A 72,089-nucleotide genomic window follows, 5' to 3' on the forward strand; every position below is an offset into this window, starting at 1 on the left:
TCTCTCTCTTCCTATAGGGAAAAAAATGTTTGTTACATTTTTTTTCTTCTTTTGACGTATGGTGAGATCAAACTTCAGATTTTGGGGTTGATAATATAGAATTCATGTCATTTGAGTTATGTTTCTGTTGGCTTGAGTTAGTCTTTAAAGTCTATTTAGCTATTATCCTTTGTGTTCTTGTATTATAAAACTTTTTAAGTAGTTACTAATTAGGTCTTTAGTAACTTTTTGATTTTTTGTTTTTAAGAATTTGAACTTATAAACATGGTAGGCCATGAATTTCTATGTATGTTGTACAATGTACATTTTGTAAACTTTTTTAGAAAATCAAACTAAATTTTGAAAAATATAAAAAAAATGTAATTTTCATAAAACGTATTGTTTTTATTTTTGGAATTTGACTAACAATACTTATGTTTTTTTTAGAAAGGGTGAAAATCAATCTACATATTTAGTATGAATGCAATCATAAATTTAAAAACCAAATAGTTATCAAATGGAATCTTAAATTTTAGGTCCGGTTTGATAACCATTTCGTTTTTTGTTTTTATTTTTGAAAATTAAGTCTATTCATCTACATTTCTTACAATGATTTATATCTTTCTTAAGTATAATGCTCGAATGTTTAGCCAAATTCTAAAAACAAAAATAACTTTTTAAAAGTTACTTTTCTTAGTTCTCAAAAGTTGGCTTGGTTTTTTAAATCATTGGTGAAAAGTAATATAAACGAAGAAATTTAAGAGTGGAAGTAGTGTCCATAGGCTTAATTTTCAAAAACAAAAATAAAAAATAAAATGGTTACCAAACCGGTACTTTTTATGTTTTTAAAATTAAGTCTATAAACACTAGTTTACACCTATTGATTTTTTGTTAACATGTTATCTACATTTTAGGAGTATTTTCAAAACTCAAGCCATATTTTAAAACTAAAAAAAAGTTAGGTTTTCAAAATTTGACTAAGAATTCCATGATTTACTTAAGAAAGATGAAAACGACGATTATAAAATTGTGAGAATATAAACCTATAATTTTCAAAGACCAAAAATAAAAAAATCATCAAACATAACCTAAGATTTAAGATGCTCAATATTGCTATATCTTTTAAGAATTCAAAGTTGACCCTGATTTTTAGGTACATAGATTTAGGTACTTTTTGTTGTGTAAGCATTAAACCCTCAAAGCTAATAAGAATAAACAAACTATTAGATGTGAACTCAAAGAAAAATAAAATTATTAGATACAAAATTAAATATTCAAAAGTTATTGAGGATTTCATTAAAGTGCAAGAACCATATTCCCTAAATGTTTTAGAACCAAACTTAGACTAAGGGATAATTACACAAATGGGCCATAACAGAGAGTCATTTATCAATTCTTTCCATAATATCCAAATTTTATACCTTTGGGAAGTTTCTATTACAAATCCTCAGGTAGAGGCCCAATTACTTAAATACCCTTGATGCACAACATTTTTAATTGTAAAAAAAAATATACAAAAAGAGAAAAAAAATCATTCAAATGACCCTTTGAAATATATGTTTAAAACCATGCATCCATATCAAATGCAAAGATCACGTGTTTTTTCTTCACCTTCTTCAATTTTCTTTGTTGTTACCTTAAATTAGTCGACACATGTGAAACTAAAACTATAAAAACTTCGTAGGAGCATAATTTCTTTTTCGTAAATAGTGGTTAGAATTTTTTCGACGATAATTAAAATATTAGAGGAAATAGAATTGAGGGAACAAGTCAAAAGACGTAAGAAAATAGAATATAAGTAGTTAGTGTGATGGTGGGTTATGGTTATTTTAGGACTAAGCTCACTTTTCTCAGGTTACATCTATCTCTTATTTAAGTTATTTCTTTGACAAGAAAAAGCAAAGAGTTGAAGCTCAAGAAATTGGACTTTTCCCCTACACAACCATGTAAATAATATATACATATATATATATATGTTGATCATAAATATTGTTGAAGGAGTATTATGACTAGGAGTTTATTGGACAAATAATGAAAATAATGTGTTATGATTAATTATCATAGTTTAAAGATCGATGATTCAATTTCGATGAGACGTCAAATCTATCATCATGTTGATATTTTAGTTAGATTTATAACATTTCAAATCTTAAATTCAAGAAATAATATTTTAAAAAATAAAGTGTCAAATCCTCATATTTCCAAAACCATTTAGCATAGATTTTAAACTTCATACAATGTATCTAGTGAGATTAGTTCAATTGGTTAAGATTTATATAATCAAAGGTATGGAGTTCTATCCTATGGTTGAACTAATTAAATTTTTTTTTAAAAAATACACCCATTAAGGCAATAAATTACACTGGGTGCTAATTTTTATTTTATTTTATTTATAATGCAAGTGGATGCATGAAGATTTAAATCTCCGATCTAAAAAAACTGAGTATGTATGAATAATTACTGTCCAGTAAGATTTATCGAATTTTGTATGGATGACCTAAATTTCAATGACATTGTTAAAAGCATGTACGAGGAACATGAACACAAGGGAACGAGGGATGAAGTGTGAATTTTGCAATGATGTACCTCTTTAGGTTCATCATTCTCAATTGGATCCCAATTCTAGTTTTATATCAAAATTATTTAGCAATAAGTTAAGTAGTTAATCTTATCTTATAAAAAATATGAGATCCTTGATTTTTTTAACAAAGGGTCGTCCACACTAACGTGAGTAACGTTAAGAAAATCAGAAGAAATAAAAGAAAGTCACATGAGATTTTTTAAATTTCAATAAAATCTGTTCCAAATTTCTCAAAATTTCCAATTTTACACTCCAAAAGTCAGTCTAAAACTGATGATAACGCAACTCCAGCTCAACTGCTGTCTTAACTCCGTCCAATATATACCAAATGCTTCAACAAAAGAGTACACACTACACACCAATGAGAAAAAGAAAAAAAAATAGATATTGTTTTGCACTCAAATACAAACAAAAATAAAAATAAATTTTCATATATAAGAAAAAAAATAGTGATAAACTTCTATCAATTTCTATCATTGATAGATACGATAGACTTCTATTAGTTTCTATCTGCCTCTATCAAAGAAAATCAAAGAAAATTAAAATTTTATTAGGTATATAAATAGTATTTTTGAAAATCTCATAAAATTCATAGATTTTACGAAATTTGACCAATAAATTACCACAAATAGAATTGAGTGAACTAAAAGAATAAACAAAAAAAAAAATAAAATAAAATAAAATAAAATGGGTCACACTCACAAATGAAGGGGCAAAAGGAAAGAAAGAAAAAAGAAAAAGAAAAAAAAAAAGTGAACCACGTTTTGGATTACCGACTATGAAGCCTTTGAAGGTAGCAATGACCAAAATTTGTCCACACACGCATCAACTTATCAAACCATTCAATGCCACGTGCATTTCCTACCTATCACAAACCAATTTCCCTTTTCCCGACCAACTCTCCAATGCATCTTCGGTTATACCCATTGTTAAGTCAATCCCTTCTATCATATGATACATAAAAATCATTTTTTTTTTAAAAAAAGAAAAATTTATCACGCGATTAATTACGATTAAACAACTGAGTGAGCTACTCAAAGATGAGGGTCATATCAATTATCATCTAATACTTTCTACTAGGAAAAATATCGTGTGGGACTTATAATTTCTATCAATTAAACTCCTAAACTTTTTTTATAAGGGAATCAATTTAGACTTACCGTTATGATTTCCTTTGAGAATCATCCATGTATCAACTTTAATACTTCTATATTTTGGATGTAAACTAATGTACTTAGCTCTGTTTGTTTCATAGGTTTTTCCATGGGACTTTAAATAGACATTTAATATCCTTGTTTATTTTACAGAATTCCACTTTTTAAAATCAAGATATTATTATCCAGGAAATTTTAAAACCCACATGGATTTTTTAATACCTTACAAAAATGTGGGATTTTTAGGTTGGAGAGATAAACAGTAAAATATAGTTTAATTAATTAATAAATTAATATCAAATATTCATTATTATTAATTTTTAATTAATTATTAAATATAAATATATGATTTAGAGTTAATAAATTTCAACTAATATATTTACCATTTATATTTTATGCTATCTTAACTCTTTAATATAATTTATTATTGTTAACTATTAATATTTTAATTAATTAATTAATAAATAAATAAAATTATTTTTAGTATTTAGTTTAATTATATTTAATTAAAAAGTATTTAGTTATTTTTTATTTTATTAGTTAAATAATTAATTAACATAACAAAAATTAATTAATGTTAAGTTTAATTGATCTCTTATATTTACTAAGTAATTATCTACTTTTAGTTTCTATATACAAATTATTGAATTGAGCACAAATATTTAACTTCTAGATATTAATTATCATGCACATCCAAACACGGATATTAATTATCCCAGGCATTTAAAATCGAGACATTCAAATTCCAGATATTTAATATCTATACCCATGAAACATCTATGACCTAAATGACCTCTTACAAAAGTTTAGGAGTTAAGATTGATATAATTATTCATTCAAAATTTTAATTGAGTTTTGAAACATTAAGTTGGCGATAGTATGTAACAATTTAGTTTTTAAACTTCAAGTTGGCAATGATCTAGTCCCCATATGTTCAAATTGTAATAATTTAGTCCTTAAACTTTAATAAGTAGTAATTTAGTCCTATCATAAAAAATCCCTTCAAAAGTAACGATAAATTTTTATCATGGGATGACTTAAGTTTTATAGTTCATGGAAGAAATTGATTTTTGTTCTATTTTTCGGTATACATGTGTAAGAATTTTTTCATCAAATCTTAATAATAACTTTCACAATAAGGATCGCAATCTTTACAAATTTTGAAGCACAGTAACTACACTATTATTTGTTAATGTTGAAAGACTAAGACCTCGTTTGGTAACAATTTCATTTTTAATTTTTTATTTTAAAAATTAAGTTTATTTCTTCCTCATTTCTTACATTAATGATATCTTTTTTAAGTACAATGGTTGAATTATTAACCAAATTCCAACAAAAAAACAAGTTTCTAAAAGTTACTTTAGTTGTCAAAATTTGGCTTATATTTTAAACAATCGGTAAAAAGGAGATTATAGAGAGAAAGAAATTTAGAAGTGAAACTGGTGTCTATAGACTTAATTTTAAAAAAAACAAAAAACAAAATGAAATACTTATCAAATGGGACCTAAATTATTACAAATTGAAAAACGTAAAGACTATATTGTTATCAACTAAGACTAATTTATTACTATTTTATATAATTTCACGAACCAAAAGTGATTTTTTTTTTTTTTTTTAAGAGAATTAGAAGGCGAAAATAAGAAATGAATGGGTTATAAAAAGTTTGGTCACAAATAGGAATTTCCCCTACCAAAACTATCAATTCGGCCTATAAATAGAAAAATTCCTTTCATACAGATTTGAATGGAATTAAATAAAGTTGTGTGATACATACATGTACCACCACCCCACATGAGACAACCAATACTATTCCCTTTGACCAAAATTAAATGATTTGATTTTTCTATTAATGTTTTGAAATAATTATAATATTTACATAAAATTGCACCTTTAGCAATGCTACAATAATGAAGCAATAAATATTCTCAACTTCAGTCCATGGAACTACCCATATGATAATTATATTTATTCCTATTACCTTTTTGGAAAGAGAATACAAAAAAAGTAAACCAACCTATAATTAGATTATGAAGCAAGAAAATCATTGTTAACCTTTACCTAAGTATGAGGCTTTAGTTTGATTAGTGTGTCTATGTCCATATGTGTTCGATATTTATATATTTTGATGTCTTGTTAAATACGTATATAAGATCATCTAAGAAGTACAAACAATTTCATTTAATTGACTAGTGTATCAATGTCCAACACCACGTCACGACACTTGTTGGATACGTATTGAACAAGTGACATGCATAGAACACTTGTAGAGTAGATTAAAAAGATACAAATGACAATAATAATAGCTTTTGAATGTGAAATAATTTAAGCTAAGCTTTTTAAGGATATAAATGAATCAATCCATTTACTTTGAATTTTCTTTTGGAATAAAAATGATTTATATTTTTTAAAAATATACATTTAAATAAGTGTGTTCTTGTTGTGTAGTATCCTATTTTTTCAGAATATGGTGTGTCATTGTGTCTGTATTATGTTGTACCTGTGTCTTGTATTTGTATCTGTGCCTCTAAAAAAATTATTAGCGCAATAGATATGTGTTAGACAGTTGTGTTCGCACGAGGTTTCCAGAGAAACTTGTTTCATGAAGTTAAACTTAAGTTTGTGTTGGTGTAGATGTTGATTTGATGCGCTGTGGTTCGATCTCTAACACTTAATCCTCTAATTCTCTCTCAGCTAAATGTGCGGCTTAACTTGAAGAAACGAAACGCGTGATGTTCTTGAAGTCAAAGTCTTGAAAGAGTCTTTTCATGTCTTTAGAAGTCTAAGAGTCTTCTGGTTGTTGGTGAATTCTCTTGGGCTCTCTGATGTGTAGAATTGCCTCCCCAACAAATGAAGAGAGTTCCTCTTCTCTAATAGGCTTCATGGGCTTGGGCTTAGTTAGCCCATGGGCTTAGGCTTAGTTGGTCCATAGACCTAACTCTAGGCCCAATTGGTTGGACTTGGACCTACTATGGTTTTTGGGCTAAATTAAGCCTATTTTTTAGCTCAATTGGACTTTAACTCAAATAGTTATATCAAATTGAGCCAAGTTGATCTTATCTGATTCAACGGTCATGATGAAAACACGTGACATCATTGAAATTTGTCTTCAACTGCAATTGGGGACACATGTCAACTTCTAATTGGTCTTGAATTGAATATTTTGGAATTTTGTCATTAATTTAATGAATGACGTGGCGATTCATGATCGGTTCGAAATTTCTCCTTCAACAAGTTGTCTCGAGTTAATGTAAATTTAACATTTGTATTTTACACTTGATACATATGCTAAATAGACACAATCATATAAGACCAAGAAAGAAAAATTAAGATCTAACGATGAATATATGTTTGAGCAAGCAGTTAGGTCATTTGCCCAATTATAACTAGTCAAATAGTTACATGACGAAGTGGTATATCCTTTTGTGTATGAGTGTGATCCAAACCATATATATGAAACATCACAATCTAATGGTGGAGATATGTTAAACAAACAATCATGTCCTTTGTCTCATATCAACTATTTAGATCAAAGTGGTGTATTCTTTTCGCATGTATGGTGGGTGTGACTTAAACCATAGATATGGAATATCACAACCTAACATGAACATATGTTTAACCAAACAATCAAATTAGTTACCGTTTAAAATTTCATAAATTTTTATTTGATAAATAATTTTTTGGTCTCTAGATTTTGAATATAATTTCTATTTGGTTTATAGGTTTCAAAATTTTATACATTTTTAAGTTTGAGTTTAGTTTCAATTTAGAGTCCCTAGATTTCAAAATGTTACAATTTCACCTTTGAGATTTGAGTTATGTTTCAATTTGGTCTCTGGTGTCAAGATTTACTTTAATATTTAATATTCACATTCAGTCATTAACATTAATGCATATTAATTAATTTAAAATAATTATAAAGTGAAATTTTAAATTTTATTTTGGTAATGATGAAAAATAGTGAAACTTAATTAATTATAATTCTTTCAATTTTCTAAAATTAATAGACATTAACACTAAAAATGGGAAATAAATATTTAGTGAAAAACCAAAGTTAATAGTGTATATCAGCTTAAAACTTAGGGACTAAATTGAAACAAAACTCAAATCTCACAGGTAAAATTGTAATATTTTGAAATCAAAAGATTAAATTGAAACCAAACTCAAAACTTAAGGACTAAATATATAACATTTTGAAACCTAGAGTCAATAAGCAATTGGGGAAAATTCTTATAATGCTTTGGTGCTTATGGACCCAAGGAATGCAATCAAGTTCAATCAAGAGTTTGTCTTGACGTTAAAGTTATCTTCCATGCCGTGGAATCCTCTTTAGCCATTTTCGATGCAAGATCCTCATATGAATCTCCTTAGTATTTTACAATCATGGACAAGTCTATAAAGTGCAACTGGTATGCTCCTAAGGAAGGTTGTTGGAAGCTTAATGTGGATGCGACTCGGTCAAATTCTCTTAGGAGAGGAGGTTTGAGTTGCATCCTAAGAGACTCACTTGACTGACCTCATTCGGGAGGATGTAAGCTATTCTATCACAATTGGTGTGTGAAGATGCTGAAGACGAATACATTTGGAAGTCTTGAAGGAGTTGGATATATCGAAAGTGACAGGGCCAGAATCCTCCCGTCGAAGTTGTGAATCTTTTAAACCTTGAGAATTGAAGATGCTGAAGTCACAGGACAAGCAGGTTTAGAGCCTCTTTAATAGAAAAAATGTATTAGTTTTTTTTTCTAACAGTTACAACTATTCAAATCAAAAAATGTAAAAGACTATTTCATTAATTGTAATCTTTTAAAACTCTTTTTATGTACTAAAATAAAATTATAAATTTCACATCCATCAAAAGTACTGTGGTCTAATTTAAATCAAGGTGTCATTTTTGTGTCATTATTCTAAATTTTTAAAATATGAGGTGTCACCATGTTGATATCATTTATCACATCTATATCCATGCTTTTTGTGGTGTTAATAGGACAATAGATACCACATTAAATTAGACTTCAAAATTCAAGAACTGCCAGAAAAGACAATGGATAGCCCAAAAGACAACCTTCTCATTTACAGAAATTTTTGCTGCAGATTAATCAAAATGACAGATCAACTACTCATACAGACATTGACTATGAATATGCCATTCAGAGTTTATATTTAAGGAAACTAATTAAAACAATTTCTTCTATCCTCAGCGAATAATTTGGCTAACATTGTTTAGACCTATTACACTAATCATCTAACGTTTATGTCCCGTCTGATAACATTTCTATTTTTTTGCTTTCTGTTTTATATTTCTTGTTTTCTAACAACTTTTGTTCTTATTTTTTTAAAAAAAGAAACAAAGACAAAAAATTGTTTGATAGTTTTTTTTTATTTCTACTTTATTTTTTTCCTTTATTACTTTTTAAATGTAAATTAAATAAAACTCAAGTCATTTTCTTTAAATGATGTCGACTAAAATCTAACTCGGTTATATTGCTTTGTAAATGTCATGGTTAAAAATATTAAATTGAAGTTAAATATCGTGATTCAAACTCGTAAATGAAGTGTGTTAAAGTATTGTACAATTAAATTTATTAACAATTATCACCCTATTTTCAATTTGATTCAAAACCCACGAGATTAAGGATGTGCTTGGAATAGATTTTCAAGTGTTTAATTTAAAAATAAGTTATTTTAGAAGAAATTTGAGTGTTTGACAATTACTCGAATTAACTTTTCAGGTGTATTTTGATTAGGTTTGATAAAAAATATTTAAATAAAAATGAGTTTTTTGAAAAGTACTTTTTTCTTAAATCCATCCAAACGAGCCCTAAATAGAATCCGTGTAAATTTGAATGAAAGCAACTAATATAAAGTTCAATGGAAAATCGATGATTAAATGAATAAGGGCCCGTTTGGATTGGCTTAAGAAAAAAATATTTTTTTTTTCCAAAAAACTCATTTTTATTTAAACACTTTTGATAAAAATTGATAAAAATACACTTGAAAACTTGGTTGTCAAATACAGCAATTTCTTTTAAAATGACTTGTTTTTTAAAATTAAACATTTGAAAATATATTGCAAACACACCTTAAATTGCATTATCAAGACAATGCAGGGTCAGGGACCAGGGTAATTACTCAAGTGATTTTACAAGAGCTGTAGTCCATTGCTAGCATGCCACAATTCAGGTCATTTAAGAGTAGGATAATATTTGAAGTGATTTTGACACAGTTAAAATTACTGTTTCAAAATCACTTCTGAAGTTGGGCATGAAATAGAATTAATTTTAAAAAATCTAAAATCATTTCAAATTGATTTTGAAAGAATTAATTGATAAGAAATTTTTCTTGAGATTGACTAAAATTAAAATTAGTCTACAACTAGATTGAATGAGATATATGTTTTCTATCTTCTTCGATATTCTTATGTATTTTTCTACCCAACATATCAATTATGCATATAGACATCAACAATAAAACAAATGAAAAAATAAATTAATAAAAATAGATATTTATTATAATTATTGAGTTAAATAATACCCTTTTCAGTAATTTGATAATTCATAAATCATTTTGAAACCAAACATAATAATTTAAAATTACTTTTAAATTTATGAAAATCACTTTTAAGAATTTGAAACTAGGTATAAATATAATTAAATAAAAATTAATTTCACAAGATCAACCCAAGTCTCCTTTTTAAAATTTTTTTTTTTTAAAAAATGTTACTACAACCCATAACTCAAAATTTCGATTGAAATCTCGAAATTTGATTGAAATTTTGAGCCTTTTCGATAGAAAATTTCGATTTCTCAAAATTTCAAAATTTCCATCGAAATTCTAATTTTTTCTTGCTAGCAATAAACTATGCTACCTCAAGAGAAGTGCAAGGGAAGCTTTTTCTCTTTTACCATATAAAATTCTTATTTTCAAGAAACCACATATTTTCATTTAAATATTTATATTGAATTTTTACATCATTTCACCTCAAACTTGAATACATAAGAGTTCTCTAATATTCCTCTCATTTTCTCTCAAACTTTATCTACAGGTAGAGTTTTCTTTTTCTTTTGCTTTTCCATTATGTTGTATTATGTTTAATGTTATATTTTTCTATTCTTATTATGTTATGTTAGTTTAATGCTATGATTTTTTATTTCTGTATCCACTTCATTTTATAATAAACAATTTACAATTATTTTATATGGAAATATTTCTTGTCCTTTAATTCTAAAGTTAATTTACAATATTTGATATTATTAATATTATTTTTTATTTTTTTAAATTTCTACTCTCACATAGGTATTTATATAGATATTTTACAACATACATCTAAATGTTATCTTATCTTACAGAAATGATGATTAAAAATGATCAATTATAGTCGAATTCAGCCACAATCAAAATTTCATTAACTAATTATAACAATTTTCATCAATTTCTATAAAATTCTCCAAAATTTCTATCGACATCGATACTTTCATAAAATCGAGATATCGATGAAATGACCTCGATATTTCCATCAATATCGATATTTCAAACTTTGCTTCAACCATTGCCAACCTGAAACAAAATATAATAGCACCATCAAATTATAAACCACAGGAATAATATGGACAAAAACGTATGAATTATGATAACACTTTAACAATACCATCTATTATTGAGTTTCTCAGCACGAGGTGCAGTTCTTTTGTAAATTGGTCTACTATATGGAAGAATTAACAATAGTCTCTAGGTGCAAAATAATTACATCCCGTCCTTCTAAAAGCTGCAGTTTCTAAGATACAGTTATAATTAGTACTAATAGTTTTTGGAGAGAAATGTCCTCTAGAAGGGAAGCCTCAACCACATGATTACCAAAAAAAAAAAAAAGGAAAAAACTTTTCCAATGGGAATTGAGGGACGATGAACCATAATTGCAGAAGCAACAATAATTTTTACACCAAGATAAAGCCATTGATACTATTAAGTATTTTCTATCACTGGAAGTCTGAATTGTTCCTTTAAGTCCAATTTGACCATTGGAAAGTCTCTAGTGAGGTTGCTCCTTGGAACTTCTACTTTCGCCTCTTTGATTTTTGAAGGGATGACGACAAGGCAGAACCGAAAGAATCAGCCAGAAACTCTCCTCGTATAGCAATAGACCAGCCAGAGGAAGACAAAGATGGAAGCGAAAGGGCAACTGATGAAAGGATGATGTGTTTTTACATGAAGAGCACCAGCTGAGAGAGAGAGAGAGACCCAAAGATTTCTGAATTGTAATTTGTCTTAAGTGTTGCTGACGCATAAGTGGCTAAGTTCCAAATAAAGATCTCAACTTCCTTGGACACTTTCCCCTCCAAATCTCCAAATAAGTTGATGTTATGTATTTTGGGCCATAGAAGCAAGGTCTGGAGTTATAGAATGGTTGTGAAAGTTCCATTTAATTCCTTTTTCAAAACCTAAAGGTTCTCCCGAGTGGATAAATACCTGGCTGATGGGAGGCGTGACAACGACGCCAATGCTATGATTTCTTCTTCCATTCGGTTCCTCCTTAAGCCTAAATACCAGCAAGAAGAATTATTGCAAGCTTCTCGGATGGATGCTTCTCTTTTTTATTGAACAGAGAATACAGTAAAGGAATAGACGGCATAAAGGTGGGCCGTGTCGATCCAAGAGTCCAACCAAAAGGTGCATGGGTCTATTTCCAATTTTGCAAGGGTATCCATCGTAGTCTCAATACTTCATAATGGATTTCCAAGGAAATTTTGTAAAGTGATTCGTTTTTGTGGAAATGATATTACAAGAATTCGAAGAGGACCTTCTGCTCCTGTCCTGATACCATGGTAAATCACCACTCAACCCAAAAACTTAAGTTTGTGAGTTATGGTAAATTTAACTATATCAATACTTAATAGCTGTGCAACCGGACTTGTGTTTGAAGGGGGAGGTACTATATTTGACAGCAATAACTCTTCTCCAAGGTGGCCCTTTATAGCTTGGAAGTGCCAAATCCACTTTGCTAGAAGGGCTTGATTCTTGTGCTTTAATCCACAATGCCCAGACCACCTTCTTCAATAGGGAGTTTAACCTCTTTTCATTAAGTGAGATGGAAACCGCCTGTCTTTACTGCCATGCCAAAGGAAATTTCAGACGGATGCTTTTCTTATCTTATACCGCGCTTGATAGAGTGGTGGCACTTCCAATTTGTGAACATTTAACCTGTGTTTCGTACAATTGAAAGAAACAGTCAGACTTCAATCAAATCAAGTCATACAATTATTTGAGTACATTGACTCAAAAAACAAGAGTTCTCGAAGATCAATTTTATTGGGGAGAGAGAAATTTAGTCTTCAAATAAAGACAAATCATGTGCTTCTTACAGAACCCTATTTTACATTGTTGTAAATAGCAAGCCCAGCGATGCACATTTTCACATTTTATCAACAATTATATAAAGACTAAAATATGTGTAGAGGTCAATTTCATAAATAAACAAAACTATAATACGAGAATCATTGGTGCTACAAGCTAGAGGATAAAACTCCCCCTTCTCTCCTCCCAACAAAATTCTGTTCCTAAACAGTTGCAAAATCATGATAAAGACACTCAAGGATTTAGTCTCTAGATGCTTCAATTTGAAGTATATTATTAACGATAGGCAATATTTGTTTAAAGTTTGTCAAATGATGATCACGTTGTAAAATATCATCTCAGTGGAGTGAGAGTATTATGAAATTATTTGAATTGTTAAAGGCCTCTTACTCTGCACATACATTTCCATCTCAACGCCACTGGTCAAGAAAAAACTAAGGGTCTACACCTTCAAACTTCCGCCGTAGATTTCATTAACTGCCCCCTGATGATTTGAAATTCAATGAGAATGTGTATAAAGAAAAATAAAAAATTAAACATCTTTGATAAAGAAATAAAGATGTCATAGCTACAAATTTCAGCCTGTTAAATTATATGTATCTTCAATACAGAAACAGAAAATCCACCTCCAACATCTTAAAAGAAAAGGAAAGGTCCAACGGGGCAATTCTATCAAAGGAATTGTATGTACAATTTGTGGGAGAAATCACAGGATACCAGAAAATTAAGAAGGTGCACTAATGAAAAGAAAACACCATTGATTGAAAACTAAAACGTTTAAATTATCTGAATTAGCAATTTAAGGCAATAACCTGAAGGTAAGGATCAATAGTGTTGAAGACTTCCAAAAACAGCTGGGACTTCATTGCTAACCTGATACAAAAATGAAGGATAACAAAATGAAGCCTACAACTAATGTAATTCTAATATTAGATCAGCATGGTCATACATAAATTTCAGAAAAGTAAGAAAGGTGGATGATAAATATCGTAAAACCAGATAGCAAGGCAAGACCACTTGAAAGAGGGGCACAATATTTCATGCCTGCATCACCTGGTCATCTCAACCAATATACAAAATTACCTCTTAAGCAGACGAAAACAAACATAGGTCTCCTCAATGTCCAGCTCTATCTTCAACTTGAAGTACTGCTTAAGAAGTTCACACAAACCATCGATAGCGCCATCCCAACTATCAGAATCTGCAGCTGAATGATGCCAAGATTGAGATAAAATCCTTAGCAAAATCCCATATAGATTTCCTGGTGACCCTGATTCTATATACATCTCTGCAAGAAGCTTTAATATCAAACAATTGCTGGCTTTAAATTTATCAATCCATAGAGGTGGGTTCCCAAACCAAAGATCATTCTCCATAAAAGAATCGACTAAGCCAGATGTATTGTCAATAGCACCGCCTGATTCCTGATGATTTTTTACTGAATGTTCCAAAGAAAGCTCTTTTCCCCTGTGTGCTGGGAGTTGCTTAAGTATATCAGCCCTCAGTGATTCAGGTAACTCTTGCAATACGGATGGATCTACTTGACTTAGAGATGAAGGTAGTAAATCAATTATATGAGATCCAGAGGTGGGAAGAGGAGTCACCAAATTGCACAATCCTTCCCCAGAAATTTGTGCAGGTGGTGAACGACCAACAATATGCTGTGTCACATAGGACCAAAAACACCAAAGAGCACATAAATACATGAGTGAATCGAAGACTGGTGAGCTAGAAAAATAAAATGCGGCTGTACTCTTCAGCAATTATAAATACATCAAGGGCATGCCTCTCTTCACAGTAGATTGTGCATTCAGATTAAAAAAAAAAAAAAAAAGAGTGAAGCTACAAACACAAAGGTAAGTGTAATCAACTTATACTGTAATTATTAGATCTGTTGGGATGGAATACCAAAAATATGAGATATATTCCAAAGTCTCCATTAAATAATACCTTATTTTCCGACTGTATTTTGTTTCCTTGGATATCCGATAAAGTAAGTCCATCACCTTCATTTATTTGACAGCAGAAAGGGAGAAAAAGATATATTATCATCTTTGTTGGTTACAGAAACCGGACAACAAAGATTATTTTAAAATTAGCATCACTATCCAGATAAATTTTACCTCCTGATCCTTGAGATGGAACCCTTTTAGAAGAGGAGGAAAATTCATTTTTGTCTCTGCTTTTAGCTAGAAGATCAATTAGTTTCCCACCATAGATTTCATTTAACTCGGAAAAGAGTTCAGGAGGTAGGCTTCTTATAACTCCAATATCCAGATTGCACAGAGGTGGAGCTGAAACCGGGTTCAAAGCTTCACGATGGAGCTGGTGATTCTCCATCTGAATCAGATGGCTAATAGGATCAGCAGATAACTGATCTGAAGTTCCAGCGTCACTCTGTTTCTCATTATCTATTAAGATTATTACAAACAGAGTAAGAATGATGATTCACCTTCAAACCAAGAATAAACACATGAGAACTAAGATACTCAGATTATATTCATACACGAGTGTATATCCATACATGAAACCCTATGGGGACACTTCCAGAGCAGGTAAGATGACATATTAGAAAAGCAAGGAACAATAATTGCTAATGGTGAAATTTACATAAGAACTAAGAACTGAGATTAGAAATAACATGCAAGTATGGAAATACCGATGCCTCACAACAAGATTTCTATCATCATCCATAGGGTTTGAACTGCTCACAATGTAAGCATATACAAATCTAATGACTAGAAGAGCTACGTCAACCACCTTCTCTCTCATCAAATCAGATAGTATTACCATCACCATAATATCAATACCTCACAGGAGGGGGAAAAAAACAGAGAGAAAAATACAGCTGTTGAGCTAGCATGATGTCCTTTCTTTTTTTTCTTATTGTTACAGCTTAAAATCCTAATAGTCACAATAAATAAGAAAGAATCAATTCAATGGAAAAGAACAGCAGTACATCAATTATAAAAGGAAAGAGACGAAATAGAGAACTCCCATACCTATATTAGCCCTTTCCTTTAATAAAGGACCAGTACTATTTTCTACATTTGTAGTTGCAGATGAACTAAGCCACGAGTCCAAAGAATTTCTTTTCATCCCTTCAGAAGAAAACACACACACATGAAACCAACTATACCACAAAAAACATGCCAAAAAGTAAGAGACCAAAAATAATCCACCTATTATTTAATTAATAGTTGATTACTTCTCTTTTAAATATAAAATGAATACTTCTTTTTCAGATTTGAGTTTGATTGAATATTAGATTCTAGGATGATATATAGTTAGATATCAAGCCCCTCACTACCTACCTAGATATTACAGCTTCGTGAAGGAGTGTTGGAATGAAGATGTTAAAATGGATCACAGGTTAAAGATATAACAAATGGATGTGTAGAGAACTTTCCTATATTACTTGGCATATTTTTCAGTATATTCTCATTCAGCAAGTAACCAATATTCGATAAAATTTCAAATTCAATTGTCTAGTCTCTAGAGCATCGTTTATTCAAACAAAGCAGCCAAGCATTATCCTCTGCTGTACATTTCAATAGGGCCTTGCCCAACAAGAAATAGTTGATGATGAACTCCCTAGATTGAATTCCTTGGATTGCGTAAACAATGTTCCCCCAAAAATTTCAGAAAGGTCTTCTCAGTTACTATAGTTACACATCCCTTACAGATCTCAATAATGTTAACGAGGGAAGTGACATGATCTTGTTTCTCAATTTGAAGGATTATTGTTCCTTTTCCTCACAAATCCAACGTCGACCATTGAGGGATCACACCCCAAAAGCACCCTCTTTTTCAATATTCCTTGCTGAAACAGTATTTGATTAGCCAACTGAAATTGTTTTCATAAATTGAGGCCCCCTCAAGTTCTCTTCATTATGCTTACATATTTTCATTTCCACAGAAGCAAAATTAATAGTGCCTGAAAATCATAATACAGACAAACTTACCTTGCTTAGAGATATCCACATTTTGAAGCTTCGAAACTTGTAAACCAATACCACGAATTTCTTTGACATCTACATGCACCAAAAAGGACATCATAGAAATTCTTAGAGAAAAGAATATGTATCAAACTCAATTCAAAAAGATGCCTTTTAGTCCAGTAAGAAAGGAAAACTACAATGTATGTACAATATATGGGGAAAGAAACCAGCGGTGTGATTTTTCTCTTATGCTGATTCAGTGTTACAAACGTTGATGAGACAATATAAAGTATCAATAACATGTGGTTCAGGATGGCAAACAGGAATGTTACCATCAACTGAAAAATCATAATTATGCCTAGTTTAGGATTACCTATGACAAAAACCCCAAAAAGCTGCTTTACAATCCTTTGAAGAATTTCCAGGTCATCTGTGGCAACAGGAACCTAGTACAATAAAAAAACTTACAAATTTAGATGTCAAAGATTACATAAATAATAAATAAGAATTCTACAATTTCACAAACATGGTTAGAACTATTAAAAAAGGGAAATGGGATCCATTTGTCAGACAACTATACCGTCAATGAATGGCTCAGGTTTTCACAATCTCCACAACCCATATACTTTGTAGGTTCATCAGCATCTTTTCTTCGTTTTTTTATCTAAATAAATACAACACAAAAAGAATGCTAACAGCACTTCTACATAAATCAAGAAGGAAAAATCCCATTCATATCTTGAAGGAACAAAACTCAACAATGTTTGTCACTGTATAAAAGAAAGAGAACGTACCTTGAGGGTAAAGGTACGTCCCTGCACTCCACATCCATGCAGCCGTAATGAAACCTCCTTACAAAGGTTCAAGAGAAAGCATTGACACTGTAATAGTTAAAATATTAGTTCTTAATTCACTCATATATTTTTTCATCTTAAATGGGTAAACGTGCAACCCTTTATGTTACCCACATCTTTGAAGTCCTTGAACCTAACACCCCAGTTCACTTCAGCTCCTATGGATTTGCTTTCCTAAATCATAAGCAGGGTAAACATGAGAAATAGAAAATTATGAGAAAATGTAAGAAAATCAAGATAACAAAACTAGGTCACTGTTGCAAAGCAAATATTATTTGGAAAATATACAGAGTAGTACCACTCTACTCCATCCACCGTTTTCCTTTTCATCTTTAATTTTGTTGATCACAGAGATATTGGGGAGGGCCACCCTTGTATTATATCCCTGCGTCACCCATACTAATTTCCAAAGAGGATTTGCCAGAAAGATGACTCTCATAACAAGGGTTTCAAATTATTGTATTTACATGAAAATCTTGAACCCAAACCCCTGAAGAGAATCCCAAACTCCCCAACGCAGTAGTCCATCAACATATGAGACGAAATAGTGCATCTTTTATCATGATTCAACTCAAAAGGACTTCTTTAAAATTTTCAATAGTTCCAAAGGAAGTACCATTTATAGGCACAAATAGAAGCCTTAAACTATAATAGTTATATTACTCCAAAAGACTAATAAAATCCTATTTACACAGACATATAATAATGCCTCTATCATTCTATAATGCAGATCAAAAGGATAAGTTTGCTTTGTCTACTCTTAATTCTCAACAAGTGAAACATTAAGGTAGTTATCACGTCTTGCTCACAGAGAACAGTGAAGATTTTGAGTGGTTGTAGTACATCCATTACTCTTACTGGATAATCTAATGCAGTAATATATTTAGTATTGTATTTTAACATAAGAGTTCAGAAACAAAACAAGAAAAAATTGTAATTCAATTAAGCAAAACATGTAAAAGTTAATGAAAAAGTATATGGTTTATTATCTCTTTGCCAAACCTGAACCAACCCAACTGCACGATTGTCCACCCCCCGACTATAATTCCATAACATCTCCCCTGTTTTTAATCCAAAGTCTTTCTGAAGAGAATCCTGGACACGTCAAGAGTAAATTAAGCAATCATTCCAGATAACTTAGTTTGATAATAACAAACTCAGCAAAATAACTTAGTCATAGCACAGCCACAAACAAACTCTCTATTATGTATATGGACAAAGGCAACCCTACATCAATATCCACTCACCAGCAGATCCTTTACAGAGCCACTACTGAGGACTTACAGCCAATCATGCAATAAAATAGAAAAAAGTTCCAAAAGAAAATAATAATGATGATAACATACAAACAAATGTTGTGCAATACTAAATCAATTATCAACTTCGTATCAAATATTTTCAAAATCATTATATTACATTAAAGAAATTACCAAATTTTATTATAATTTTCATTAATACAATGAAGCAAGTATCATATTCCAAGTCCACTCCTCTCTAAAGCCTACTACTTATGCTGATAGGGATCAACTACAAATCTTATCATGAGATGACCCTATCCTCTTTGTCACACCAACCTCTCTTGGTTGCATCCTTAACCATTCTCTCCTCCAATAAAGATATATTCAACCTCTCTTCAACAATCTTTCTATCAGAATAGAGTGTTCGTATGATATTTATTCAAAGCCTACTATTTCTATTGATGTAGCTGTTTTCTAGGAAACATTACTTTTTTTTTTTTTAATCTTTTGCCTTGTCTCTTGAGTCTTGACAACTTACTTGTATGACACATTTTCAAGGGTTTTGAAGAGAAAAAAAAAAAAAATCATATTGAAAATTGCAACTCAAAAAAACAATAATAAATATGTCTCAATTTCTTGACATTAATGTAAACCTATGGTGACCAAACAAACAAGCCATAGAGAGAACTACAGAGCCACCTTGGATATCATACGCAGCTGACCACAAGTCAAAACACTTCTTTTCTTCAACTTCTCCTCTAAGGCATGCCCTATTCCAGGAAGATCCTTAATGGGAAGTGGATCTAAATAATCATCAACCTACAAAAATGAAATGGAATACAAGAACAACTTATACACATTCTACTTGACAGTAAATGGAAGTATTTACTTGAATAATATACAAAGAAATTTCTTTGTTTTGTTAATCTTTTATTTCCTTTTTCTGCTCCTTTTGGGAGCTTCTTTTTTCAATTTTGTTCTTTGTTGAGTTTCAATCTTCGTTTGTTTGCATCACATTTAGTTTTTTCACCCCTTTCAAAGTGTATATTGTTAAATATCAAGTCTCATTATATTTTTTCAATTTTTCAATGAAAAATTTTGTCTCTGGTTAAAAAGAATATGTCTAAAATAATTCTTCCATGTAAAGTTGAAAGGACAATCCCTCTTACCTTCAAGAGTACACATAAAAATAGTGAAGTGATTTATAAGACAAAATACATGATTAAACATTCAAGACATCAAAATGGAGTAATCTAACGAGAATTGAAACACAATGTTGTAACGCTGGGTGATTTGACCAACTAAAGGTTCAGTGGAAGAATTTCTAGAACCTACCTTCTCTGAAGGAATGTAACACTGACCATCAGGTTTTGCAGTTCTGGTGGCAAGGCGAGCCATTAGCATATTAGTAGCTATTCCAGCACTTGCAGTACATCCTGTTGTATCAAAAATTTCTTTTCTTATTTTTGAAGCCAAGACCTCAGGATCTACCCTGTTCGTGCCCGAGATATCCAAAAATGCTTCATCACAACTTACGGCCTGCATTTGACACAAGTAGTGACATTAATGAAGCAAATCACATTGAATTGCCTACAAGAAATGCTGTCTGAAACAGACCTGCACTTTCTCACAATGCTTATGCAATATGTCATAGAACTGATCAGCTACCTGCATATTTCCCAAGATGTCAGATGCCATCAAAACATCTTTTGTACATGGAAGATACTAGAAGTAGAATATGATTTTTATCTTCCATAAGCAAACTGATTGCCAAATGACAACCCAGGGATAGCCACCACTTACCTCCTCATAGGACTTGAAGTCATATGGAAAAATAACAAGATGAGGACAAAGAGCCTTTGCATCCCTAACAAACATTCCCGCTCTGACTCCTTGATAGATATGGCCAAAGAGAGAAGAATCAATCGATACTCTAGAAAAGCCTTGGATTTGAATTATAGATTACATAAATAAAGAACTAGAAGACCAACCATAACCTCGAGCTGGGTAGTTTGCAGAGGAAATTTCTGCAGTTCCTTTAGGATTATCTGAGTGGCATACAGCTACCGGCCTATCCTTAAATTCCGGAATATTTCGAATAACCACCGAGACAAAGAAACAGTCCTGAGGCAGCAGCATACTGGTATTACTATACTTCAAAATGAATTAACGAATATATAATGATGAATAAAAAATAACTCCCGAGTTCTACAAAGTAAAAAGTAACCATCTAAAAAGAATAGTGACGACAAAAGCCAACATGCAGATATTTGAAGGACGAATATTGCTCAAACATTACCATGTCAACATGGATAATAGTGGCAGACTGATAATGGGAAGAACCATTCATATGAGAAATCACAGAACTGGACCCATTAGCTGATCGTGGAAAACGCTTATAATAACGATTTCTCCAAGTTCCAATGAAATGCAGCCTTGACTTCTGTAGATTGAAGAAAATAAATTTAGTCTATGAAATGGCAAAAAGTGAAAAGTTACCATCATGCTGTAATAAAATAGTAAAAGTACTATAAACAAGGACCTAGAGTTTTTCTAGAACATCTGATTTTTCACTAAGACGCCTGATAGGACCTAGTTCTGCAGCCCTCTATTATAAGTTATAAATGTTAAGATTTAGAAGACGTGGACGAAAGTAAAGTAGTTAAGACAAATGTCATCAATCAAAACACTCAGTGTAGGAAAAAACTCTTGAATAACCTAAAATACCTTGAAATAATTTTCAACAAAATCTGGATTTCCAAGAGTTGAATGCTGCAGCTTGGAAGACCCAGCCACCATAGAACTTGATGATCCATCACTATGATCATTATTGGTACTACCATTGTGAGTTGATGCAGACAAACCATGCAAACTAGATGTATTTTCTTCACTGCTCTGACCCACATCAACAACTCCTGGTTCTTCATCTGCATAATTACATTTTTCATAGCTTGGCCATTTCTGTACTTCTACATCAGCATCCTTTCGAGGACACATCTCAAAACTTTCACAAACTTGTGGTTTATATTCAATAGATGCATCTACATCGGATATATTTGTATCCTTTAGTTTGGTAGCCTCTAAATCATCACTTGACTTCTCATTCAGTTCAGCATCTGCATTATCTTGAAGGTTCATTTCAGAGTCAGAATGCATTTCTGCTCTATATTCTATCTGTTCAGTCACTTCAGATGAAGTGGTATCCTCTAAATTTACAGCCACCGGGGACAGTGAATCCTCTGTTCCATATTTCTTTTCAGTAGTCATGCAAATTTTGGGTTTCTCCAGCGTTGGACCTTTTTTCATAGAAAAGAATTCTGATAATCTTGGTTGATTACTTACAAGCTGATCAAGTTGGTAAGGAACCCCTAGAAAAAGAAAAATGAGTACAATATCAGCTGCCAGGGTCAAAATTTTGTCTGCATTTCTCTTTGAGACCTTTTAATTTATTGGGACAAAGTTATACAGCAAAATGTGATCCATATCACCTATCAGGTGCAAAAGTTAATTTGCATCTCTCTTCGATACCCTTTTTTGTGTGGGGGGGGTGGGGACAAAGGAAATAGCTTGATGTTGTTTAAGCGCTGACAACAACCTGGAATTAAATAGTTCCTAATGCCTGAAGCAATTATCCACTAATTAAATTTACATATCTAAACATAAAACTATAAAAGCAATGCATTAACTTACAGCTTAATAGCTTATTACAAGCAACAGAATCCAAGATCCATGTGGGTTTCACAACTGGGAGTCCACCGCTGAAGGACCTGAAAAATAACCAACAAAAGAGTTTATCTTAATTCTTCACCAAAAACAAAACTACTGCGAGTTTTTAACAATGAAGATAAATTTTGAACCAAACCTGAGATTCTTTATTTTACTGTCCGGTAAATTACTGCAAATTATATGAGAAACACTACGTCTTGAAAAATAATTCTCAAATCTTCCACCATACTTCAACATATAACCCCGCAATTCCTGAATTTAACTTGTAATCAGTAAGGCAGTAAAAATTGCCCACAAAACACTCTACAATATTGTCATTCTAATTAAAAATAATAATAGATATGGACAAGCCTAAAAAGGTGATAATTTGTAAAGTCTCCAGTTTTTCTCAATATCTTTCACCTCGAAGGAAAGAGAAACTGCTAAAATTGCTCAAAAGCTGAAAGAATAAGTGTAAAATTGTAAATTCCTACTCATACTTTTCAGTAGTTTTACTTTACATTCACGGCTCAACTCAAAATTATTAAATAGACTACCTGACTGGAAGGAATCGTGAAACCGTCAACAAAGATAGACACGCCCTGAAATATTTGATTTCCTGAGTTCGCACCACTATGTGAAGCACTTGAAGCATCAACATTAAACTGATTATGCAGTTTCCTGGTCTTTTCTACCATGTAACTGCGTCCAGAGCAAAGTATTTGAGGGAGAAAAAGATGATAAATACACTATATAAGTTAGAATCACATCACACCGAAAATCCTCAACAGCAATTAAGAAGCTAAAGTAATTCAATTATAAAGCGAGCAGCTAGTCCTTTGATAACTTTAAGCCCCTCCAAGACCAAAATTCACTTAAATTCATGTAGAACATTCGTTAAAAGAAATATGGTGGTTCAACTAACCAAATTTTCTTCCAAAGAGCAAAGGTGAAATTCAAATTACCGCCATATACCAATCTAACAAATAGAACATGTGAAAACGAAGAGGGAAAAACAAACAAAAAACCTTCCGAAATCTGAAAACGGGGAATTGCGAGAGAAGCGAGAGGCTGAAATGGAATTGGCTCCCCATGCGACGCCTAGGGTTTTCTGGTTGATCCGTTTCTTCTTGTTGCCACCGCTACTGGAAGGGTTCGACGGAGATGAATTGTCGATAATTCGCTTGGATCTGTGGCTGGAGGAATTAGCCGAGCGAGAAGAATCAGAATTCATCTTTCCTGTAGAAGAGAAGATTGTCGAGGAAGGAAGTGTAATGTTAAGGCTATGTAGCATTTAAAATGAGGCGGCAAATGAATGTCGATATATTTATATTTTATAACGCGTGGAAAAGCAATAGATATAATTGGAAAAGTGACTTTTTTATTCAGAAAATTTCACAAAATACCCAAAAACCAAAAACTTTTCTACCATTAACCTTTTGTCATACGAAATTCAAAAATTACCTCCAATTTTAAAAATCCTTCGGACCAAAGTCTTCCATCTTCTTCCTTCAACCATTCAATGTGTATTCAATATAACACCAACATTCCACCAAAGCATTTATTCTCAACTAATATTCTACCAATAGCATTTAATAATATTGGTATTAACAGAATAGAAGGTCATTCTTAGTATTTGAACTCCCCCCGCAATTCTCCCATTGTTCTCTCAACTCTCTCAGAGTTTCAGTCCAAAATTTGCGTTGATCGCTTTCATCGTCAGATTCAGAAACAGAGACAATGTAAGTGATATTCTACAATATTTATTGTCCCAGATGGCTTTTAGCATTAAATGAACGATCGTATAGTAATATATACACAATCGTTCATTACAATACAAGTATCGTTTAGCATTACTAGACGATCGTATACTAAGTTATAAACAACTGTGTAATAATTTATAAACGATCATGTAGTCATTTATAAACAATCGTGTAGTAATTTATAAACGACATGTAGTAATTTATAAACGACCGTGTAGTAATTTGTAAATGATCGTGTACTAATTTATAAATGATTGTATACTTAGTATTGTATATGTGATCGTATATAAATTTATGAATGATCGTTTATATAGTATTGCACGATCGTTTATAAATATTGTACGGTCTTTTATAAATTACTACATGATCGTTTATAACTTAGTATATGATCGTTTATAACTTAATACACTATTGTGTGTATATACATAAACGGTCGGTCATAAATTACAATATTTGTTTAAGATTTACTTATCCCATTGTAGATTAATGACGCTACTTTGCATCTTTGTACGATTTGTGGGGATTGGGATGAGTCCAGAAGGAATTATGTTGGATGTCATATGAAAGGTCTGAAAGTCAGAGATAATATAATTGTCAGTGAATTAGTGATTATGATGCACCAACGACTGAATATCGATCTGGATATGTTTGATATACACATCAAATACACCAACGACTTGAACTTTATGTGGAGACATAAGAGTGGATCAGATTCGAGTAAATAGTCAAATGATCTATAATATATGAATAAGGTTGGGTACCTTATTCTGGTAACACTATTGGATGCGGCCCGCTTTGTAGTTGTTACAAGGAGTTGTAAAGTGCTACAGACGAAGTGATCCTAATTCGTACATGTGATGACATGAGAAGTAGGGGCATCCTGTGCAATGAGTTTGCACAAAATCGGATCATGAAATAAGTCACTATTTCTTCATAACGTTGTTTACTATTTAAGGGAATTAGTAATTATATGTGATATAATTACACGTTTAATTTGGAATTAAATGGAATTGGAGAATCAATTAATATTTAAATATGATCTAAATATTAAATTCATGAATAGGGATTCATGGTGGTGGAACTGGTATTAAATTAATTTAATATTTTTATATTAAAGTAATTAAAGTTAATTTAATATTTGATATTAAATTAATTAAAATTAATTGAATTATTTAATTAATTATGAATTATTAATTTTATTAAAAAATAATTTTGAATTAATGTTGTTAAATTAATAAAGAATTTCAATTTTAATTATGAATTAAAAACTGAAATCAAGTTTTTTTATTTTTGAAATTGAATTTCAAATTTAAAAAGAAAATGAGAAATAGGAAAATCCTAAATGTGGGATTTCCCCACTAAAGAAGCAAGTTCCTTAGTCATGTTTACACTTCCAAATCCATCTCAAATTGTTAGTAGGTGCTGACTTGTATAGAGGCAATATGATTGCATGATTATCCTATACAAGAACATAATTCATTTCGATGAAAACAAACATGCAAAAAACTCGCGATTGGGCTGAGAAATCTAAATGTTGAAGAAGGGTCTTCAATAGTGAAAAACCAATGACCATCTCCGTTGTTTCCCTCAATTCAAGCTTATTTTGAGTCTCATAACTCAATCTAAAGCATCTAGAAGATAGTAAGAAAGGCCTTATGGTGGTTCATGAATAGAAATGAAGGAGATTGTAGCTGAATCAAACTTAAAGAAGAAGATCTTCAAAGGTATGTTTGAAACCCACTTTATATTTTATGAGCATGCTGAATTTAAAGTTAAAATTAATGAATTAGAATGCTTAATGATCATGTTTTCTTCAGTTGCATGTTACCTAACTCTATCACAATAAACTGTTTTAATTTGTTTCATTTTTTTTATAAGAGTTATAATTAAAAATGAAATTAGAAATTAAAATCAATAATTAAGAATTGCATGCAAACTTAGGTAAAATCATTTTTTTTAAATAGTTTTAAAATATGATTCACATAGACCTAAGATCACAAATTTCTAATGAGATTAGAAATTAATTTAATCTTTTTAATCAGTTTAGTAGGATTAAATTGGTTTTAATAAAAGATTAAGTTTGTAGAAAACGTATCTATAAGGAACCTTTTGTCCAAGGCTAGTTCTGTCTAGGCTGGGGTATTTAAGTTGACGGAAATGGAACACTCCTACATGGAAACTGACCTGAAAAGGTGAATTAGATAGATTTACTATAAGCATGCAATTGTTGATTAAAGTTTGTTAAAGTGTTTAAAGAACATTAATCAAAATTATTTAACTATCCAAAGTCAGTGTTACTTTTGACCAAACTTAAAAAATCACTTAGTAAAAATAATTAGCCTTATTTTTTCTAAGTTAAATAAACCTTAGATTATTAAAATACATAGTGGAAAAAAAAAAGATGTATATGATGTCAATTTTTCCACTTCGTTTCTCTTTTAATGTTCACATCGTGAGACTCATGCTTGGCTTGAGGTGCTTTAGGAGCGTCCCTCTTCATATGGTGTTTGCATGGGTCAATATCAAGGTGAATGGAGAGAGTATTTATAGTAAGTGGGAGAGGGATGTGTGTCAACTTGTCCTACGGTCTCCTTCATTGGTTTGCATTGTGAGATCTTATTGCACGACCTCGAGGTGCCTTCAGAGCGTCTCCCTTCGGATACTTTGTGCATTAGGCCAATATCAAGGCAAACTCCAAAAATGGGTAGGATCGCTATAGTTTTTTCGCCAATCGGTTTTTTCCTTCGGTTGGCTCATTGGGGCGGAACTCTAGGGTCTAAAATGAAGGGTCACACTTATGAGAAATTGTTAAGCTACTTAATGATTTCTTGATCAAATTAATGATGACCGATTGTTATAGGAACAAGAGTTATTCTGGTGTAATAATTGGTTGAGAGTGTCTCAGTTCAGTGAAAAGGAAACTGACTACCCTTTGGTGGCTTCTGTCCTAAATCAATGAAGCATCATTGTAAAATTAGATGTTATATGGGATTCAATTAGTTTTTGCTAAAATTGATTGGATGTTTTAGAGTTATGCTAAAATCTAATGTAGATCAATTTGTTTCTTTTCAACAAAAATTTCAAATTGTATTTTTCCGTTAGTTGCCTCTACTTATTTGATCGATTTTAATTATTCGATGTGGAAAAATTCAATTAAAATGTTTTTGTGATTAACAAACTTAACAACATCTTGACTGAGGATTGTCCTCAAGTCCCAACCCCTGATGCAACACGAAATATTCTTGATGTATACAAGATGTGGACAAAGGCTAATGAAAAGGCTCGAGTTTACATTTTGGCAAACATACGTGATGCCTTGGCCAAAAGTTTTAAAAGCTTGGTCACTGCACATCAGATCATACAATCAATGCAAAATTTGTTTGAACAAGAGTTCTCACAATTTAAGCAATGTGGGGTTGATGATGACGAAACCAATAATGTCAGCTCCTTAGATAAACTCCAATCCAGATTGAATGTCAAAGGACAAATAGAAAAAGCAAATGTTGCTAAATCTAGTGAAGTTAATCAACGAGGATTGTCCTCTAAGATGAAACTTGGAGTTTATAATATGAGTTATGGAGTTGATCCTACTACTCTCCAGAAAAGAAGAACTCTGAAGAAAATAAATCTGATTTATTTGTCTTGGAGACGTGCCTAGTAGAGAATGATGATTCCGCCTGGATAGTTGATTTATGAGCTACTAATCACATATGCTCTTCCTATCAGGGATTTAATTCTTGGAGATAATCAGTAGCTAAAGAGATGACTCTCAGAGTCGGTACTGGTGAGGTCGTTTTAGCTGTTGCTGTAGGCAGACTTAAGTTATTTTCGAACAGGAAACGATATATGTTATTAGATGATATATATGTAGTTCCTCATATCAAGATGAAATTAATTTCTATTTCTTTTCTGATTCAACAAAAGTATTCCCTATCTTTTTATGAAAATAAAGTGTTTATTTTTTAAAAATGGAATGGAACTAGGCATTGGTTCAATGGAAAGTAACTTATATGTACTAAGGTCGTTAGTTACAAAAGCCGTGCTAAATATTGAAATATTCAAAATGGCAACAACTATTAAAAGACCGAGAGTTTCTCCTAAAGAAAATGCCCATCTTTGACATCTAAGGTTAGGTCACATCAATCTCAATAGGATTAAGAGATTGGTGAAAAGTGGTCTTCTAAATGGTTTATAAAAAAACTCTTTACCTGTATGTGAGTCATGCCTTGAAGGCAAAAATAACAAAACGACCTTATACTGGAAAAGGTTATAGAGCCAAAGAAACCTTGGAGCTTATACATTTAAACCTCTGTGGTCCGATGAATGTAAAAGCAAGAGGACGATATGAATATTTCATCTTTCTCATAGATGATTATTCTAGATATGCGGATCTATACCTAATGCAACATAAGTCTGAAGCACTTGAAAAGTTCAAGAAGTATAAGACTAAAGTTGAAAACTTGTTAGATAAAAAGATAAAAACTCTATGATGTGATCGTGGTGGAGAGTATATGAACTTAAGATTCCAAAACTATGTGATAGAACATGGAATTATGTCTCAACTCTCAGCCCCCAGCACACCCTAACAGAATAGTGTATCGGAAAGGAGAAACAGAACTCTGTTGAACATGGTTTGGTCTATGATGAGCTATGCTAAACTTCCTGACTCGTTTTGGGGATATGCAGTAGAGACTATTGTTTATATTTTGAAAAAAGTTCCCTCCAAGAGTGTTTCTAAAACACCTTCAGAATTTGGGGATGTCCAACCCATGTGCTAATGGTAAACCCCAAAAAGTTGGAACCTCGTTCAAAAGTATGCCTATTTGTAGGCTACCCAAATTAAATGAAAGGTGGGTACTTTTTTTATCCAAATGAGAATAGAGTGTTTGTGTCAACAAACACTACCTTCTTGGAAGAAGACCACAAGAGGGATCATAAGCCACGAAGCAAAATTATTTTAAGTGAAATTTCTAATGAATCTATTGATACTTCAACAAGGGTTGTTGAAGGGGCTGATACATCAATAAAAGTTGTTGATGTGGGTTTGTCTAGTCATACACATTCATCTCAAGAGTTGAGATTGCCTTGACGTAGTGGGAGGGTTATGAACCCACCTGTAAGCTACATGGGTTTAACAGAAGCCCAAGACATCATAGTCGATGATGGTGTTGAGGATCCATTGTCTTATAAACAAACAGTGGAAGATGTTGACAAGGATGAATGGATTAAAGCCATGAATAAAAAAATGGAGTCTATGTACTTTAATTCTGTCTGGGAGCTTGTAGATCATCCTGATGGGGTAAAACCTATAGGTTGTAAATGGATCTACAAGAGAAAAAAGAGGTGTAGATGGAAAGGTACAGACCTTTAAAGCTAGACTTGTGGAAAATGGTTATACCCTATTTGAGGGAGTGAACTATAAACAAACTTTCTCACCTGTTGTCATGTTAAAGTCTATTAGAATTCTCTTGTCTATAGCCATATATTATGATTATAAAATATGGAAAATAGACGTTAAGACTACCTTTTTGAATGGTAATCTTGAAGAGACCATCTACATGAATCAACCAGAAGTATTCATTGAACAAAATAAAAAGCAAAAGGTTTGCAAGCTTAATTGATTCATTTATGGACTGAAACAAGCATTTCAATCTTGGAATATAAGATTTGATACTGGGATCAAATCTTATGACTTTGATCAGAATGTTGACGAGCCTTGTGTTTACAAGAAAATCATCAATAACTCAACAACTTTTCTCGTGCTACACGTGGATGATATCTTAGTCATTGGGAATAATATAGGTTTTCTGATTGATGTAAAGAAATGGTTAGCCACCAATTCCAAATGAAAGATTTGGGAGAGACGCAGTTTGTTCTAGGGATCCGATCATTAGGGATCGTAAGAACAAAAGGTTGGACTTGTCTCAGGCATCGTATATTGACAAGATGCTTGTCAGATATTCGATACACAATTCCAAAAAGGGGTTCATTACCTTTTAGGCATGGAATTGTATTGTCTAAGGAGTAGTTTTCTAAGACTCTTTAAGACGAATTCCCTATGCATCGGTTGTTGGTAGCCTTATGTATGCAATGTTATATATCAGACCTGACATTTGCTATGTAGTAGGGATAGTCAATCGATATCAATCCAATCCAGGATTAGATCACTGGATAGAGGTCAAAACAATCCTATAGTACCTTCGGAGAATGAGGGATTATATGCTTGTGTATGGAGATAAGGATTTGATCCTTATAGGATACACAAATTTTGACTTTCAGATTGATTGGGATTCTCGAAAATCCACATCAGGGTCAATGCTTACTCTGAATGGAGAAGCTACAGTTTGACAAAGCATCAAGTAAGGATGCATTGTAGACTCCATTATGGAAGCCAAATATGTAGCTGCTTGTGAAGCTGCTAAAGAGGCTGTTTGGCTTAAGAAGTTCCTTACTGATTTGGAAGTTATTCCAAATATATCTTTGCCCATCAAACTTTATTGTGATAATAGTGGTCCTGTGGCAAATCATAAGGAACCTAAGAGTCATAGAAGAGGCAAACACATAGGGTGAAAATATCACTTGATTCGAGAGATTGTGCATCGAGGTGACGTGATTGTCATGAAGATTGCTTCGGAGCACAATGTTGTTGATCCGTTTATAAAGGCTCTCATGGCTGAAGTGTTCGAGGGTAATCTAGAAAGTCTAGGTCTACAGGACATGCAACATTTTGTCTAGGACAAGTGGGAGATGTTACTGGGTATGCTCTAGTTTATTGTATTTTGTACTTTATTTGTATTGTACATCATAATCCCTAAGCTTTAGGACAAGTGGGAGATTGTTGGGATTGGTGTCCTAAATCTCTCTAGTATTCTCGTAGTTTGTAAACATTATATAAACAAATTTTTATTAATAAAATAACTAATAAAATTTTTGTTCGTATTTTCAACAACGTTTCCAATATGGCAACAACCACGTTGGCATTATTAAGCACCGAAAAACTTACTGGTGATAATTTCGCAACATGAAAACGCATGATCACGACGATCCTGATCATCGAGGATCTCATGTTCGCTCTCATGGAGGCTTGTCCTCCTATTCCAGCTTCTAATGCCGCTCGAAATGTTCGAGAGGCATACGAGCGATGGACAAGGGCAAATGAGAAGGCTCAAGCCTACATCTTGGCAAGTTTTTCTAAAGTCTTGGTCAAGAAACATGAGCATACACTTAATCCAATAAACTAAGATCTTAGGTTATTTTTATGTATAAATATGTATGTAGAGACCGAAGGAACTCGTTTATAAAGAGATCCATGAGCGGAAGCGGATCGTTCAAATTCCATTTAAATTGAAAACACAAAATTACAGTAAGCATACAGTTTATGCATTCTAATTAAAATTACAACATGTTTTTTAAACAAGAAATAGGATTCAAGAGATTATACTCTTGAAGAACACTTCTTTTCGTAAAGGCCCTATCGAACTATCAACAAAATCGAACACAACAACAAACTTGAAGACTTTTTTCAAGAATCTCACGAACCAAAAAGGAAGACACCACCACTTAAAACCTTTGGTATGCTCGGGGTGATATCCCAGGAGTTGTGGGTTCTGACTATTTTAGTAAGGAGAGATTATAAATAATATAAATAAATATGATAACCAACTTATCAATCATATTATATTTATAACCTATAGTTTTAATATTGCATCATATACAATATAAATTATAGTTCTTTTTCTCTATTTTATGGCACTTAATGTAAATCATACTTATATTAAATTTAACAACTATGAATCTCATTCATAAAAGATATATTTGAATCACATTCAAATATTTATTCTTCCAATTAAACTATAATGTATCAAATATATTATGTCAATTATATAATATATAATCGAATCACTTTAATTATATCATATATAATTAAATTCCCTTTTATTAATTTGAACAATTCAAATTAACCCAAAAACTGATTCTCAACTAAATCCTTTTGAGCTACCAAGGGGATCTTATGGACCTGTAGCTTGAAGCTCCAACGGTACGTGAATAATTAATTAAACTCTTTAATTATATTATTCATCATCCGTTAACTATCGGACACTCCACTAAAGACTGATAGCTGCACTCTTCACACTATAGATATATTTCTATGTCCATTGGATATAACCAATCAATAATACGATGACCATTCACAAATTGCTCGTAATTACAGCTGGGCCAAATTATCGTTTCCCCCTGTAGTTACATCTAACTTCTTAAGTACCACTGATCCCTCTAATGAACAATAGATCATAGTCCTATTATGACTAAACCCCTCTCAAGCCAAGAGAGGGTGTGGCGCCACATTATTCAAGACCCGGAATCAGCCCTTAAGGGAGCAATTTATCTACTTACCCTTGCTTTGGGGAAGGAGTGAATTCCATATTGTGTAACTGAGTTCTCAGCTCCCCAATCGGACGAATCCCGAAAATAGTAGGCTTGTTGAGTCGGTGATCTGGCCATTCTCACCCATACAAATCAAAAGACCGCCCTCATAGGGAGAAGTTCACAACTCATTCAGGATTAAGGTCATGTTACCTATGGTCATTCTAGTGAAATGAAAGTCTTTATTATGAATGGTGTTATATAATGAGATTAAATATTTTGTGGTTCGGTCTTATACAAACTTCTTTGTATAGAATATCCCCGCTTGCATGTCTAATATATGAATGATCAGAATCAGATAATTTGTAGCACTTTACAACAATTGTAACACCTACAAAGCGGGCCATATTCGTAGTGTCACCAAGATAAGATATCCAGCCTTACTCAAATACTACAGATCATTTAGGTTATCACCTAAACATGATCCACCTGTATGTCTCCACATAATGTTTAAGTTATAACGATAACCATGGATGTTAGTTTATTGGTGTGTGGTTAATGCAACTAAAATATCACATATTTCATAGACAAAGTGAATAAAATATCATATATTATAAATCACTTACAAGTTTGTTCATATAAGGTTTACAAACTATAAAACCTTACGAGATTTAGGGCATCAACCCCAACAGAGATATACAGGTAGATTATGTTTAAATGATAACCTAAACGGTCTGTAGTGGATGGATAAGGTTGGGTACCTTATCCTAATAAATCTATAGATACAACAATAATCTTGGATGTTAGTTTATTGGTTTGTGGTTAATACAACTACAATATCACATATTTCATAGACAAAGTGAATAAAATATCATATATTATAAATCACTTACAAGTATGTCCATACAAGGTTTACAAACTATAGAACCTTACGAGATTTAGGGCATCAACCTCGACAGAGACATACGGGTGGATAATGTTTAAATGATAACCTAAACGGTCTGTAGTAGATGGATAAGGTTGGGTACCTTATCCTAATAAATCTATAGATACAACAATAATCTTGGATGTTAGTTTATTGGTTTGTGGTTAATACAACTACAATATCACATATTTCATAGACAAAGTGAATAAAATATCATATATTATAAATCACTTACAAGTATGTTCATACAAGGTTTACAAACTATAGAACCTTACGAGATTTAGGGCATCAACCTCGACAGAGACATACGGGTGGATAATGTTTAAATGATAACCTAAACGGTCTGTAGTAGATGGATAAGGTTGGGTACCTTATCCTGATGAATCTATGGATACAATGATAACCTTAGATGTTAATTTATTAGTTTGTGGTTAATGCAACTAAAATATCACATATTTCATAGACAAAGTGAATAAAAATTATATATTCTAAATCATTTACAAGTTTATTCATACAAGGTTTACAACTATAGGACCCTACGAGATTTAGGGCATCAACCCCAACAGAGACATATGGGTGGATAATGTTTAAATGATAACCTAAACGGTCTGTAGTAGATGGATAAGATTGGGTACCTTATCCTGATGAATCTATGGATACAATGATAACCTTAGATGTTAATTTATTAGTTTGTGGTTAATGCAACTAAAATATCACATATTTCATAGACAAAGTGAATAAAAATTATATATTCTAAATCATTTACAAGTTTATTCATACAAGGTTTACAACTATAGGACCCTACGAGATTTAGGGCATCAACCCCAACAGAGACATATGGGTGGATAATGTTTAAATGATAACCTAAACGGTCTGTAGTAGATGGATAAGATTGGGTACCTTATCCTGATGAATCTATGGATACAATGATAACCTTAGATGTTAATTTATTAGTTTGTGGTTAATGCAACTAAAATATCACATATTTCATAGACAAAGTGAATAAAAATCATATATTCTAAATCATTTACAAGTTTATTCATACAAGGTTTACAAACTTATAGGACCTTACGAGATTTAGGGCATCAACCCCAATAGAGACATATGGGTGGATAATGTTTAAATGATAATCTAAACGGTCTGTAGTAGATGGATAAAGTTGGGTACCACCTTATCCTGATGAATCTATAGATAAAACCCGCTATGTAGATGTTACAAGTATTGTAAAATGCTATAAATGATTTGATCATGATCATTCATGTATTAGACATGCAAGCGGGGATATTCTATATAAAGGAGTTTGTAAAATACCGGACCACAAAATGACTAGTCTCATTATATAACGTCAATAATAATAGAGACTTACATTTCACTAGAATGACATAGGTAACATGACCTGAATCCTGAGTGGATTGTGAATTCCTGCCTATGAAGGTTGTCCTTTGATTTGTATGGGTGAGAGTGGCTAGATTGCTGACTCAATATGCATTTCATTTTGGGGATTCATTTGATTGAGGACTTGGGAATATAGCTACACAAGACGAAATTCATTCCTTTCCTAATGCTGGGGTAAATAGATAAATTGTTCCCTTAAGGGCTGATTTTGGGGTTTGAACATTGTGGTCACACCCTCTCTTGGCCCGAGAAGAACTTGGTCATAATTAGACTATGACTTATTATTTATTAGAGGGATCGGTGGTACTTAAGATGTTAGATGTAACTACCAGGGGTAAAACGGTAATTTTTGCCCAACTGTACTTACGAGCGATTTGTGAAGGATCATCGCACTGTTGATTGGTTATATTCACAGAAGTATATCTATAGTGAGAAGAGTACATGACTGACAGTTAATGGATGCTGGGTAATTTAATTAATTATCTAAGTACCAGAGCTTCGATCTACAGGTCCATAAAGTCTCTCTATAGCTCAACATAGATTATTGAGAATTAATTTTGGTTTAATTTGAATTGTTCAAATTAATTGAGTGAATTAACTATGATATAATTAATATAATGTATTTGATACATTATAATGTTTATTTTGAGAGGAATTAAATATTTGAATGTGATTTAAATACTACTTGTATGGATGAGATTCATATAAATAAATTTACTATAAAAGTGATTTATACTAAACACCATGAATGGCTAAGAGAAATAAAAACCATAGGTTATATTATATTTGATACAATATAAAAAATGATAGGTTATGTGTTATATTTGATATAACATATGGTATAATATATATATATCTATTATATAATAAAGTGATTATTATATAATTATATATTTTTTAATTAAATTAAAATAGTTTTAATTTAATAAAGGAGGGAGTTATGGGTAGTTCGTTTTCTTTAGTCTTCTTCCCCTTATCTCTGAAGGCTAGGATTCTCTCTGTAATTTACTCCCAAAGAACATACAGAGAAGAAAAATAGTTTTTCTTCTCCCTCTCAAAATCCTTTCCCTCTTCCCAAATTCTTAGCAGAGCTCATCATTCCTACTTATTCTCATATCCTAAGGAGAATACATGAGGGTCTCTTGTGGTGGCGGCCATATGAGATTTCAGTTTTTGGAGATCAAGTTCCAGATGGAGAGTTCGTGAACGAATCGAGAGAATACGTGAAGAAGTTGCTCTTCAAGGGTAAGGTTTTAATTCTTTCCTAATTCCTTCTAGAGAAGCATGCTGTAATTTTCTTGTTTAAATGCATAATTATGTTTTGTAAATTTTGATTATGTGTAAAAATCGAAATTTGGACGATCTTGCTTTTGCTGCTAAATTTCATCGTTCCTTCAAATTCATCATCAACAATATTTTAAAGTGTCTGTACCTCCTCATGGGCAATGTCCACAAAGAAGAACACCGTGTCACTGACTTGTAATTCAAATCTTTTTGTTCATATGAACTTTTATCGTAAAATAAATGAACTAATGAAATTACATTTAATCTTGAGAGACATTAAGTCTAATCAATGAAACTAATGAAACAAAAAAGAAAAAAGAAAAAAGAAAAAAGAAAAAAAAAGTTCATTTAAGATAAAAAGAGGGAAAAAAAATCTAACTCATGGACGGAGTCCACAATTATGGTTTTCACTCATGGACCCGGTCCACAAGTATTATGACAAGGCAGCCGTCTATCGGTCACTAGATTAATGAAACTCGTGTACATTAAAACAACCTTATTTTCGTCAAAAGTTTCTTCTTTAGCCACTTTATTTTTGAATTTTTTTCAGGTATCTTATTTTTATCATTAGTTTTAAAGACTACATCATACTTGAACTTAATCTAATGTTTTAATTTAAACATTATTTTTTCTCTTACTCTAGAAAACTTGAAAAACATATTATATATTTTAAAATTTAAAATCTAAACTTTCATTATAATCTACTTTTAATTGTTTGAATATTCTCTAAATAGAAAATGGAAATGAAAAAGATTAGGTTGTGCATTTGTTTTATAATTTAAAAAATTAAGTTTTTAAATAATCTTTAAATTTTAGTTAGGAATCCAAATGCTTATTTAGAAAATGAAAACCAATATTAAAAGTGGTGAAAGAAAAACCATAAGTTTGGTTTTTATAAATATACTCATAAAAACTACATTTTAATATGTGAATTGATGAGATCTAATCTCATATTTCAAGACAAATTCATGTCGACTGAATTATACTTATGTTTACTATTTTAATTTTTTTGTCGTTTAGTTATTTTCTTTTTTTAAGGATTATGTTGGTATGAATTTCAAAATCTAAGTTTTTAAAAATAATTCTGACTTGATTTTTTAAAATGTTAAAAAAATAAACCAAGAAAATTATGAGGGAAAGAAATAGAGTATAAGCTTTTATTTTGAAAAAAAAAAAATAGTTATTAAACATGCCCTTGAAATCTTTTAAAAGATTTAAAAGCTTATTATAAACTACTTCCAAATTTGTTAGGTTATCCACTCTACCACATTTTGAAAGTTTTGAAAAAAAAGAGTAGTTTTTAAAATTTTGTTTCCTTTCTTCTAATTACCTATAATTAAAAACACAAATTTTTGTTTATGAATATAAAAGTTACAGTAAACAAAATTTGAGAAAAACAAACCTGAAATCAAAATTTTTAGAAACAAAATCATTATAAAAAAACAGGGCAAATTGTTAATAAATCTGTTTTTCTTTTAAATTTTTTTTATTGCTTTAAGGCTGTTTATTTATTAAAAAAAAAAAAAAAAATCAAATTCAAGGGTTAAACTAAAAATTTTAAAGTTCACAAAGTATAATAATGAAGACTAATTAACCCTAATTTATCAATATCAACACTCTCTCTCACAATCTTTCCTAGTTAAGATCTTCTTCTTCAACCAAATCATTAACAGAGAAAACAAATTAATCAACAATGTCACATAGAAATGCCGTCGTTTTGGCCCTCTCCATAACTATTCTATTCCAAATCCCCTTCCCAGCCACAGCTCCATGGCCGTCACCGTCACCGTCATCGCCACCGTCATCTCAAATTCGAGCGATATTCGCCTTTGGAGACTCCACAGTCGATCCAGGAAACAACAACCACATCGCCACGCTCCTCCGCGCCGACCACCTCCCGTACGGCCGAGCCTTACCAGACCACGTGGCCTCCGGCCGATTCTCCGATGGAAAATTAACCACCGATTACATATCCTCCACCCTCGGACTCTACGACCTCTTGCCAGCGTACCTAGACTCGTCTCTCACCGACATCGACCTACTCGGCGGAGTGAGCTTTGGGTCGGCCGGGACCGGGCTGGACGAAGTGACGGCGAATTTGTCGAATGTTTTGGACTTAGAGAGTCAATTGAATTACTTTGAGGAAGCGATGGTGAGGATTAAGAAGATGGTGGGGGAAAGAAAGGGAGAAGAAATGGTGAAGAAAGGTTTGTTTGTGATTAGTGTGGGGACGAATGATTTGTTGTATAATCTTTATATGTTGCCGACGAGAATGCTGCAGTTTTCTGTTTCTGGCTACCATGATTTCTTGCTTCAAAAGCTTCGATCCGTCGTTCAGGTGATTTTTAATTTAATTTGTTGCATTCAATTTTAAACCTAATTTTGTGTGATTCCATTCAATTTAGGTTAATTTTGATTTTATGAAAAATACTTGTAGGTTTCAAAATATTACACTTAGTTTTATTTTTTTTTTAGTTTATTAAGTTTCAAAATATTTTGAATTTTGTTTCAATTTGGTCTCATATATTTTTCACTAAATAATGTTTTTAGGGTTAATTTATTAAATAATTTAAAAGAATTAAAAGAATTGTAATTAATGAAGTTTCCTTACTTTTCGTCACTATCAAAATTATTTATATAAAAGAAAATTGAGGTTAAAAGAGTCAATCTTGAAATCCTATGGGCCAAATTAAACAAAAAAAACAAATCTCAAAGGTAAAATTATAAAATTTTGAAACTTGATTAAATTGAAATTAAACTCAAAATTTAAGGGCTGAAGTATAAAATTTTAAAACATAGGAACCAAAAGAAAACTAGGCACAAAACCTAGTACCTTGTGTCAGAATTGACGCCCACACCGGATATGGACCGAACTGTCTCACAACGTTCTAAGCTGAACAATGGTTTTTTTGTGTTGTCAAAGAGTTGAACAATGAAAATAGATGGCAAATGCCTTCCAATATCTTGATTTCGAATGCCAATGCATTGTGGGGATCGCAACGTCGTAAGACCATATATGGGGGTTGACACATGTCCAGTACCGAAAACATGATTGATATCGATCTATTATGTACCTCTGCACTATTTTGTAATTATGATGCTTTTACTATTTTCTCAATTAGAGACTTTTCTAGTCTCTCAATGAAGCTCTTACATATGTTTTCTTTTGAAAAAAAGGTATATTTTCCCCTGAAAACTAAAAAAGATTCAAACTTAAATATTGAAAACGAAAACCCTAATTTTGAAGAATCTCTAGAAAGTAGACATTTTGAAGAGCAACTCATGAAACTTAATTAATTTTCTGAAAATTCTCAAATATATTTATGAGAATAATGAAAATTATTGTAGAGGCTTTACAAGAAAGGAGCAAGAAAGATGGTAGTGGTGGGAGTTCCACCAATTGGGTGTCTTCCATTGCAAGTGACAATGGGAAGCTTAATTCCAAGTGATCACATGATGCAGCGCCTTTGCAACAAGAAGCAAAACAATGACTGCCAAGCTTACAACAAGAAGCTCAAAGCTCTTACCTTTAAGCTTCAAGCAAGCTTGGTGGGAGCTAAAGTGGTGTATCTTGATGTTTATGGCCCTATCATGGACATGGTAGCTAATCCTTCTAAATATGGTAAGAAACTTCAAGAAACCCCTTCTTTTCTCTTTTAAGCATGATTTTTTTGTGTCAAGTTCTAAAAATTCCTTTTCCCCCTTTTAGGTTAAATTACTAATTAAACCTTGAACTTGTCATTTATCTTTCATACACATTTCTTATATTACTACCTTGAAACAAAAATTCTTCAAAATGTTGGATGTAAAGTTAATGTGGCAAAACCTGTTGTATCATACGTATAGTCGTATAATGTGTTGTGAATTGGGAAAAACTTGCTTGAATTAAAAAAAACAATACTTGAGTACTAACTACCAAGGTTGTAACAAACTGTGATCGAACAACTAGATGGATGACAAAAGGATGACAGAGTCCAAGATAAAAATGAAAGAAACGTCCAAAAGCATCTTATTGTTTTTAATAGGAGTTATAGAGCAAAATTGGCCAAATTGGTCAAATTGGATAGACAATGGAGAAGAAAATTATGTCGATCATGGAGCAACAAGAAGGCTTTCAATCTAGGTTTTGCCATATGTTGACTTTTCATTCAAACATTCAAAGATTTTTTTGCTTAAAAGGTAGTTCTGAAACAAGTATAAAAAAGTCAAGGATAGTATTGAATCTTTTGAAAGAACAAAGGTAGTTAGAAAAAAATTAGGTCAAGTTGAAACGACGTATATTTTATAATTTAGTATTTTCTTATAATAAGCTGCAATATATTGTATCTCATATTGATTTTAATTACTTTATTTGTAATTTGGTTTTTTGTTTTTTTGTGTAAAATGGTAGGTTTTGAGGAAACAAGTAAAGGGTGCTGTGGAAGTGGGTTAATGGAGATGGGTCCAATGTGCAATTTTCTATCTCCCATATGTTATGATGCTTCTAAATTCATATTCTGGGATGCTGTTCATCTTACACAAGCTGCTTATTCCATTCTTGCCAATCAATCTGCAGCCACCTTACTCCCCCACTTTTCTTAATTTTTTATTTAGTTTTAATTTTCTTTTTCATTTTTTAAAATTGTTTCTCAAAAATTTTCCTTCTTTCTCCATTACTCTTTTTTTTTAGGGTTTATCTCTGCTACTGATTTTGATTCAGCTTTTTTGCCATACCATAGTTTAATAAAAGGTATGTTTTAAATGGAAATTCCTTACTACTGTTGCTCTTGAGTTATATGCATATATGCATATTATGCATTAGTTTGATAATAAGTTTTGATGCATTGTCTATTGAGTTTCTAAAAACATTATAAAAATTTTGGCAACATAACTATATATTGCTTAGGTTTTATTTAAATGATGATTTGACACCTATTTGGTTTTATATTTTGTAAGATTAAACATATGGTCAAGGGTGAAAATAATGCGGGTCATAAAAACAACTTAGGCCACCTTTATTCAAGGTGAAAGGTAATCCATCCATGGTAATGTAAAAAGTGGGTCATAATTGATAACTTTTATTGTTATTTACCTACTTTTCATAATCGTAATGAGTTGTGGGACCCACCTTAGAATCTGTAATCGTGCAATCTAATTGAGAAATGAAGAGTACTCAATCTGATTATGGTTGAAAATTACGTTACATTTAGGGTCAAATAGTAACGGTAAAGATAGTGACAGATTCATAATTTAGATAAAATTCCCTTCACGATTGGATTGAGATTTTAGACCCAACCAAAGATTTGTAATTAAAAATTACACTTTTAGGACAGTGTTGGATTTAGTAACAAGTTGGTTTATAAGATGTCTGAGTTTTCAAACTTAACTATTTTAATTTTTGATGTCTGAGTTTAGTAGCATTTTAGTTTGTTTTTCATTACTATAGCAAACGGAAATCTTAAACTTGAGTGTTTACATCAATTTAAATCATGAACTAATAATTATATCAATTTGAACACACTTTTGTAATTATATCCGTTTACACGCTTCATATAAAACTTAAAATTGAAGATCAATTTAGACTCTTAATCAAAACTTTATTTTAGAATTATTTATGTATATACTCTAATCGTCGGTTAAAACTCGTATGAGAATTAATGTTTGGATGATTTTCGATGATAATTGTAATAAAGAATGTAAATTGATTGCGAAGTTTCCTCCCTAGAGTGAAATACAATACATGCAATACCAGTGAAAAAAGGGCAACTTTACCAGAACAAAATTTTCAAGCTGTGAACTAGAACATTTCCCATTTGACAATGTTGACTTGTCATTGGTAAACATCTTTTCCAAACTAGCTATAATTAGGCAAATAAGAATCTAAGACAACTACAAAATAGATTCAAAAGACAATACTCAAAAGTGGCATTGAAAAGAGCCTCTCATGAACCCACCAAAACTCCCTTCAATAACTAAGTATTGGTTTAAGGTAAATGCCTTCATAGTCTTCAAACAGCTACTTTTTATGAAGGCTGTACAAAACATCCTTCCATGAGTTTAACATTTCAATTGTCCTGCCGATGAAACATGGAAAGATTAATTCAAATGACTTGTAAATCATTGGAAAGAATTTGATCACCTTTTCCAAGTTCCAATCCTTATTAACAGGTCCTAAGACCTCATCTTCTGAATGTTGCTCATTACAACTGCCATTGCTCGGAATTGGGAGGAAACTGGACTTTGTTGTCGTACTTTCTCTTCCAACTCCTCAACGCGTCGATATAACGCTCCGACCATCTAATCAGTTTCATTCTTTTGCATTCTCTCTAGTTCAAGACTAGATTTTGTTGTCTCAATAAAGCCTGCGCTGGGATTACTCAAACCGTCTTCTCCCTTCGGTTTCTCCGATGTTCGAGTCAAAACATAATCACAACTAGGATTCATGGGCTCCTTAGGCTTAGTATCAACATCCTTGGAGGACTCATCCTAAAATACAATACATTACAAATTGCAAACTGTTCTAAGAGATATTGTTATACTAAACAAAGATCAATAACTTACATATGAGAAACTACCTCCTCTGCTTCTATGTTTTCCATCTTTATTTTTCTGTGCATTTGAGTAGCTTTTTCAATAGAAGATCCCTTTTTCTACACTCAAATAGTTCAAAAATAGTTAAATAATTTGTATCCTTCCCATATGCAGACACACATATAAGGACAAGAACCACCAGTAAGTAGTTATATGCATAAAAGACGACTCTTACCATTTCTTCAAATAAGTTAGCATAACCTTTTCTTGACCATCGGTATTTATATTTGTTCTGCGCACGACTTTGTGCTTGTAAAGTCCTCATAGAGGCTCCATCGAAATTCATCACCACTGAGTTTGACTCTTCTATCACAAGAACGATGAATCCTGTATATGCTTACTAGATCAAACCAGATAGTTTGATTGTTTCGTGGCTTCTGGAAGCTATGTCGAAAGACCTTTCTGAAATGCTTGATTGTAATTCAGCAAAAGAAATATGGAGTGTGCTTAATGCCCGATTTTCTTCTAGAAACATGGTGCACATTCTTGATCTCAAAGGAAAATTGGAAGCAATGAAGAAGGGAAATATAAAGTTAGAAGAATAATTTTAGAAAATCAAGAATCTTGTTGATTCTTTGAAGGCTCCTGGAAGAAAGATATCCCATGAAGATCATGTAATGCATATCTTAGCTAGATTGGGTCTTGAATATGACTCCACGGTTTCAGCACTTACAGACAAAGAAGAATATCCTTCTTTATAAAAAGTATACTCTCAATTGTTAGTTCAAGAAAATCGAACCGAAAGGCATGCTTCGGTAAACTTTGATGGTACTATACGCTCAGTCAACTTGACTACGCAAGCTTCATCAAAGTAGATTTCAACTTCATTTCCTATATTGAATAGTGATGATGCAAATCGTCGGAATAAGAATCAAGTAGCAGTTATGGATTATATTGAGACGTTCATTCTGGTGGTAAAGCTTATAATAATTTGAGTATTATTCACTTTGGCACTGTACTAGGTTGGAAGTTAAGGCAAGTTGATATAAACAATGCTTTTCTTCATTGAGTGCTAGAAGATGAAGTTTATATGGCCCAACCACCAGGTATGATTGATTCTTCATCTTCTACATTGGTATGTAAACTGAAGAAAGTTTTATATGGATTGAAATAAGCTCCACGTGCCTACTTTGAAAGATTAACTTCTTTTTTGCACTCATTAGGTTTTGTTAATTCTAAAGCAAGATTCATCTTTACTTGTATATCAGAAAAATGGAGTTTTTTTTTATTTTATTTTTTATTTTTTATTTTTTATGTTCGGATATATATATTGACAATTCATCATAAATGGTTGATAGGTTGATTTTTTATTTGAATAATCAATTCTCTCTTAAAGATCTTGGTCAACGACAATAGTTTTTCGGTGTTGAGGTATCATATCCATATGCAGGGGGATTACTTCTTTCTTAGAATAAATATGTGTCAGATTTATTGCACAAAGCCAAAATGTAAGAAGCAAATTCCATCTCTACTTCAATGATTAGTGGGTCGGTTTTCTTAGCTTACCATGGTGAAAATTTTGATGATGTTAGACTATATAAGAGTTAGTTAGGGGCACTACAATATGTAAATTTTATTGGGATTGATGCTTTAAATCTCGTTGGTCCTATAGTTTGTAATTGTAACATATAAACAATTTAATTATTTAATAAAATCTGAGGTATTTTATTTGATATTTAGTAGCATTAACCCATAAAACCAATAAACTAACATACAAGGTTATCTTCTATAGCTTAAACATGTAGGTAAAGGCATATAGATGGATCATGTTTAAGTGATAACCTAAATGGTCTGTAGTAGATGAATAAGGTTGGATACCTTATCCTGGTGACACTACGAATACGACCCGCTTTGTAGATGTTATAATTGTTGTAAAGTTTTACAAATGATCTATCCTGATCATTCATGCAGAAACATGTGAAAGAGGGTGTTCTGTACAAAAGGGTTTGTATAAGACCGGACCATAAAATGAATAGTTTCATTATATAACGCTATTAATAATAGAGACTTACATTTCATCAGGATGACCATAGGTGACATCACCTGAATCCTGAGTGAGTTATGAACTTCTACTTATGAAGGTGATCCTTTGATTTGCATGGGTTCCAGATCCTTTGATTGGGGAGCTGGAAACATAGCTACGCAAGAAGAAATTCACTCATTCTAGAATGTCTACCATTCTAGAGATCTCTAATGTCGAGATAAGTAGATAAATTGCTTCTTTAAGGGTTGATTCCTCTCTTGACTCGAGAGGGGTTTGGTCATAGTTAGGCTATGACTTATTGTTCATTAGAGGGATCAGTGTATTTAAGGAAATAGATATAACTACAAGAGCAAAATGGTAATTTTGGCCTAACTGTACTTATGAGCGATTTGTGAAGGGTATCACACTATTGACTGGTTATATCCAATGGACACAGAAATACATATGTAGTGTGAAGAGTGCAACTGTTGTTCTTTAGTGGAGTGACCAGCAATTAATGAATGTTAGTAATTTAATTAAAAAAGTTTAATTAATTATTCAAGTACTATAGGAGCTTTAATCTATAAGTCCATAAGTCTCATCTATAGCTCAATTGAAATTATTGAGAATTAATTTTGGATTAATTTGAATTGTTCAAATTAATTGAGGGATTAATTATATATGATATAATTAATTTAAATTAATTAAATTTAATATAAATTTTATTTCTATTAAATACCATGATTGATTGAGATAATTCAAACTATAGGTTATATTATATTTGATACAATATAAAAACTATAGGTTATGTGCTATATTTGATATAACATATAGTTTAATATATATTATATAATAAGTTGGTTATCATAATATATATATTAAATTTTTATTAAATTAATTTAGGAGGGAGTTATAACTCCCTCCCCCTATTTTCTCTCCTCAATCAATCGTGGAAATGGAAGTTGTACGTTTGGTTATTCATTAATCTTCTTCACAGAAGATTACAGTATCTTCTCCCAACGCAATTTCTTTCCGTAAAAATAATAATAATCTCATCTCAACTCCTCTCCTTTCCTCTCCCAAAAATTAGCAAAACTCATACCTCTTGCTAATTCTCAACCCCTACAGAGAATACAGAGGATGACCTCTTAGTGGTTGCCATTTTTGGGTTACTGTTCTTGTTCATAATCAAGTGGAGATTTCGTGACTGTTCAAGAAGAAATTCGTGAAGTTTTTGGCTTCAAGGGTAAGTGTAACAAACCCTAATTTCCTTCACAATTTGTTTCATAAGCATGCTATAAATTTATGTGATATATGCATAATTGTTGTTCTCTGAGTTTTATTTTGAAAATTGGGACCGATCTTGCTTCCGCATCGGACCCCACAGGCCTTCAATTGGTATCAGAGCCAGGTTTTTTGTATCAATTTTTATTTTTCTAGAATTAAATCACTATGATAGTGTGATTTGTATTACTATATTGTTGTTCATGTTAATGAATGAATGGTTTGTAATTATGGATGTTTCGAGATTGGATTGTGTAGTTTTTTTTTTTTTTTTTTTTTTTTCAAATTGGTTTGTAAGAGACTTTTGTTTTTAGGCATTAATTAATAAATCGAGGCTATAATTTATTGTCTTAAGTTGCTCGTGAGTTTTTTGGTGAAGTTCTAGAGAAAATGAAGCCCAAATCGGAGCAATTCACGACTGTACAATAGGCAAATGTACAACAGCATTACAACGCTGTACCCTAGCATTGCAACGTTGCGAAGAGGTGGATGAAATTTTTTCTTAGTGTTGCATCGCTCCGAGAAGGAAAAAACGTGTGGTTCGTGAAGCTTGGGCGGTCCGGTTTGCTTGGTTCAAGGGGTTCTTGATTGGTTTGAGCTTTTGTGTCCGATTCAACAACCCTTTTGTTGTAATAATTAGTTTTTTAATTAATTGAATTAATATAAATATTATATTAATTTAATTAATTGTTTAGGAGTCCAATCCTGGTTTATATATTGTTCTTTAAATTATGCATTTGAGGTATGGTTTAATTTTATTAATATATGTCATAATATATGCCATATAAAAAATCCCACCATAGGTTATGCATTTAATCGTGCATCATGAATATTATAAATGTCGTAATATAGTTGCATGATTTATTTTATAGCATGCTCATGCATCATATAATATAAATGTTATAATACATGTTTGCATGCATTAATGACATTATCATGCATCATTATATTATAATTGTTATACTATATAGTTAGAATGTATGGATGAATGTCATTATGAATTTCATTACTTTAGTATATAACTATTATGTATGTTAAATAATAAAATGGGAATTGCATGAAGCATACTTTAGGTAACTTTATCATGGTTATAATTTTTCAAACCATGATATCAAATGCAATGTATGGTTTTAATTTGTTTCATTTATTTTACAATCGTTATAATTAAATAAGATTAAAAATTAAAATCAATAATTCAGAATTGCATGCAAACCTAGGTTAAAATCATTTTTTTAAATAGTTTAAAATATGATTAACATAGACCTAAAATCACAATATTTCTAATATGATTTGAAATTAGTTTAATCTTTTAATCAGTTTAATAGGATTAAATTGGTTTTAATAAAAGATTAAAATTGTAGAAAATGTAGAGGGACCTTTGTCTAAGGCTAGTTCTGTCTAGGCTAAGGTATTTAAGTTGACGGAAACAGAACATCTCTACCTGAGAACTGACATAGAAGGTGAATTAGATAGATTTAAGTATGAAATTATTGATTAAAGTTTGTTAAAATGTTTAAAGAATATCAATAAAAAAATTTTAACTATCCAAAGTAGGTGTTACTTTTGGGCAAACTTAAACAATCACTTTGTAAAATAAATAGTCATGTTTTTTTAAGTAAAATTAACCTAGGTAAAACACCCAGTGGGAGAAAAATGGGGTATATGATACTTCATTTTTTCTTTCCACGTTTCTTCCTCATAGTTCACATCGTGAGACCTATAGTCGACCTCAAGGCACCTTTGCTTGTGTCCCCTTACGAGTGGTGTTTGTATAGGTCAATATTAAGAAGAATGGAGAAAGTGTTTATAGTAAATGGGAGCGGGATGTGTGTCAGCACATTCCATGGCCTCCTTCATTAGTTTGTAGTAAATTTTCATGCTCGGCCTTGAGGTATCTTTGTTTATGTCCCCCTACGGATGGAATTTGCATGACTATTTACTCAAACTCCAAAAATGGATAGGGGTGCTTTAGTTTTTGTCCCAATCGATTTTTTCCTATGGTTAGCTCATTGGGGTGTAACTCTAGAGTCTAAAATGAGGGGTTACACTTACAAGAAAATGTTGAGCTAGTTAAAAATTTCTTGACCGAATAATGGTGACTAATATTTACAGAAACAAGGAGTTGCTCTGTATATTAGTTGAGATGGTCTCATTTCAGTGAAGGGGTACCTGATCACCCTACAGTGGCTTTTACCCTGCCTCACTGAAACATTATTGCAAAATAGATGTCACATAGGGTACATTAAATTATTTTGCTAAACTTGATTGGTTTTTCGAGAGTGGGTAATGCATGGATTACTAATATAAATAAATTGTATGTTTCAGCAATTTTCAATATGACTTCCACAACTTTGAATATGCTCGTCGCCGACAAATTAACTGGCGATAATTACATCACCTAGAAAAATACAATCAATATAGTTTTGATCATCGATGACTTAAGATTTGTCCTGGTGGAGGAATGTCTTCCAGTCCCAGCTCAAAATGTCACTCGAAACGTTCAGAAGGCATATGAGCATTGGGTAAGGGCAAATGAAAAGGCCCGAGCATATATTTTGGCCAAGAAGCATGAGCCCAACTCACTACCTATAAGATCATGGAGTACAACCGTCCGCTCAACTTAGGCATGACACTTTTAAATTCATCTTCAATGCCCGTATGTAAGAAGAGGGCTCTGTTCGAGAATACGTTCTCAATATGATGGTCCATTTTAGTATGGTTGAGATGAACGAGTTTGTCATTAATGAGGCCAGTCAAATTAGCTTCATCCTGGAAGCTTTTCCTGAAAGTTTCATACAATTTCGTAGCAATGATGTTATAAACAGGATTGACTATAACTTGACCACTTTGCTCAATGAGTTGCAGACTTTCCAATCTTTGATGAATGTCGAGGAACAGAAGGATGAGACAAATGTTGCCTCGTTCTCTAAAAATTTATTCAGATGTTCGATCTCTAGAACTAAGTTTGTGTTTTCCTCTTCCGACACCAAAAAGTGGAAGAAGAAGAAAGGTGGAAAAAGGAAAGCTAACTCACTAGCTGCTGCCCAAAAGGGCAAGAAAACCAAGACTGCAAAGGAAATTTGTTTCCATTGCAACCAGGAGGGACATTGGAAGGGGAATTGTCCCAAATACTTGGAAAAAAAAAAAAGGTAAATACGATTTACTTGTATTAAAAACTTGTTTAGTGGAGAATGATGATTCAGCCGTGATAATAGATTCAGGGGTCACTAACCACGTTTGTTCTTCATTTCAGGGAAATGATTCCTGGCGACAGTTGGCACCTGGTGAGATGACAATACGTGTAAAAACTAGGCACCTTGTCTCTGCTAGGGCAGTGGGAGGTCTCTGGCTTACTGTACAGAAAAATTATATTTTATTAGAAAATGTATTTGTAGTTCCTAATTTAATGAGGGACTTAATTTCTGTAAAGTGTTTATTTGAACAAAATTATACATTATCTTTTAATGTAAATAATATGTTTATGTACAAAATGGTATCAATATTTATTTTGCTAAGTTAGAAGATAATATTTATGTGTTAAGGTCATTAGTAACAAAAACTCTCCTAAATACTGAACTATTTAAAACTTCGGTAACTCAGAATAGAAGACGGAAAATCTCTTCTATAGAAGATGCCCATCTTTGGCACCTAAAATTAGGACATGTAATTCTCAATAGGATTGAAAGATTGGTCAAGAATGGACTTCTAAGTGAGTTAGAAGAAAATTCTTTACCTGTATGTGAGTCATGCCTTAACGATAAAAGGACTAAAAGATCTTTTACTGGAAAGGGTCACAGGGCCAAAGAACCATTAGAACTTGTACATTCGGACCTCTGTGGTCCGATGAATGTTATGGTAAGAGGAGTGTTTGAATATTTAATCATTTTTACTGATTATTATTCTAGATATGGGTATGTTTATTTAATGCAACATAAGTCTGAAACTCTTGAAAAGATCAAGGAGTACAAGGCTAACGTTGAAAATACATTAAATAAAACAACTAAAACATTTTGATCTGATCGAGGTGGAGTGTATATGGATCTAAGATTCCAATACTATTTGATAGAACATGGAATTGTATCCCAACTCTCGGCACCCAGTATACCTTAGCAGAATGGTGTATCAGAAAGGAGAAATCGAACCTTGTTGGACATGGCTTGATCTATGATGAGTTATGGTTCCTTATCTGACTCGTTTTGGGATGCAACTTACATTTTGAACTACGTTCCATCCAAAAGTGTCATTGGAACACCTTTGGAATTATAGAATGGTTGTAAAGGTAGTTTACATCATTTCAGGGTCTGAGGCTGCCTAACACATGTGCTTGAGAAAAATCCTAAGAAATTGGAACCTCGTTCAAAATTGTGTCTATTTGTAGGTTATCCTAAAGGAACAAGAGGTGGTTACTTCTACGATCCTAAAGATAATAAAGTGTTTATGTTGACAAATACTACCTTCTTAGAAGAAAACCACATAAGGGAACATAAGCCTTACAGTAAGATAGTGTTAAATGAACTTTTCAGTGAAACTACTGAACCTTTAACAAGAGTTGTTGAAGAGACCATACCTCAACAAGAGTTTTTGAATTAGTTCATCTAGTAAGTCACATCCATCTCAAATGTTGAGGGAGCCACGACATAGTGGAAGGTTTTTGAACCCGCCTATTCGTTAGCTATTGTAGCTAACAAAGATGTTGAGGATTCATTGTCTTACAAGAAGGAAATAGAGGATATTGATAAAGATGAATGAATTAAAGCTATGAATCTCGAAATTGAGTCTATATACTTCAATTCAGTTTGAGATCTTGTAGATCAACCTAATGGGGTTAAACCTATAGGTTGCAAGAGAAAATGGGGTGCTGATGAGAAGGTGTAAGCCTTCAAGACTAGACTTATGGCAAAGAGTTATACCCAAGTTGAGTGAATCGACTACGGGGAGACTTTCTCACCTATTGCCATGTTGAAGTCTATCTGGATACTCCTATCTATTGGCTCATATTATGACTATGAGATTTGGAAAATGGACATCAAGAATGCTTTTTTAATAGAAATCTTGAGAAGACTATATATATGGAGTAGCCTGAGGGATTCATAACCCAAGGGCAAGAGCAAAAAGTTTGCAGGCTTAATCTTCCATTTATGGATTCAAATAAGCTTTTCGATCTTGAAATATAAGATTTGATATTGCGATCAAATCTTATGGATTTGACTAGAATGTTGATGAACCTTATGTTTACAAGAGAATCATTAACAGTTTAGTAGCTTTTCTTGTGTTGTATGTTGACAATATCCTACTCATTGGGAATGATGTAGGTCTACTGACTGAAACTAAAAGTTGACTAGCGACTCAATTCCAAATGAAAGATTTAGGAGAAGCATAGTTTGTTTTAGGCATTCAGATCTCTAGAGATCGAAAGAACAAAACGCTGCCCTGTCTTAGGCATCGTACATTGACAAGATGCTTGTCAAGTTTTCGATGCAGAACTCTAAGAGAGCTTTGCCCCTTTCAGGCATGAATTTATTTTGTTTAAGGAACAATGTCTTAAGACACCTCAAGAGGTTGAGGAAATGAGATAGATCCCCTATGCATTAGCTATTGGTAGCCTGATGTATGCGATGTTATGTACTAGACTTGACATCTGCTATGCAATGGGGATAGTTAGTAGATATTAGTCTAATCCAAGATTTGATCATTGGACCGCCGTTAAAAGCATCCTCAAGTATCTTTGGAGAACGACAAACTACATGCTCGTGTATTGTTTTAAGGATTTGATCCATACTGGATACACGATCTCTGATTTCTAGACTAATAAGGATTCTAGGAAATCCACATTAAGATCAGTGTTCACTCTTAACGGAGGGGCAGTAGTCTGAGGGAGCACCAAGCAAGGGTGCATTACTGACTCCACTATGGAGGCTGAGTATGTAGTGGCTTGTGAAGCTGCTAAGGAACTTGTATGGCTCAGAAAGTTCTTGACTGATCTTAAAGTGGTTTCAGACATGTCTAAACCCATCATTCTTTAATATGATAATAGTAGTGTTGTGGCTAATATTTGAGAGACTAGGAGTCACAAACGTGGGAAAAACATAGAACGAAAGTATCATCTCATTCGAGAGATTATGCATCAAGGGAACATGATCGTCACATAAATAACTTTGATGCATAACGTTGTTGATCTATTTACAAAAGCCCTCACGACTAAGGTGTTTGAGGGTCACTGCAGAGGATGGGTCTACAGGACATGCCATATCTAGTCCAGGGCAAGTGGGAGATTTTGTACTGGGCGCATTTTATGTCATAGTTTCTTGTTTTGTCTACTTTTGTATTAGAATAAATTTTATGATGTACACCCTAGGACAAGTGGGAGATTTTTGGGGTTAATGCGTTAAATCTCGTGGGTCTTGTAGTTTATAGTTAAATTACAAATAATTTATTTATTTAATAAAATCTAAGGTATTTTATTTGACATTTAATACCATTAACCCACAAAACCAACAAACTAACATCCAAGGTTATCTTCTGTATCTTAAAAATGTATGTAGAGATATACATGTGGATCATGTTTAAGTGATAACCTAAATGGTCTATAGTAGATAGATAAGACTGGATACCTTATCTTTGTGACACTATGAATACGATCCGCTTTGTAGATGTTTGTTGTATAGTTCTACAAATGATCTGACCCTGATCATTCATGTAGAGACATGTGAGCGAGGGTGTTCTATACAAAAGGATTTGTATAAGACCGACCACGAAATGAATAATCTCATTATATAACACCATTAATAATAGAGACTTACATTTCATCAGGATGACCATAGGTGACATGACCTGAATCCTGAGTTAGTTATGAACTCCTGCCTATGAAGACGATCCTTTGATTTTTATGGGTTCTAGATCATCGACTCAATATATCTACCATTTTAGGGATTCGTTTGATTAGGGAGCTGGGAACACAACTACTCAAGACAGAATTCACTCCCTCCCTAATTTCGAGGTAAGTAGAAAAATTGTTCCCTTAAGAGCTGATTCTGGGGCTTGAACAATGTGGCGCCACACCCTCTTTTGGCTCGAGAAGGGTTTGGTGATAGTTAGACTATGACTTATTGTTCATTAGAGGGATTAGTTGTACTTAACGAGTTAGATGTAACTACAGGGGAAAATGGTAATTTTGGCCTAACTGTACTTATGAGCGATTTGTGAAGGATCATCACACTATTGACTGGTTATATCTAATAGACACAGAAATATACCTGTAGTGCAAAGAGTGCAGCTGTCAGTCTTTAATGAGTGACCAACAGTTAATGGATGTTGAGTAATTTAATTAAGAGAGTTTAATTAATTATTCAAGTACCATTGGAGCTTCAATCTATAGGTCCATAAGGTCTCCTCTGTAGCTCAACTGGAATTATTGAGAATTAATTTTGGATTAGTTTGAATTGTTCAAATTAATTGAGAGAATTAATAATATATGATATAATTAATTTAAATTAATTAAATGTGATATAGTTAATATAATTTATTTGATACATTATAATGTAAAGTTTATTTTGAAAGGAATTAAATATTTGAATATGATTCAAATACTAATTATATGGATTGGATTCATATAATTAAATTTAATATAAATTTGATTTATATTAAATACCATGATTGATTGAAAGAATTCAAACTATAGGTTACATTGTATTTGATAAAATATAAAAATTATAGATTATGTGTTATATTTGATATAACATATAGTTTAATATATATTATATGATAAGTTGGTTATCATATATATATATATATATATAAAACTTTTATTAAATTATTTTTTTAATTTAATTTAGGAGAAAGTTATAAGTCTCTCCCCTATTTTCTCTCCTCAATCAATCATCGGAGTAGAAGTTGTACGTTTGGTTATTCATTCATCTTCTTCACAGAAGTTTACAGTGTCTTCTCCCAATGCAATTTCTTTCTACAAAATAAATAAATAATAATCATCTCATCTCAAATCCTCTCCCACTCCCAAAAATTAGTAAAGTCCATACCTCTTGCTAATTCTCCCCTACGGAGAATACTGAGGATTACCTCTTGGTGGGTTACTGTACTAGTTCATAATCAAGAGGATATTCTGTGGCTATTCAAGAAGGAATTCATGAAGTTTTGACTTCAAGGATAAGTGTGACTAACCCTAATTTCCTTCACTGTTTGTTTCATAAGCATGTTGTAAATCTCTGTGATGTATGCATAATTGTTGTTCTCTAAGTTTTATTTTGAAAAGTGGGACTGATTCCGCTTCTGCATCAGACCTCACAGTCCTTCAACTTTGACAAGACCCGAGATTGTCTACAGTGTCAACAAAGTATGTGAATTTATGCATGCTCCTACTAAGTTTCATTGGCAAGCTGTGAAGCGCATTCTTATATATTTGGCAGGAACTATTGAACATGGTTAGCTATTCAAAAAGCTAAAGGATTTGAATATTCATGGATTTGCAGATGCAGATTGGGCTTCAGATCCAAATGATAGAAAATCCACCTCTGGAGTATACATATATTTTGGAGGAAATTTAATTCAATGGGCTTCAAAGAAACAAACAGTGATATTCAAATTAAGTACAGAGGTAGAGTATAGAAGCGTGACACTTGCTTCATCAGAACTAATCTGGCTACATTCTTTGTTTACTAAATTACATGCTCGGTTATGGTAGTCTCCAACTGTTTGGTGTGATAGTCTAAGTGTGGTACATTTAAATACAAATCCTGTACTTCATTTTCATATTAAACTTGTTGAAATTGGCATATACTTTGTCAGAGACTTAGTTCAACAGAAGAAAATTTGAATACTTCATCTTCCAGTTGATGCACATATTGCAAATGTCTTTACAAAACCTCTCTCGGCAACAAAATTTCTACCTTTAAGAGAGAAACTCAATGTGTGCTCATCTCATCACATAGGCTTGAGGGTGGGTATTAAGATAGCTAATTAGATTAGTTTTTAAGGTGGGAAATTATATATTTCTGTATTAGTTACAACTGAGAAAAGGTCGGTTTACATTGTTTTATTCAGTTGTACAAGTTGTTTATTTTCTTTTCACATATTAATCTTCTATATAAGGATCAGTGTGCTGATCACTTCATTAATAAGCTTTCTCCTCATTTTGTGATCAGTTCCCTGTGTCATTTTGAAACATTTTAAACCTAAACCCTATATTAAAATTCTGATAAAGCCAAAACAATAAATAGAGGATATTATTGATATCAACATTTTAACTTCATTCACATGAACAAGATTTGTGGACCTGATATCCTCGTTGCTAAAGGTGAAAAAAAAAAGTTAAAATCTTTTGAATGAGTTATAGTGATCTTCGAAAAGCAATGGCCGATGGATGATTAAAGAATCCATGGAAATCATCAAAGCGTAAAACGATAGTGAACTGAAAGGGCCGAATTACCTGAAGTCGGCAGCGACGACAATGATAATGGCGATGGTTAAGTAACAACTAAACTGGAGGGGTTTGACAGAGTAAAAAGAGAAAAGGATGGCTATGGTTGGGCCCCTTAGGGTAGAAAATTAGTAGAAATCTAATATACTCGTTAGCTCGTTTTAAGTGTTTGTTAAATTATACAAAATAACCCTAAACTCTAGATTTTTTTTTTTAAGAAAATAATCTTAAAACTTTCGAAAGTTTCAAAAAATACCCTTAGGAGCCGTTTGTTTTTTAGAAATGTAGATAACCGGAATCTTAGATGCCCGAAATTATAGATATTAGGAATTATAGATGTCCGACATTTTTAGATTACCATGTTTGTTTTGTAGGAGTACTTTTGCAGATATTTGGGAATATTTTGATAACTATGTTTGCTTCATAGAATTTCTTCTCGAAAATGTCTTAAATTTTCATAAAGTTTCAAGAATGCTCTTACCACAATTTATTAATTTATAATAAATTTGATATAATTTGAACTTATATAACATATTTATATTTATCAATTTGAATATATTTTAAAATTAATACAATTTATATTATTTTTATATGTTATTTTTCTCAACAAATAATGTATCATAATTTAAGATTTTTTTATAAAATAAATATTATTTTAAATATAAATATAAATATATTGCTAAAAAATAATAAGAACTACCATATAACTAAAAATATATGATATACAATGTTGAGAGCATTTAATTTAATTATATAGTGCAAATGGAGATTAATATATATATAAAATAAAATAAAAAAGAATAAAATGAGGATGCCCTTAACTCGAGAATCTAGAAAATCCATGTTCCAGAAGGGCATCCAAAACTTTTCAATTGCCCTCCATTCGGGCATCTTAGGATACATGGGAATCTTTAGATGTCAAGGCTGTTGGGGTTGATGCCCTAAAGTCTCGTGTCCTATAGTTTGTAAACACTATGTACGAACACTTGTGTTGTTAATATATGATATTTACTTCACATCTTGTATTTTGCTCGGTTAATTGTTTTATTTACTTTACCACAAACCAATAAACAAAAAATCTCTGGTTATCTGTATGTGACTCAAGCATGTATGTGGTGACATACAAGTGGATCATGTCTTGAGTGATAACCAAAATGGTCTGTAGTATATGGATAAAGGAGGGAAACCTTATCCTGGTAATGCTACAGACGCGATCGGCTTTGTGGAATGGTCATAAGTGTTGTGACTTGTCATAGATGGTCTGATCCTGATCATTCATGTTGGGGACATGCGAGTGGGGGCGTCCTATACAAAGAGTTTGTATAAGACCTGACCACAAAGTGTTAACGTCTCGTTATATAACACCGTTCATGACAGAGACTTCACTTCACTAAGATGACCATAGGTAACATGACCTCAATCCTGAATGAGTTGGGAACTCCTACCATTGAGGGTGGTCATTTGATTTGTATGGGTGCGAGTGGCCAGGTCGCAGATTCAAACCTACCATTTTGGGGATTTGTCTGATTTGGGAGGTGAGAACTCAGCTACACAAGATGGAATTCACTCATTCCCCAAGGCAGGGGTAAGTAGATAGATAGCTCCCTTAAGGACTGATTTCGGGGCTTGAACGATGTGGCACCACACACCTTCTCTTGGCCGGAGAGGTGTTCACACATAGTTGGACTATGTTGTATTGTTCATTAGAGGAATCAGTGGTACTTAAGGAGTGAGATATAACTATAGTGGCATAACGGTAATTTGGCCCAGCTGTACTTACGAGCATTTGTGAAGGGTCATCTTACTCATGATTAGTTATATCTGATGGACACTGAAATATATCTGTGATAAGAAGAGTTCAGCTATTAGTCTTTAGTGGAATGTTTGACAGTTAACAGATAGTGAATCTCGTGACTAAAGAGTTTAGTCAGCTATTCACTACCATTGGAGCTTCGAGCCACAGGTCCATTAGGTCCCCTAGGTAGCTTGGATAAAGTCGAGAACCAGTATTTGGATTAATTTGAAATGTTCAAACCGACAAGAGGAAGTTCCAAATGTTCAAACCAGTATTTGGATTTGTGGACCTGATATCCTCGTTGCTAAAAGTGGAAAAAAAAAGTTAAAATCTTTTGAATGTGTTATAGTGATCTTCAAAAAGCAATGGTCGACAGATGATTGAAGAATCGGAGGAAATCATCAAAGCATAAAGTGATAGTAAACTGAAGGGGCCGAATTACCTGAAGTCGGCAGCGGCGGCGATGATAATGGTGATGGTTAAGTAGCGACAAAACTGGAAGGGTTTGATAGATTAAAAAGAGAAAAGTGAAGGCTATGGTTGGGCCCCTTAGGGTAGAAAATTAGTAGAAATCTAATATACTCGTTAGCTCGTTTTAAATGTTTATTATTTATTGGCTAAATTATACAAAATAGCCCTCAACTTTGTATTTTGTGTAAAAAAAGTACTAGAACTTTCGAAAGTTTTAAAAAATACCCTTAGAGGCCATTTGTTTTTTGAAAATGTAGATAACCGGAATCTTAGATTCCTGAAATTATAGATATTAGGAATTATAGATGTCCGACATTTTTAGATTACCATGTTTGTTTTGTAGGAGTACTTTTACAGATATCTAGGAATATTTTGATAATTATATTTGTTTCATAGGATTTCTACTCGAAAATGTTTTGAATTTAAATAAAATTCCAAGAATACCCTTATGACTATTTATTAATTTATAATAAATTTGATATAATTTGAACTTATATAACATATTTATTTATATTATTTTTTATATTATTTTTCTCAATAAAATAATGTATCATAATTTAAGATTTTTTCTAAATTAAAGACTATTTTAAATATCAATTTTAATATATAGCTAAAAATAATAAGAACTACCATATAACTAAAAATATATGATATACAATGTTGAGAGTATTTATTATAATTATATAACGCAAATGAAGATTAATATAAATATCTAAAATAAAATAAAAAAGAAGGACAAAATGTAAAATGAGGATGCCCTCAAATGGGACACTGGAAAAAATATTTTCCAGAAGGGCATCCAATACTCCTCAATTGCCCTCAGTCTGGGCATCTTAGGATACTTGAGAAACTTCAGATGTCAAGATATCTTACAACACTGCAAAACAAACACGGTAATCCAGATGCCCACGAAACAAACAACCCCTTATACTTTCAATATGAGTTTAAAAATACATTTAAACTTTCAAAAGTTACAAAATATCCTTAAACTTAAAAAAAAAAGTTAAAAAATATTGTTATTGTTAAATGAATAGAAACCGTCAATACCATCTTGCTTCTCTATTTTTCATCTTTTTTCTGCCATCCCTTCTTCAATACCATCTTACTTTCATATTGTTAACATATATTTATAAAAAAAAACAAAATAAAGGTGCACACTTTAGTTCACGTATATGGACTATAGTAAGAAGAAAGAGAATAAGAAAGCATCAAGAGATTTTAGGACTTAAATGTTTTAACAAAGTTGTATGTTAGTAATTCAGTGTCTGGTAATAACCAAATACATTTTTTTGTTTGACTATTTATCGTTTTGGTATGTTTTAAGGGGAGATTTTAACTTTGGAATTGTGTGGGATTTTATGATCTAACTTAAAATTTTGGTTGCTGAGAAAATTGACGTAAGCTAAAAATTAGAAAATTTAGAGAAAAATAAAAATATCTATATGAAAAAAATGAGGATATCTGTTTAATCTATTTTAAAATTGGATTTTTCGAACTTAAGAAAACTTCAAACAAATTGATCACTATATTAATGTTCTGAGCATTTTTTTTAATTTTAAAGTTATTTTTTACAGCGACGTATTAACCATTTTTGTTCATATACTAATGGTAAAGGTAGTTTTGAACTTTTCTTAAGTTAAGGGTGATTTTGAAACAAAATTTTAATGGTTTCCATCTAAAACTAACGATAAGGGCATTTTGAATTCTTTTTGAAAATTTGGAATTTCAGAGATATTTTTGAAAATTTGAAATTTCAAAGGTATTTTTGACACAAAATACAAAATTTAGGGGATTTTTATTTTATATTTAAACTTATTTATTTATTTTTATAATTATTCAGCTCAAACGACCCTAAACATTGTCATTTCTTTAAAATATACCACAAAATATTACTCTTGTCATTTTATAATCATTACCAAAACTTTCTTTAGAAAAAAAAAATAGTTAAAATGTTTGATGAAAATTGGAATATTTGGTATGGAGGTGACCCTCAACAGAAATTGAGATGCCCATGAAACAAACACGGTAATCCAGATGTCCACGAAATGAACGACCCCTTAAACTTTCAATATGAGTTTAAAAATACCAGCTTTCAAAAGTTTCAAAATATTCTTAAACTTAAAAAAAAAAAAGTTAAAAGAAAATACTCTTATTGTTATATGAACAGAAATCGTTAATACTATCTTACTTCTCTATTCTTCATCTTTTTTCTGCCATCCCTTCTTCAGTACCATCTTACTCTCATTTTGTTAACATTTATTTATAAAAAGAATAAGTAAATAAATAAAAGTTCACACTTTAGTTTACATATATGGATTATAATAAGAAGAAAGAGAATAAGAAAGCATCAAGAGATTTTAGGACTTAAATGTTTTAACAAAGTTGTATGTTAGTACTTTAGTGTCTGGTAATAAAAAATACATTTTTTTTGTTTGACAATTTATTGTTTTGGTATGTTTTAAGGGGAGATTTTAACTTTGGAATTTTGTGGGATTTTATGATTTAATTTAAAATTTTGATTGCTGAGAAAATTGGCCCAAGCTAAAAATTGAAAAATTTAGAAAAAATAAAAAAAAAATAAACCCAAGCTAAAAATTGAAAAATTTAGAAAAAATAAAAAAAAAATAAAAATATCTATATGGAAAAAAAATGAGAATATCTGTTTAATCTATTTTAAAATTAGATTTTTTGAACTTAAGAAAATTTCAAATAAATTGATCACCATATTAATGGTATGAGCATTTTTTTTTAAAATTTTCAAGTTATTTTTATAGCGAGGTGGCTTTTGTTCATATATTAACGGTGAAGATAGTTTTGAACTTTTCTTAAATTCAGAGTATTTTTAAAATTTATGAAAGTTTAGGGGTATTTTTTAAACAAAACTTTAATGATTTCCATTCAAAACTCACAACGAGGGCATTTTGAATGCTTTTTGAAATTTTAAGGGTATTTTTGAAAATTTAAAATTTTAGAGGTATTTTTGAAATAAATTACAAAATTCAGGGGTATTTTTTTTAATATTTAACTTATTTATTTTATTTTATAATTATTTGGCTCAAACAATCCTAAACTTTGTCATTTCTTTAAAACATACCACCAAATATTACTATTGGCATTTTATAAACGTTATCAAAACTTTCTTTAGAAAAAAAATAGTTAGAATGTTTGATGAAAATTGGAATCTGTAATGGTGTGGTGGTGACGAAATTGAGACTCAAGCTCTGTCATATCATTTCAGGTTACTGTCATATTGTTTCAAGTCCATTTTTTTTTTGTCCAAAATTGTGAAGAATTTCTATTTTGAAATGTTTATTAAAGGTCAAAAGTAATACTACAACTTATGGAAAGAATATGACATTTTTTTAAAACAATTGACAAATTTTGGGGGTATTTTTGAAATTTAGCATATTCAGTTTTTTCGTGCATTGTAGGTTAGGTTCAACGTATTTGACCCGTTGAAAATACTATTTTTGATTTTATGTTTGCATTTTTAAATGTCTAAATTTAGTAATTTCAATAACCGTTTGAAGTAATTTGTTTATCTAATTTAAAATAATAATAATAATAATAATGATTTTTATTTAAGAAAAAACATAATAGAAATATGTTTAAAAAATTTAAAGAATAAATGTAGATCATATAGAGACTAGTTTTTTTTTAATACTTAACTATAACATAAAGATATATAGGGAATAATTTTAATATGCGTTATATTGTATTAGAAGTTTAGTTTCTAAATATTTAGATTTGTGTTAAAAAGACCATTAAACTTTTAAAAATATCAAATAAAATTTCTATTTTGTATCTATTTGGTTTGTGAACTTTCAAAAGTATTCAATAAATTATAAATTTATTTGTCAAACTATTTACAAAAATAACAAAAAAAATATTGATAGACACTAATAGACTATAGTATCAATTTCTATCCACCTCTATCAATCTCTATAAAATAAAAAAAAATTAAATTTTGTTATTTTATATAAATAGTTTTTCTTATTTTTCTATTTTTGAAAATTCCCCTCTCTTGTTTTATATCTTTTAAGTCCTTGATTATATTCAGTCTTGTGTATTAGATTTTCTTAAAAGACAAAATTAGAAGTTTATTCTAAGAAATTTTGAACTTTCTAATAAGATTTCTTCTCATTTTTTGATCAGTTCCCTGTGTCATTTTGAAATATTTTAAACCTAAACCCTATATTAAAATTCTGATAAAGCCAAAACAGTAAATAGAGGATATTATTGATATCAACATTTTAACTTCATTCACACGGACAGGATTTGTGGACCTGATATCCTCGTTGCTAAAGGTGAAAAAAAAAAGTTAAAATCTTTTGAATGTGTTATAGTGATCTTCGAAAAGCAGTGGCCGACGGATGATTGAAGAATCGGAGGAAATCATCAAAGCGTAAATCGATAGTGAACTGAAGGGGCCGAATTACCTGAAGTTGGTAGCGGCGACGATGATAATGGCGATGGTTAAGTAGCGAAAAAACTGGAAGGGTTTGACAGATTAAAAAGAGAAGAGTGAAGGCTATGGTTGGGCCCTTCGGGTAGAAGATTAGTAGACATCTAATATACTCGTTAGTTCGTTTTAAGTGTTTATTATTTATTGGCTAAATTATACAAAATAGCCCTCAACTTTGTATTTTGTGTAAAAAAAATAGTCTTAAAACTTTCGAAAGTTTCAAAATATACCCTTAGGGGCCGTTTGTTTTTTTGGAAATGTAGATAACTGAAATCTTAGATTCATGAAATTATAGATATTAGGAATTATAGATGTCCGACATTTTTAGATTATCATATTTGTTTTTGTAGGAGTACTTTTGCAGATATCTAGGAATATTTTGATATCTATGTTTGTTTCATAAGATTTCTACTCGAAAATGTCTTAAATTTATATAAAGTTCCAAAAATGCCCTTACGACTATTTATTAATTTATAATAAATTTGATATAATTTGAACTTATATAACATATTTATTTTTATCAATTTGAATATCTTTTAAAATTAATACAATTTTTATTATTTTTATATATTATTTTTCTCAACAAAATAATGTATCATAATTTAAGATTTTTTATAAAATAAATATTATTTTAAAAATAAATTTTAATATGTAGCTAAAAAATAATAAGAACTCCCATATAACTAAAAATATATGATATACAATGTTGAGAGCATTTATTTTAATTATATAACGCAAATGAAAATTAATATAAATATCTAAAATAAAATAAAAAAGAAGGACAAAGTGTAAAATGAGGATGCCCTCAAACGGGAATCTAGAAAACCCATGTTCTAGAACGACATTCAAAACTCTTCAGTTGCCCTCTGCCCGAGCATCTTAGAATACCTGAGAATCTTCAGATGCCGAGACATGTTATAACACCGCAAAACAAACACAGTAATCCAGATGACCACAAAACAAACAACCCCAACTTTTAGTATGGGTTTAAAAATACCTTTAAACTTTCAAAAGTTTCAAAATATCCTTAAACTTAAAAAAAGTTAAAAAAAATACTCTTATTGTTATATGAATAGAAACAATTAATGTCATCTCACTTCTCTATTTTTCTTCTTTTTTCTACCATCCCTTCTTCAATACCGTCTTACTCCCATTTTGTTAACATTTATTTATATTAAAAAAAAGTAAATAAATACAGATGCACAATTTAGTTCACGTATATGGACTATAATAAGAAGAAAGAGAATAAGGAAGCATCAATAGATTTGAGGACTTAAATGTTTTAACAAAGTTGTATGTTAGTAGTTGAGTGTCTGGTAATAACTAAATACATTTTTTTGTTTGACTATTTATCGTTTTGGTATGTTTTAAGGGGAGATTTTAACTTTGGAATTGTGTGGGATTTTATGATCTAACTTAAAATTTTGGTTGCTGAGAAAATTGACGTAAGCTAAAAATTAGAAAATTTAGAGAAAAATAAAAATATCTATATGAAAAAAATGAGGATATTTGTTTAATCTATTTTAAAATTGGATTTTTCGAACTTAAGAAAACTTCAAACAAATTGATCACTATATTAATGTTCTGAGCATTTTTTTTTTTAATTTTAAAGTTATTTTTTACAGCGACGTATTAACCATTTTTGTTCATATACTAATGGTAAAGGTAGTTTTGAACTTTTCTTAAGTTAAGGGTGATTTTGAAACAAAATTTTAATGGTTTCCATCTAAAACTAAAGGCAAAGGCATTTTGAATTCTTTTTGAAAGTTTAAGGATATTTTTGAAAATTTGAAATTTCAACGGTATTTTTGATACAAAATACAAAATTTTGGGGGATTTTTATTTTATATTTAGACTTATTTATTTTATTTTATAATTATTCAGCTCAAACAACCCTAAACTTTGTCATTTCTTTAAAACATACCACCAAATATTACTCGTCATTTTATAATCATTACCAAACTTTCTTTAGAAAAAAAAATAGTTAAAATGTTTGATGAAAATTGAAATATGTAACGGTGTGATGGTGACCCTGAACAGAAATTAAGATGCCCACGAAACGAACGACCCCTTAAACTTTCAATATGAGTTTAAAAATACCCTTAAATTTTCAAAAGTTTCAAAATATTTTTAAACTTTAGAAAAAAAATTAAAAGAAAATACTTTTATTGTTATATGAACAGAAATCATTAATACTATCTTACTTCTCTATTTTTCTATTTTTTTTCTATTTTTTTTCTGCCATCCCTTCTTCAATACCATCTTACTCTCATTTTATTAACATTTATTTATAAAAAGAATAAGTAAATAAATAAAAGTGCACACTTTAGTTCAGGTATATGGACTATAATAAGAAGAAAGAGAATAAGAAAGCATCAACAGATTTTAGGACTTAGTTTTAACAAAGTTGTATGCTAGTACTTCAGTGTCAGGTAATAAACATTTTTTTTTTTGTTTGACAATTTATTGTCTTGTTATGTTTTAAGGGGAGATTTTAACTTTGAAATTTTGTGGGATTTTATGATTTAATTTAAAATTTTGGTTGCTGAGAAAATTTGTCTAAGCTAAAAATTGAAAAATTTAGAAAAATAAAAAATAAAAGTATCTATATGGAAAAAAATGAGGATATCTGTTTAGTCTATTTTAAAGTTGGATTTTTCGAACTTAAAAAAACTTCAAACAAATTGATCACCATATTAACTGTATGAGCATTTTTTTTTTTTAATTTTCAAGTTATTTTTATAGCGAGGTACTAACGATTTTTGTTCATATATTAATGGTGAAGGTAGTTTTGAACTTTTCTTAAGTTAAGAATATTTTTGAAAATTTTGAAAGTTTAGGAGTATTTTTTAAAATTTTTTTTAATGATTTCCATTCAAAACTTACGACAAGGGCATTTTGAACGCTATTTGAAAAATTAAGGGTATTTTTTAAAATTTGAAATTTTAGAGGTATTTTTTACCTAAAGTATAAAATTAAGGGGATTTTTTTTATATTTAAACTTATTTATTTTATTTTATTATTATTTGGCTCAAATAATCCTAAACTGTCATTCCTTTAAAACATACCACCAAATATTACTCGTCATTTTATAAACCTTATCAAAACTTTCTTTAGAAAAAAAAATAGTTAGAATATTTTATGAAATTTGGAATCTGTAATGATGTGGTGGTGACCCTAAAGAGAAACTGAGATTCAAGCACTGTCATATCATTTCAGGTTACTGTCACATTGTTTCAAGTCCATTTTTCTTTTGTCTAAAATTGTGAAGAATTTCTACTCTTAAATGTTTATTAAAGGTCAAAAGTAATACTACAACTTATTGAAAGAATATGACATTTTTTTAAAACAATTGACAAATTTTGGGGGTATTTTTGAAATTTAGCATATTTAGTTTTTACGTGCATTGTATGTTAGGTTCAACGTATTTTACCCGTTGAAAATACTATTTTTGGTCTTATACTTTGATATCATCAATTTTATGTTTGTATTTCTAAATGTCTAAATTTAGTCTATATGTAATTTCAATAACCGTTTGAGGTAATTTTTTTTATCTAATTTAAAATAATAATAATAATAATAATAATAATATTTTTTATTTAAGAAAAAACATAATAGGAATATGTTTCTAAAATTTAAAGAATAAATGTAGATCATATAGAGACCTTTTTTTTTTTTAATAAAAGGGTTAATTATAACCTAAAGATATATAGGGAATAATTTTAATATAAATTATATTGTATTACAAGTTTAGTTTCTAAATATTTAGATTTGTGTTAAAAAGGTCATTAAACTTTTAAAAATGTCAAATAAGTATTCAAAATTTCAATTTTGTGTCTATTTGGTTTGTGAACTTTAAAAAATATTCAATAAATTGTAATTTTTTTTATTGAAATTTTTTCATAGATAGAAAAAATGTCAAACTATTTATAGAAATAGCAAAAAAAAAAAAAAAAACACTGATCGACACTGGTAGACTTTTATCAGCATCTATCACATAGTATCAATGATAGATTTCTATCAGTTTCTATTACTGATAGACAACTTCTATCATCCTCTATCAACCTCTATCAAAGAAGATTAAATTTTGCTATTTTGTCATAATTTTTCTTCTTTTTGAAAATTCTCCATTTTATTTTATATCTGTTAAGTCCTTGATCATATTCAGTCGTGTATTAGATTTTCTTAAAAGACAAAATTAGAAGTTTATTTTATTCTTATTTCTAAGAAATTTAAACTTTCTAATTTTTAAGAAATATTAAATATTTAAAGACTTCTTGAACATAAATTTAAAAGTTTAAGGATATATTAAACACAAATATGAAAAGATCCAAAACTAAACTTGTAGTTTAATTTTTTTAAATGATTTGCATTTTTTTTAGTACAATAGTTGTATTCTTAGCCAAATTCCAAACACAAAAAAAAGTTTTTAAAAGCCACTTTTTTTAGTTTTCAAATTTTGGCTTGATTTTTTAAACCATTAATAAAAATAGATAAAAAAGAAGAAATTTAGGGATGGAGCTTAATTTTCAAAAATAAAAAACGAAAAATCAAATGATTACTAAAAGGGGCCTTAATTACACATCTCCAAAATTTTGATTTTGATCGAATATAAATTTGTAACAAACTATTGAAAATCTCATATTGAAAAAATTTAGATATCTTACAATCTTTAAAGAAATACATAGATTACTCCTCCCGCTACCAATTAACTTTGAGATGAAACTGTATGTGTATTTAATGAAAAATATGTGGAAGTACCTATCACATGATGAATAATGTTATGAGCAATGTCATAGCACTCTACAAAACATTCAACAAGAATAAAGAACACACAGAATGAACATAAAAAATTGTTAACCCGATTCGATGAATAACACCTACGTCTGGGGGTAGGATACTCAGGAAAGATAACTTCACTAATATCAGTGATAAGCAATTACAATATAGTACTTATCTATAGTGACAACTCAATTACAGTAACTTCTATAGAGCTTAACCACTCAACCGATCACCTAGGCTCCCCCTAAATGTGAGACTCCATCTCTCAAATGCTTAGGCTCCCCGAAACCAATGATATCAGTGAAAAATATCTTAGACTCCCGCTAAGACTAGGACTCCCTCTTGGCAAGACTTAAGTTCCCCTAAAGTCGTGAGACTCCTTCTCACTTGCACTATCTTTCCCTTTCAAGAAAAGATCACTTTGCTTGTTTAGCTTAGGTTCTCTCTAAGCTTGAGAATCCCTTCTCAAGAAGTATATAAATGAAACACTCAACCGACTTGGAGTATGTCTCCAACCTCACAGTAAAACAATCTTCCACACCTTCAAAGATAGATAAAACAAACACTTATGAAGAAAGAATTTTCACAAGACACACGACTCTTCAAATCTATTTTTCAGAACGGCCAACCCGAAATTCACTACGAGGAGCCCTTAAATATGCATAATGGGTACAAGGAAGAGCAATCCTACCTTCCAAAAATACTCGTGCATAGAGTAGGAAAGGATCTGCAAGAGACAAGTTATTCCACATAAGGAAAATATTTCACAAAGATAATATTTCCAAAAAATAACCCTTCACCAGATAGACCAAATGCAGAGATAACCCAGATAACATCTGCTAGCCTTAAATAAATATTGGCAACACACAGTGTTACAAACTTCCTCTTTGACAATATTTTTTAAGCTATGAAAAAGCTAATAGCATCCTCATAATAGAAGAGAAAACAACCCTTGCTTCAACATAAATTGTCATGTACAAAACAAATGAAACAGAAGTAAAGTAAGTCTATCAACAACCAAAGAAAGAGCAAAACCAAAACTAGCAACCACTAACAACTCCCCTTTTTGACAAACTTAAAAAAGAAGGGATAACAACCACACACACACACACAAAAAAAAAAAAAAAAAAAGTCAGTTAAGAAAGAAGCATCAACTATCATCCATCGCCAAATCCTGGCCCCTAGACCCAGCCGCCATGATCAGAACCACCAGTATTACCGCGAAGAATATTTAGCATATCATCAATTTCAGCCTTTTTAGCAGATACCAGTTGCAGTACAATACCAAGTTCCTTAGACTCATTGGCCAAAACATGGATGGTCTTTTTTCTCGCAGGGAGTCTGAAGAAACTCCTAAGATGGACCACTTTCAATATCAGGAATGTCAGGTTAAACCACATCAGGAACATGTTTGCCTTGGTACAGCTGATAACCGAAGGAAATGGTAGAAGGAATAGAGCCAGGTACATCGAGATCAGTCAAAATGTCAGGTTTTTTTAGTCAAGAGAATTCCACAAATGAGACGTGGAAAACACAAAGGAATCTTTGTAGCCTGAGAACTGATAAGGCGCTTGATCTGATTAATTACAAATAACCCAGAGTTGAAAGTAGCACCAGTTCCAATCTAATAAAGGAGACTGGCAAGACTAGTAGAAAGACTAGACTTGTGAGTGAAAGACACCAGTTCTTAACGCCAATCTCATGCAACAGAACACCTTTCATAGTCAAATCAACATTAGGTAGTTGACCCTTTGAAGGCCAAGCACGTTTAACTCCTCCAATTAATTCAAACACCAAATCAAATATAGATGGTCGCTGTTTCTTAAGATTGTTGCATAAAAGTAGTCATTGCGTGTGTATTATATTAGTCAATCAAATAATCTGAAATGAATACAAGTTTTTCCTAATTAAACCCAAGTGTATGATTAACTAGGGTTTTCTAGTGAGTTCAGGGTCGAACACGGGAACTTGATATAACTTAATTAGGAATGGTTAAATGAATTTCATAGTACTTCCAGTTTATCATGCATTGAAAAACTAAACTAATGGTGAGGTGAAACCGGACTAAATAATGAATTATATGAATGGTGTGCATCGAGCGGTGTGTGATGGTGATGATGCGTAGAGTAGTGAAATGATGGTGTTGGTGATGGAGATGCAATCACGAATAAAGTAGTGTGCATTGAAATGGATGAAAATCAGTTAATAAGGTAGGGTTGAAAAGGTTTACTAACATTCTCCTAAGTAATGCATAAGTATCCATTCATGTCATTAACTCCTAAAATGAAGAACTCACCTCTTAGTGTTTCATGCCATGTTTGCCTTATCTCTAGGGCGCATACTTAAGTTAATTTTGGACAAAAAGTTAACTTTATCTCTAAAGCTACTTCTTTCTTTGCTTAATGAGTTCCACAACCACTTACTCTCTAGAGTAGTTAGTTGTTTCTTCTTAAACCATTTGTCAGATGGATTCAAGCAATAGATTAAGCACACACTAAACAAGATAAACTTTAACTTAAGCCTGAAGAAAACCAAAATAGAGGATTTCCATGAGCAATAGAAGGGATCGTGCCAAATTCCATTCGAATGAATACAAACAATTACAGTCTTAAACGGAAACTAACAGGTCATACATAATCATAAATTACAACATGTTACAATAAGATTCAAGGGATAGAGTATGCATACCTTTGAAGAACCATTCTTCAAGAATCCCTCAAATGAAGTCCAATGTGTCCAAAAACAGCAACACTTGAATGCAACGAACGGACCACCAACAACACGAACAACTTGATACTCCTCGAACCCAATCGAGTCCAACTCGATTCACGAATAGAGTAAGAACACCACCACAAGTGTTATCTTGGTATTCTCGTGTGAGAATCCAAGAGTTGTTGGCCCTGTATGATCTTGGCTTGAGGAATAGAGGAGGTATACGATCGAGTAGACGATCGAGTAAGTGAGAGATATGAAGCTGTCTATCGCATAGATGATGGACTCGATCGTTTAGTAAAATGAAGCCTATCGCATAGACTTTGCTACTCAATCGTGTAGTGTTGGTAGAAAAATTATTATTAGGGACGGATGGGGTTGTACATGCAAGCATGCGTTAGACATGGCTTATGCATTTGTGCCGATGTGTCTAAGATCATGCGTTGAAATGAAAATGCATTAATCTAGTATGCAATGACCACGCGTTCCTATCACAAATTTTCTTACGCTCGCGCCAAGTATAACGCGAACGCAAGTTTTTTGGGTAATCCGAGGTCGAACACAGGGACTTGTCACTCAATAATGCTGGTGAAGTAATGTGTTTGAGGCGATGAATAAAAATAAAGCGAAGAAAGTTTAATGGATTTACACACTACTCCTACTCCAAACTAAACAAATTGAGCAATAGAAAACTTGCGATGAGAATAGGTAGATACACAACAACCATTAACGCATAATAATGTTTATTATCTTAAATCGGTCGAGTAATCCCAGCTCGTTGCACTAACACATTGCACACCTCTCGGCGGTCAGCCGTATGACTATATCTCTATAGTGCATGGTTGTGTTGAGCATAAGATTGTGCCCACCTCTAGGAACAATGACTTTGCTTTAGGGCGTTCCATCTTTTATCTTCTCAGGTAGTTAGATGCGACTATTTAACTTATAGACAAGCAATGCAACAACCCATAGACAAGCGTTGCTACAGCCTTTGACCAAGCAAAGAGGATTAACTCACTATATTCGCACAACGCACACCTATCAGTGGGTAGTTACATGCGTCCTATCTCTAGGCTACACGATTAAGTATGCATTCGCCTTTGATAAATAAACGCTGAAGATAAGCAATGATAGAGATAAAGATGATGAAAAAGATGGAATTGAAGGAATCAAAAGATGCATTGATTTCAATTTGTCTTAATATCTTAAGCTAAAATATAATACAATACAGAGGTTAGAAAAGAAATGAAGAACTCTGCGTCAAGGCTGCCGGTGGTGCCATGGGTGAATGGTGAAGATGTCTCTTTTGAGCTCTATCTTCGGCGAAAGCTCCGGTCGTCACTAGGTCTAGTTTGTGGAGGTGAAGAATTCTCACTGAAAATCTTGTTCAAGCTCTCATCTGTGAACACAAACCACTGCCTTGAGGCAGAAGTTCGGATGTCTTGAAATAAAGGTCCAAAGGCTATTTATAGAGTTTAAACGACGAGAGCTATCATGATTGCGTTATGGCTCACTGATGCTTTTGTCGCATTATGGGCAATGTCACATCGTCTTATCTTATTGATACTCCCAAGGTATGCGTCCGAGCTTGATTCAGCTGAAGCATCAACGCATTCTACCCATCTTGCGATCGTCCTTCTATTATGGTTGTCACTCCATGCCCATAATTCCCAAATAATCACAGCATCTTCTTGATCACCGCAACCTTCATGCAATGGATGCATTCGATCACCACAACTTCCATGCGATGGATGCATGTGATCTAATTTTCAGCGCATGCGTTTGTCTTTGCGATCGCCTGGCTTCAGTGCAGGTGTTTGTCTGGATTGCTTATTTCAAACGCATGCGTTTGATTCCTGCGATAGCTACAAAAATAGACACTTTGGCATGGAGTAACGCATAATATTGGGGTCAGTGAGGATTTAGGAGCTAATCGACGCAAAATTCAAATTTTCGCAAATGCTAAGTATTACCACTGCATTTTCTACTTATTAGCCCTCATGGTTTTAAATAAAAAGCTTATAATAACTGGCATTTCTGCCAGTTATCACCCCCCAAACTTAGAATCATGTTTGTCCTCAAGCATTCG

General features: G+C 31.6%; 1 protein-coding gene and 1 pseudogene across 2 annotated transcripts; one reads left to right on the forward strand and one right to left on the reverse strand.

The window, feature by feature from the left end:
* Window positions 1-12,363: 12,363 nt before the first annotated feature.
* On the reverse strand, window positions 12,364-24,090 carry LOC150036172 (translesion synthesis protein REV1-like). 2 transcript variants are annotated; one of them, XR_016529565.1, is made up of 24 exons: window positions 23,826-24,090; window positions 23,355-23,499; window positions 22,955-23,070; window positions 22,783-22,859; window positions 21,820-22,460; window positions 21,392-21,535; window positions 21,084-21,216; window positions 20,896-20,984; window positions 20,710-20,760; window positions 20,428-20,631; window positions 19,792-19,911; window positions 18,857-18,949; window positions 17,969-18,028; window positions 17,795-17,881; window positions 17,581-17,664; window positions 17,374-17,446; window positions 17,025-17,093; window positions 16,062-16,160; window positions 15,183-15,470; window positions 15,010-15,065; window positions 14,143-14,720; window positions 13,872-13,932; window positions 13,450-13,543; window positions 12,364-12,906 (listed from the first exon to the last, which is right to left on the reverse strand). XR_016529565.1 is itself a non-coding variant. In XM_090313698.1 (24 exons), exons 1-23 carry the CDS (start codon window positions 24,029-24,031, stop codon window positions 13,502-13,504), a joined length of 3,516 nt encoding a protein of 1,171 aa, XP_090169824.1. In that variant the 5' UTR covers window positions 24,032-24,090; the 3' UTR covers window positions 12,364-12,906; window positions 13,461-13,501. The 2 variants fall into 2 exon arrangements, 1 of the variants encoding a protein (XP_090169824.1); XM_090313698.1 differs by having other exon boundaries at window positions 13,461-13,543.
* A 14,123-nt stretch (window positions 24,091-38,213) lies between these two features.
* On the forward strand, window positions 38,214-41,109 carry LOC150036173 (GDSL esterase/lipase At2g40250 pseudogene; annotated as a pseudogene).
* The last annotated feature ends 30,980 nt before the right edge of the window (window positions 41,110-72,089 follow it).

This window comes from Benincasa hispida, chromosome 5, assembly GCF_027475165.1.
Source record: "Benincasa hispida cultivar pf3 chromosome 5, pf3_genome.v1.1, whole genome shotgun sequence".
Taxonomy (NCBI): domain Eukaryota; kingdom Viridiplantae; phylum Streptophyta; class Magnoliopsida; order Cucurbitales; family Cucurbitaceae; genus Benincasa; species Benincasa hispida.

Bases quoted from the DNA above. Each gene is read 5' to 3' on its own strand.
- LOC150036172 (XM_090313698.1), bottom strand. From the start codon at position 24,031: ATGAATTCTGATTCTTCTCGCTCGGCTAATTCCTCCAGCCACAGATCC. The intron at 20,985-21,083 runs GTTGGTCTTCTA...ATATCTATCAAG, and splicing joins CTACCCAGCTCGAGGTTATG to GAGTCAGAGCGGGAATGTTT. The intron at 19,912-20,427 runs GTAGGTTCTAGA...TCATTTTTGTAG, and splicing joins GTTACATTCCTTCAGAGAAG to GTTGATGATTATTTAGATCC.